General features: G+C 52.8%; 2 protein-coding genes and 1 long non-coding RNA gene across 3 annotated transcripts; 2 read left to right on the top strand and 1 right to left on the bottom strand.

Annotated features, from left to right (window-relative positions):
- Window positions 1–17,733: 17,733 nt before the first annotated feature.
- Window positions 17,734–21,484, bottom strand: LOC116912939. Its single transcript, XR_004389512.1, has 3 exons — window positions 21,296–21,484; window positions 20,015–20,222; window positions 17,734–18,075 (listed from the first exon to the last, which is right to left on the bottom strand). It is a non-coding gene; the product is annotated as an uncharacterized LOC116912939 (long non-coding RNA).
- An 11,158-nt stretch (window positions 21,485–32,642) lies between these two features.
- On the top strand, window positions 32,643–39,254 carry LOC116912923. Its single transcript, XM_032917178.1, has 15 exons — window positions 32,643–32,955; window positions 33,029–33,151; window positions 33,401–33,519; window positions 33,598–33,748; window positions 33,817–33,901; window positions 34,167–34,375; window positions 34,531–34,648; window positions 34,823–34,989; window positions 37,129–37,271; window positions 37,350–37,452; window positions 37,721–38,017; window positions 38,219–38,443; window positions 38,566–38,650; window positions 38,759–38,892; window positions 39,016–39,254. The coding sequence occupies exons 1-15, from the start codon at window positions 32,683–32,685 to the stop codon at window positions 39,100–39,102; spliced, it is 2,319 nt and encodes a 772-aa protein (XP_032773069.1). The 5' UTR covers window positions 32,643–32,682; the 3' UTR covers window positions 39,103–39,254.
- A 6,867-nt stretch (window positions 39,255–46,121) lies between these two features.
- Eppk1 (epiplakin 1) lies at window positions 46,122–68,163 on the top strand. The gene is given in 47 exon segments (XM_032917174.1): window positions 46,122–53,288; window positions 53,291–54,132; window positions 54,134–54,217; window positions 54,220–54,289; window positions 54,292–54,434; window positions 54,436–54,474; window positions 54,476–54,581; window positions 54,584–54,649; window positions 54,652–54,708; window positions 54,711–54,752; window positions 54,755–55,182; window positions 55,184–55,834; window positions 55,837–55,870; window positions 55,873–55,966; window positions 55,968–56,127; window positions 56,129–56,192; window positions 56,195–56,251; window positions 56,254–56,295; window positions 56,298–56,399; window positions 56,402–56,468; window positions 56,470–56,759; window positions 56,762–56,913; window positions 56,915–57,551; window positions 57,554–57,661; window positions 57,664–57,729; window positions 57,732–58,172; window positions 58,175–58,847; window positions 58,849–59,654; window positions 59,657–59,728; window positions 59,731–59,760; window positions 59,763–59,802; window positions 59,804–60,736; window positions 60,738–60,805; window positions 60,808–60,843; window positions 60,846–60,908; window positions 60,911–60,991; window positions 60,994–61,084; window positions 61,086–61,194; window positions 61,197–61,776; window positions 63,235–63,630; window positions 63,633–64,846; window positions 64,848–65,174; window positions 65,176–65,635; window positions 65,638–66,020; window positions 66,023–66,072; window positions 66,074–66,385; window positions 66,387–68,163. Coding segments are annotated over 47 exon segments (19,542 nt in total). The 5' UTR covers window positions 46,122–46,312; the 3' UTR covers window positions 67,387–68,163.
- The last annotated feature ends 1,533 nt before the right edge of the window (window positions 68,164–69,696 follow it).

Raw genomic sequence — 69,696 nt, 5'->3', positions numbered from 1 at the left:
CTTTAATCCTGGCCCCTGGATAGGTGGATCTCTTTGTGCTTCAGGCCAGTTAAGTCTACATAGTGAGTTCCAGGACAGCCAGGGCTACATGGTGAGACCCTCTCTTGAAACCCTGCCCCCCAAAAAGAGGAAAAAGAAAGAGAAAGAAAACACACGAGACTGGAGATATGGCTCAGCTGGGAGAGGCTCTGGGTTGATCCCTAGTAAGGTACCAGTCAGGCGTGGTAGAAGACATCTGTAGTCCTGACACCTGGGAAGTGGAAGGAGAAAAGAAAAGAAGGAACTCATCATCCTCAGCTACACAGGGAGTTTAAGACCAACTTCAGCCTCGTGAGACTTCGGAAGGAATAGCAATAGCCCAGCAGCAGCAGCAGCAGCAAAAAGTGGCGTGATCATTGTATATTAAATTGCATATTAAATGTACCTTATGTTAGCGAGACAAGGTGTTTTATACATATTTATACATATTGATTTAGAGATCATGATCCCTGAGCTGCTTCGATTTATTTCAGAAGAATTGAGAATCCAATGCTAAAAACTGTATCAAATAAAAGATTGACTTTTTTATACTTTATCATTGTTGTTGCTGTTGTTGTTGCTGCTGTTTTTGTTGCTGTAGTTGTTGTTGCTGTTCTTGTTGTTGCTGTTGCTGTTGTTGCTGCTGTTGTTGCTGTTGTTGTTGTTGCTGTTTTGGCTGTTGTTGTTGCTGCTGTTGTTGTTGCTGTTCTTGTTGTTGTTGCTGTTGCTGTTGTTGCTGCTGTTGTTGCTGTTTTGCTGCTGTTGTTGTTGCTGCTGTTGTTGTTGCTGTTCTTGTTGTTGTTGCTGTTGTTGCTGTTGCTGTTGTTGCTGCTGTTGTTGCTGTTGTTGTTGCTGCTGTTGTTGCTGCTGTTGTTGTTGTTATTGCTGTTGTTGTTGTTGCTGCTGTTGTTGCTGTTGTTGTTGCTGTTGTTGTTGCTGTTGCTGTTGTTATTGTTGTTGTTGTATCTGCACTGTGTTTGCCTATATGTATCTGTGTGAAGGTGTTGGATTCTTCTAGAGTTACAGAGAGCTGTGAGCTGCCCTGTAGATGCTGGGAATTGAACCTGGGTCTTCTCAGTAGTTGCTGAGCCATCTCTCCGGCCCCCTGACCTTTTTTTTTTTTTAAGAGGGTGGGAGGTGCATAGGATGGGAACATTTCTGAAAATGACATTATTCCTATGGACAGTACCAAGAAAATGTGTATTTGACCTTTGCTAAGCGTGACACACCATTTGATTTTGTCGTTGTTCGAAGTGACTTTTTGTTAAGAGAAAAACTTACTGAAGAAACCCCAGAACAAAGCCATATTTGAGAACAGCCCCTGGGAGCTATGTCTCCTTCAGAGAAGTCTTACAGACATAGTTGAGATGTGCCTGCACTTGCCACATTCCTGGGATGTGGGGGAAAGCTGGAATGAACTCCTAGAACCTGTGTAGCCTGGTGGTTTCCAGCAGGCGAGCTGTTCCCACAAGACTGAGCAGAGGTTCTGATGAAAGACAGTAGAGCGAAAACCTTTGATCGGAACGCAGGCTCTGAGCTGAACACTTGAATGCTTGTGTGTTTTTCAGGGGCACAAAGGGTTTCTGGCCGACTCTGGACTTTGTTGAATGCCCGTGTAAGAAATATGAAAGTAACCTTTAAAAGAATGAAAGGACAGAGGGTTGTCAAGCCAGGAAGTGGCTAGCGAGCTCCAACAAAGGCGGCATTATAAAGCTACGGCAGGGGAGGCCAGCTCTGGGGAGGGTGGCGTCCCTGACCTGCCAACACTTGTAATTGTTACATCAGGCGCATGGGGTGGGGACTGCCAAGCCCTGCCAGGGTGGGGTACTTTTCTCCTTTCTCTGTTTCCAAGGCTGTTTTATCTGTGTTTATTTTCCTGGTCCTGTAAACGCCTCGGGTGACATATTTCAAACTCGATTGCCAAAAAAAGTCCGACTAGCCCCAACCTGGGCACATGTGGTGCCTGATGTCCTGGGGAGCCTGTGGCTGTCTCCCTCATGCTGTGACTCTAGGGCTTTTGCACTCTCTGGGTGGGTAGGGAAGGTGATGTTCAGTGTTGCAGAGAGATGTGCCCTGACAAGTGCCCATGGTTCAGGGACAGTGTGCTGGTATACCACCGAGCCCTTCTGTCCTCCAGGAGGACTCATAAGGGCTCTCCCTCCTCAGGCTCAGCATGGACAGCATGACCTTGATCTCCAGGTGCCTTGTGGGACCCTGGCTGGCTGTCCCACAGCAACGGAAGCTTCTCCATAGTCAGCTGCATTTATAGGCTCCAGACAGATGGAGTCAAGAACTGCAAGCCTGGGGAGGTGTCTGGTATCCACTCCAGAAGGTTCTCAGGTAGGAGAACCTCTCATCCCCACTGTGTCCCAGTGTCTGACCTGAAGGTCCCCGATCTCCTGGAATAAAAAGGACCCAGTGGGGTTGGGGATTTAACTCAGTGGTAGAGCGCTTGCCTAGCAAGCACAAGGCCCTGGGTTCGGTCCCCAGCTCTGAAAAAAAAAAAAGAAAGAAAAAAAAAAAAAAAAAAAAAAAGGACCCAGTGTAACTCAGGGAGCTCCCAATTTAAAATACAACTTGGGCCTCATTGGAGTGTCAGTCAGTTGCTAGTTGTTTTGTTTTGTTTGAGATAGGGTCTTTCTCTCTCTCTCTCTCTCTCTCTCTCTCTCTCTCTCTCTCTCTCACACACACACACACACACACACACACACACACACACACACACACTGTATAGCTCTGAGGTGTCCTGGAACTCACTATGTAGACTAGGCTGACTTCAAACTCATAGAGAGCTGCCTGCCTCTGCATCTGGAGTGTTGGGATTGAAGGTGTGTACCACGTCCAGCCAGCGGCTAGTCTCCATGGACATCTCCTCAAAAGAACAGGGTTTCTTAGCTTTATCCTGTGGAACTGCACCAGCAAGATGGGACATTCCTCAGCCCAACCTCTTAAATCCACCAGTTACAAAGACAATCGTTTATCTTCAGGAGCTCTGGGAAGCCAACCATAATCTGTAAACTGACGTATGGGGTGGGGTGGGGGGGGAGAGTGAATCTTTTTCTTTTAAAGATTTATTTATTTATTTATTATATATAAGTACACTGTAGCTGTCTTCAGATACACCAGAAGCGGGCATCAGATCCCATTACAGATGGTTGTGAGCCACCATGTGGTTTCTGGGAATTGAACTCAGGACCTCTGGAAGAGCAGTCGGGTGCTTTTAACCGCTGAGCCATCTCTCCAGCCCGAGAGTGAATCTTTTATCTGTCTTTTTTTCTTCTTTCTCTCTGAGAAGGTCTTAGTACATATAAGCTGGCCTTGAACTCATTCTGTAGCCCAAGCTGGCCTAGAGTGTGATCCTCCTGCTTCAGCTCTCCACATGCTGGGATTACAGGCATTCATCACCATGCCTGGTTCATAACCCTACATACCCTTTTGCTAACTGGGCCTCTAGGTACCCAAATACTGGGATAGGGACATTTCTGTCTATGAGAAAGTAACAGATTGGGCACATCAAGCGTATTGGATGGTTCCTACCCCCATCAGAACCCTGCTTGCTGAATTCACCAGCCTTGATTCTCACACATTCCAAAGCCTGTCAGGGGGAAAGTCTGAACCCCCCAAAATGACGAGAGTCAGTAGGATATCCAGGAGGGTGGACCCACATCAAGAGGGGCATTCGCTGTAGGGCTGGTGATGGGACCACCACTTAAAAGACTATTAACTACACAAGGTCAGAGAATAATGGATGGGGGTCATTAAGAACACTAGGCTCTTCTTCCCCTCCCTGGGCTCCTCTTTCAGGTTTGGTCAGAAGATGCTGGACCCTGGGGACATTGAATGGCCAGGCTACCGGCTGGGCCCCTGTCTTCACCCTCACATCTCACCAGTTGAGGCTTTACCTGGCCCTCCTTGAAGACAGGGGCTGCAAGGGGCAGATTCTAGCTATGCTAGAAACTCTTCAAATTTCTCCCCTGGTGGTCTTAGAAGCCAGCTCAGAGCTGTTCCAGGGAGGACCACTAGGCCACAGAGCCACAGAGCCACAGAGCCATGAAGCCACGGAGCCTTTAAGATGCACTGCTGTGTCAAGGATTACTCCCTTAGACAGTTGTTTCGTAATCTCATGTGTGTATTTTAACAAAGCAGCCAGGCGTTGTTGCAAGACTCTTCCAGCAGATGGCAGCAAAGGCTCTTGTTCCGATTAAATCACCGCCTCATGGCTCGTGTATGTTGCAACAGAAGAAAGAGGGTATTGTGTTGGATCTGAGAGGAGCCACCTCAGCTCTTGCAGGACCAAAGGCCTGCGCAGCCTGACATCATTTCAAACAACTCGTGCCCTTGACACTGGAACACACAGCTGACCAGGGTCTCTGAAGAGACGTCGCTGTCTGGGGACAGCAAACAGACAATGCTTGCATCCTGAAACTTATTCTCCTCAATCATAAATTCCTAATCTCCAAACCTGTGGCCACAAGCAGAAAGCTTAGGAAACTCATCGAATAGGAGTTCTTCTAATTGGTGATTTTTCTTTTTATTTAAAGACAGGATCTCACTATGGAAAGCAGAGGGGTCCTGAACTCACCTACCTCTGCCTTTTGAGTGCTGAGATTAAAGGCTTGTGCCACCATGCCCCTCCCCCACCACAGACCCTCTTTTTAAAAATATTTTTAGATGTATTTGTGTTTTTCGTGTGTGTGTGTGTGTGTGTGTGTGTGTGTGTGTGTGTGTGTGTGTGTGTGTTTTGTCTGCATGTATATCTGTGTATCTTGTATGTTCTGGTGTTTGTGTAAGCCGGAGGAGTCCCCTAGAACTGGAGTTACAGGTGGTGTGCGCCTCCATATGGGGGCCAAGAATCAAGCCCAGGTCCTCTTAAGCCTCAGTGCTCCTAAGCCTGGAGCCATCTTTCCCACCTTGAGTATTTTTTTAAAAGGTAGATCCTGGTTACTTTATATAATGTATAAAGGAAAAGGTTGTGCATTTTGTTTTATTCTAGTCTCTTTGGACATGGGAGGGCGTGATGAACTGGTCAGAGAGGATGAGCAAAGCCCCAGGCAGCATCAATGGGTGCTCTATAGCCTCTGCCGGTGAACCTGCAGGCCTGATTTGCGTGTCACAGCAAGACTGGACAGGAAGTAGGAAAACATTAGGGAGAGAAGGCAGCCCGCATGGTTGGTGCCGTGATCCTCCGTGTCCCTCTCCCACATGACCCTCAGTGTCAGGACCCCACCTCCTAAGGATCTGACATCTCCCTATGCCGTCAGCCCTCAACCCTCCTAATGCTGTGACCCTTTAATGTTGTGGTGACCCCCAACCATAATGAATCTCATTACTACTTTGTAACTGTGATTTTGCTACTGTTATGGCTTGTGACGAAAATACCTGCGTTTTCCGATGGTCTTAGGTGACCTCTGTGAAAGGGTTGTCCAACCCCCAAAGAGGTCACGGACCACAGGTTGAGAGCCTGTGCCTCTGACGTCATCTGTTGAGAATATCTCAGATGAGAGAATTCCTGTGTCTAAATTAAAAAAAAAAATGCTTGCACATGAATTGTAAAACTGTAACTGTGCTACCTCTGAGCTTCCGGCCCCAGCCCCTGTCCTGCCCAGCCATGCACTTCTTCCTTACCCTTTGCCTATGCAAAGCTATTGCAACAGTGTATTCATTGTGTTTGGAAGGGACCCGAAGGTTTTTCCCACATGGTCTTAATAAAATTATTTTATTGATCTGTGGGAATATACAAATAAAATGTCCTTATGGAAATTCTGCTAGGACATGTACTGAGAAGTGCACACATTCCCTAACATTTCAGTGCAAGAGAGCTTGATGGTACCCATTGGCTGGTGCCCGCGTCAGCTTTCGGAGGGTGAATGTCCAGGACTGTGAAGACACCCAAGCAAACAAACCTGTGAGGTGGGGAGAGTACTTTTCACTCGGCAGAGAATACAGTGGAATTTAACGACGTGAAACCATGTTACGAAAGCAGAACCATCCTCCACACCGTGTCTCATTCTTCCTGCTTGGGGTACGCTTCACGAGATCAAGACTCTTAGTGGGGTTTGAATAGATATGGCTCCCATAGACTCATGTGTTTGAATTCATGGCCCATGGGGAGTGGCACTATTAGAAGATACGGCCTTTTTGGAGGAAGTGCGTCACTGTGGGGGTGGGCTTTGAGGTCTCCTATGCTCAAGCTACGCCCAGTGTGGGACACAGTCTCCTCCTCTGCCTTTGGATCGAGATACAGAACTCTGGCTCCTCCAGCACCGTGTCTGCCTGCACGCTGCCATGCTTCCCACCATGACGATAACGGACTGAACCTCTGAAACCGTAAGCCAGCCCCAATGAACTTTGTCCTTTCTAAGCGTTGCCTCGGTCACGGTGTCTGTTCACAGCAATAAAGCCCTAACTGAGACAGCTCTTTCCGTGGCACGAGGTGTAGGGTGGTCACTGGGCCGGTGCATCGACACCCCTGTATTCCCAGGCACGGGGCAGAGGGAAGCGTTGCCCCGTCCTCTTGTGGTCCACTAGGCTCTGTAGCCGGTAACAGCCAGTGAGGTAATGGTACTCAGAGCCAGGCTAAGCTCTCCTACCCCACCATCAGCCAGGAAGAACCACACTGCTCTAGATGGCTGGCTAGGTCCTGGAGTAAAGATGGCAGAGCTGAGCCTCAGCCAATCCCTGCAGGCAACGGAGCGGGAAGAAGGCGTAACTCTTCAGTCTCTGGGTATGACGGTTAGTGCTGTCGACATGCCACAACTTAGAAGCTCCTCGGGGATCTCGGTGAAGGGATGGTCTCTATCTAGGTTGGCCTGTGAGCATGCCTGTGGAAGATTGTCTAGATTTGTAATTGGTATTGGAAGACCCAGCCCGCTGTGAGCGGTGCTATTCCTTAGGTAGGGGATCGTGAACTGACCTCTCTCTGCTTTCGATTATATTATAAATAAACTGTGACTCCATGCTTCAGACTCTCCACATCTTGAGAGCTTCACAGTAAAGAGCTGTAACCTGAACTGTAAGCTAAAATAAACCTATTCTCCCTAAGGTTTTGTTGTTGTTGTTTTATTTATTTATTTAGTGGAGATATATATATATATATATATATATATATATATATATATGAATACATTGTAGCTGTTCTCAGACACACCAGAAGAGGCCATCAGATGCCATTACAGATGGTTGTGAGTCACCATGTGGTTGCTGGGAATTGAACTCAGGACCTTTGGAAGAGCAGTCAGTGCTCCTAACCACTAAGCCATCTCTTCTAGCCCTAAGATGGATTTTGTTTTGTTTTGTTTTGCTTTGAAAGAGTTCTATAATAGCAACAGAAATGAAACTATGGCACAGGGGTGTTTGGCAAGTGTGGCACAACCAAGTCTGTCCCAGTGTGATGGAGATTGGTGCCAGAAGTGGTGCTGCTGTAACCAACCCCATGTGACTGTAACCTCAGGACTCACAGCCAGGCACCAGCCTTCAGTGGTTAGAAAGGGAGGGGGATCCATGTTATGCAAAGCACTTGGCAAGATAGCAAGGAAGCAGGCTGAGTATCTCCTGACCTTGTGGCCCAGGGAGGAGGACACCAAGGGTTTCTGCTTCTTTTCTGGGCACTCGCTGGGTGAGCTGTGCTCAACTGCAGCAAGGACAGGCAGGGACGAAGGAACCCTGGGTGACTGTGGTCTTGTTGTTAAAATCGCTGTCTTATGTTAAATAAACTAAGGGGGTTGGTAGGGAGATGGCTCACTGTGCAAAAAACTTGCTGCATAAGCAAAACAACGTTAGTTGGGACCCCCCAAAACCCATATAAACACCAGGAAGGTACATCAGCTCATTTGTAATCCTAGCGGCATAGAAGGCAGAGATGGGGATCCCCAGAACCAGCTGGCTAGATAGACTAGCCGTATCAGAGAGTTATGGTGAGAGACATAAGCTGTATATGGTAGAGAGTGAGGAAGATATCCACCATATGACCCCCACATGCACATATGCACCCACATACATGGGAACACACATACACACATGTGTGCACATTGCAAACATACACAGATTAAAAAATAATAATAAAACACATAGTTTTCCCTTTTTCTTTTTTTCGGAACAAGATCTTACTACACAATCACCCAGCATGCTAGCTAGTTTTTATGTCAACTTGACATAATCTAGGGTCCTATGGGAAGAAGAAGTCCTAACTGAGCAAAATGCCTCCATAGAATTGGCTTGTAGGCAATGCCTGTAGGGCATTGTCTTGATTGATGATTGATGTGGGAGGGCCCAGCTCACTGTGGGTGGTGTCATCAATTAGCTGATGATCCTGATGTTGCAAGAAAGCAGGCTCAGCCATTAAAAGCTCATAACCCAAAAGATAAGAAAGCAGGCTGAGCAAGTCATGAGGGGCAAGCCAGCAAGCAGCATTCCTCTATGGCCTCTGTGTCAGTTCCTGCCTCCAGATTCCTGGCCTGCTTAAGCTCCTGCCCTGACTTCCTTTGATGATGGATTATGGTGTGGGTGTAAGTGAAATAAGCCTTTTCCCTTGTCCGTGTTCCACACCCTCTGTCTCTCTTGTTTCCTGACTGAAAAATCACCGTGCCTTGAGCTGTCTGCAAATGGGTGTCTGTAGCCTTTTCTTAGCAGGTTTGGGGCCAAGCCTGGACCTTGAACATTTCCAGGCATTGACAATTATTCAAGCCATTGGCCAGGACACTGAAAGGACCACCTCTGTCCCTAGTCAGGTTCCGAAGCCTTCATATAAATGCTACCCCATCCCATCCCTTGCTGGAGACACACCTGATAGGAAATGTTTCTCCTTGTGTTGTTGGTACAAGGGTAAGTTACCAAACCGTGTAAGTGCCTCTGAGAAAGGCTTGGGTTTGTCCAGAGAATCCCACTCGGCTCCTTTCTAGCTTGATTTGGGGCCCTCGGTTAGAGGAAACCCCTGCTGCACCTTTTGAGATAACCCGTAGTGTGGACTTGGCAGGAAAGACACTGGAATATCCAGTATAAGAAACAGAAAAATTACACTGGGAATAGTGGCAAATGCCTTTCATCCCAGCACTCAGGAGGCAGAGGCAGAGGCTCTGTGAGTTCAAGGCCAGCTGGGTCCACAACTCCCGTTTCAGGAGAGCCAAGGCTGTTACACAGAGAAACCTTGTTTGGAGAAACAGACTTTACAAGCAAGCAGACAAAGGTTTGATGAACAGAGTCTCCAAACCCACGATGCACCTTTAAACACAACATGCGTAAGGGTCCCCAAATAGAAGGCAGTAGCAGGAAGTTATTGGGCGTGGCAATGGAGAGAAACCCTCGAGTTTGTTAGAATACACTAACCACATATCCAAGAAGCTCAACTCCAAATAGGATAAATTCAAGGACTGTTGCAACAAAGGCAATCACCAGCAAATGCGTCTTCTCACCCCAATGAAGACCAGACTCAGAGAAACTTTCTCTTCTATTTTTTTTTTTTTTCCTGAGCTGAGGACCGAACCCAGGGCCTTGTGCTTGCTAGGCAAGCGTTCTACCACTGAGCTAAATCTTCAACCCCAGACCCAGAGAAACTTAAAGACAGTGAGGTAGAAGTAACTCCTTCATCAATGAGGTAAGCAATTGGTTTCCGATCAGACAGCAAAGTGGCATGAGGTAACCTTCTTAAAATATGGAGAGGAAAAAAAAAATAACAGGCAGTCAAGAATTCCATATGCAGCAAAAATTAACTTTCAAAAATGAAAAAAGTTGTGCATACTTTTAGTATAATGAAAATGAAGAGTTTCAAGCTGCCCTCGGTGGGCACGCCTTTGATCCCAACACCTGGGAGGCAGAGGCATGCGGATCTGTGTGAGGCCAGCCTGGTCTACAAGAGAGTTCCAGGCAGCCAAGGCTGTTACACAGAGAAAGTCTGTCTTGAAAAGAAAAGAAAGGGGCTGGAGAGATGGCTCAGAGGTCAAGAGCACTGGCTGCTCTTCCAGAGGTCCTGAGTTCAATTCCCGGCAACCACATGGTGGCTCACAACCATCTGTAATGGGATCTGAGGCCCTCTTCTGGTGTGTCTGAAGACAGCTACAATGTACTCATACATAAAATAAATAATTCTAGAAAAGAAAAGGAAATCATTTCTTGTTAGTATTTGTGATAGCTGGCTTTTATGTCGACTTGACACAGAATCATCTGAGAGCAGAGAGCCTCTATTGAGAAAATGCCTCCATAGATCGGGCTCTAGGCAAGCCTGTGGGGGCAAGTTCTTAATTAGAGATTCGTGTGGGAGGACCCAGCCCATGGTGGATGAGGCTACTCTGGGCTGGTGGTCCTGGGTCCTATAAGAAAGCAGACTGAGGAAGCCATGAAGAGCAAGCCAGTAGCGGGACTCTTTACTTATAAAATAAACGTTAAAAGGAATCTTTCAGGCTGAAGTAGGAGAATTTGAGGAAATAATTCCAATCCACATGAAGAAATAGAGAGTTGTCTTTTATGTTGACTTATGAACTTCACAGTAAAGTACACAGTGCCTGTTGGACAGTAGGCTGGAGAGTTAACTGGTGGCTAAGAGCATTGACTGCTCTACCAGAGGACCCGAGTTTATTTCTCAGCACCCACATCTGACGTTTTAACAACTACCTGTAGTTCCAAGGGACCCAACGTCGACTTTGCACTCTTCTGGCCCCCCATAGGCACCCGCATACATCACACACACTCACACACACACACACACACACACACACACACACACACACACACACACACATTTTTAATCCTAGAACCTGGGAGGCGGAGGTAAGCTGATCTTTGTGAACTCCAGTTCCAGTCCAGCCTGGTCTGCATAGTGAGTTTCAGGCAATCTTGGTCTTGTAGTGAGTTCCAGACCCTGTCAGATGGACATCGTGAGATGCTATTTAAAAAAAAAAGTTCATTCTTTTTTGTCTTTGCTATTTAAAAATGTTAATTATAGCCAAGTGGTGATGGCACATGCCTTTGATCCAGCACTTGGGAGGCCAGCCTTGTCTACAGAGTGAGTACCAGGACAGTCAGGGCCACATAGAAATCCTGCCTCAAAATAACAATTATCATAATAATACTGTTACTTATTATTATTGTTATTATTATCATTATCATTATCATTACCATTATCACTATCATTATCATTATTATTATTATTGTGGGGAGACTCACATGAACCATATGTGGAAGTCAGAGGACAGCTTTGTAGAGCTGGTTCTCCATTCTGCCTTTATGTGGGTTCTGGGGACTGAACTCAGGTCCCCAAGCTTTTGTAGTAATGCCTTTACCTGCTGAGCCATCTCTTTGGCTCTGTTGTTAACTCAAGAATGAGCTCTCATGTACCTCAGGCTAGACTCAGACTGGTCTGTAGCCCAAGACGATCTTAATTTCTGTTTGTCCTGCCCTGAGTGCTGCTGGAACTACAGGAATGAGGCCCAATGCCTGGCAGCTTTGATTCTATCTACACTATCATATCTTTGCACAATCATGGTGTTCTACTTAGCGGAGGTCAAAGTGTCTACTGCGTGTTTGATTTAAGAGGCAATTGCATAAGCAGCCATTATCAGACTATGTGGATGGTAATACACTGCCCATCGGATTAGGGCTGTAATCGCTTTAGAAGAGGGGGCGACTGAGCTTCCTATGAGTAGAGTTTTTGTGTTTTATTCAGTGCAGTTAGTTCAAACAATGATCTGAAGTAAGTTGTTATCAATTAAGATGCTAATTGTGAAGCTCTTGGCAACTGATAAGAAAACGACGATTAAAAAGCGAGGGTTGGGATGTACCTTGATCTTAGAGCACTTACCTCGATTGTGCAAGGCCCTGGGATCCATCCTCCTGTACCATACAGACACACACACACACAGACACACACACACACATTCACACTCACACAAATACGCACACAACACCACATAGATACTTCCTCATAAACATAGACACATATACACACCCATACCCACAACCCACACATTCACACACACACACAAACATACTCACACTCACCCAAATACACACACAACAACCACAGACAAGCTTCCTCATAAACACACACACATATACACATCATACACATTCACATACACATATACGCACACAGAAATACACACATATACACCACACACAAACAAACAAATACACACACACACACACACCACAGACCACACACACACATACACACATATGCACCATATACCACATACAAACACCACACACAAACAAACACCCACACAGATACACAGGCAAGCTAAACATGGTGACACATATCTTTAATTCCACACTTGGAGATGGGGGCAAAAAAAAAAATTCGGGGTTATTCTTGGCTCTATAAGGATTTTGAGGCCAGTCTGGATTACAAGCGACCCTATCTCAAAAAAATCAACCATTCAACCAAACATCCAACCAAACAACCAAACAAGAAGCTAGACTTTAAAAGCCATTATGATGCCATTAATATTAAATGCTCAGAGAAGGCAACGCTCTGGTGACTGAGGTAGGAGGATCAGTTGAGGCCAGTCAGGGCAGCTTAGTAAGACTCTTTTCAAAAAAAACAAAGGTATAGAGTTTCTTTTTGGGTAATGAAAGTGTTTTGAAATTGGATAGTGGTGGTGGTTGCACAACCCTTCGATTGTATGAAAAACAAAACAAAACACGGGGCTGTACACTTTAAAGCACTGAATTGCGTGATATCTGGAGAGCGGGGGAGGGAGAGAAAAAGAAGGAGGGAGGGGCCCTCAGGCGAGAGTGGGCTGGTTGGATGCTGGAACAAGGAGAAGGAGCCAGGACATACGTCATTGGCACAAACTTGGAAGAGACGGCCGCGTCTCATTCCCAGGCATGAACGTGTTGAGTGACAGCAGCTTGTTGTATCCCAGCCCTAAATCAAGACCAAGCCGGAGTGGGCAGCACACCCAACTGCAGGCTTTCTCTGATGGATTAGGGAGGCACCTGGTTAATCCTTCCAAGAACCAACATGGCTCAAGGAAAGGAGACCAGAGGTTCCCCCAAGTGACTGAAGTATTTAGGATTAAGTCAAGAAAAAGAGCTACGGGGGTTGGGGATTTAGCTCAGTGGTAGAGCGCTTGCCTAGGAAGCGCAAGGCCCTGGGTTCGGTCCCCAGCTCCGAAAAAAAGAACCAAAAAAAAAAAAAAAAAAAAAAGAGCTACGGTTGTACACAGCCAAGACCAGATCTGTAAATTCTCTCTGAGAGAGGGAGGGCGGAAGCATGGCTGTTGGCACACTGCGCTCTATTGAACAGATGGAGAAAAAGCTAACTTACTTCTTTGAAGCTTTTCTAGTGGAAAATTGAAACACAGACAGAAGCAATGACCACAGGGGCTGGAGACATGGCTCAACAGTTAAGAGCCTTGGCTGCTCTTCCCGGGGGCTGGAGTTTAGTTCCCAGCATTCACATGATGGTTCCCAACTATCTGGCCCCCTGGGCACTGCATGCATGTGGCGCACAGCCATGCAGGCAAAACACTCATACAAATACAGTAAAAATAAGTAAGATTTAAAAAAAAATGAATACAGCACTCTCCCTGATTGTTGGTTTTGTGTGCTTATATTCTACTGTCCACTGAACATATTAAGTGGAAAATTCCAGGGGGAAAAAAATCACAGTTGTACGCTATTCTGAATGACAGGTTAAAATATTGTCACCATTATATCCTGTCCTGTCTGGGTCATCAATTATTCACGAACATCCTTATCCACTGTGAGAATCAGTTCTCACTTTATAAATGCAGTGGAGAGGCAGAGATGTGAAATTGAGATGATCTGTTTTATAAGCCTGCAAAGCCAGGCGTCGGCCTAGAATGGCAGGTTCGTGGACTGAGACAGAGCGTCATCTTTATGAACCCTGAGCACATGACCCTTCCTCTCTCTTACACAGTCAGGAGGGTGCATTCTCACATGCCGTTTAGGTCGTATCTTTCCCAAAACTCATTATAGATTTTTCTCTATGTTTTTAATTTTATGTGCGTGGATATTCTGCCTGCATATATGTCTGTATACCACGTATGTGCCTGATACCCACGGACGCTAGAAGAGGATCTGTTGGGACTGGAGTTATAATACAGGCAGTTAGGAGCCACCATGTGGGTGCTAGGAATCAAACCCAGGTCCTTTGCAAGAACACCCAGTGCTCTTTGTCTCTGATTTATCTCTCTAGCCTTTTCATGGTTTATTTTTAAAGATTTATTTCATTTTTAATTATATATTGTGTGTTTGTGCACACGGGTGTGCTTATGGGTGTGCACACATGACAGCAAGTGCCCGCAGAGGCCAGACGTGTCAGTTCTTCAGGATCTAGCGTTACAAATGCTTGTGAGTTGCTTCATGTGGAAGAACTCAGGTCCCCTGCTAGAGAACTACGTGCTTTTAACCTCTGAGCCATCCCCCAGCCCCTCAGCTCTGTGTTCTGTGCCTTAGTTATTTTAAAGTTTATCAGGCACATGACCTGGTCAGAAATCTTGGTTATATTAAACTTCTAGTTTGGGTGTTAGGAAGTAACTAAGCAGAGAGAGAAAAGAAAGGGGTGCGTATTTGTTTGTGGGTGTCTGTGGGTGCGTGTGGAAGTTGACTTTGTAGTGTCCTCTTTCAGTCACACTGAAAGAGCCTCTCTCTCTCTCTCTCTCTCTCTCTCTCTCTCTCTCTCTCTCTCTCACACACACACACACACACACACACACACACACACACACACACACATAAAACCTTGTAGCATTTCCTTTTTCAATGCTCTGAGTCTGGAGTCTTCACAGAGGAAAATACTTTATTATTCTAAACCCTCTAGCTCTTTTAAAATTTTGTTTTTGTCTCTGGGAATGTGTCCCTTGCATCCAGATGTTTGAGGGTCTTATCTAAAAACAGTTTTCTTTGTATCCACACTTGCTTCCCAATTTTATTGTTCTTAGTTTTGATTTGCACCTTTTCAAATTTATTTAATTTAACTTTATCGCGTGCATTGGTGTTTGACCTGTATGGGTGTCTGGGTGAGAAATAGATCCCCTGGAACTGGAGTTATAAACAGTTGTGAGCTACCATGTAGGCACTGGGAATTGAACCCAGATCCTCTGGAAGAGCAGCCAGTGCTCTTAATTGTTGAGTCAACTCTTCAGCCCCTCTAATTTTCATAATTCCTCTTGTCAACCATTTTCTTGATTAATCTCTAAAGAACAAACCTTAGGTTTAGTTATTCACCCTGGTGTTAGGGTCATGTCCCTTTGGTTTTCCTCTTACTGATTCCTGCCCCGTGTTTCTTTCGGCGTTCTGGAGTTCTTAACTCTCTTGCCTTTAACTTCTCTTGCTTCCTGATAACACGTTTGTTTCCAAAACCCCACATTCATTCAAAAGTCTCTGCCGGCAACTTCACAAAATACATGTGATATTTTAATTATTCGGTCCTCAGTATGAAAGAATTTGCTTTATTGAGATCCTGTCTCAAAAATAAATTTGCTTTTTAATCCCTGGACTGTTGCAAGAGTTATTTAGTGAGGCGGTTCTGTTTATTTTTTTTCCCTTTGAGACAGGATCTCACTGTGTAGCCCTGGCTGTCCTGGAACTCACTGTATAGACAAGGCTGGCTTTGAACTCACAGATATTTATCTGCCTGCCTTTGCTCCCTGAGTGCTGGAATTAAAGGTAATGCCATCATGCCATCATGCCCTGATGGTGTCTAATGTGTGATGTGTCATGTGGGGCTGGGCTGGGCTGATGCTACAAAAAGACCCCTGAGTGTAGGAGCTGCACTAGCAGGAAATATGTTCCTCTATCCTAAAGCCTCCAAAAGAGGTGGGCAGGGAGGGGGGCTGCCCAGCCTCTCTTCTGTCCCTCCCTCCCTCCCTCCTTCCCTCCTTCCCTCCCTCCCTTACCCAGTTGCTCTTCTCTTGCCCTAGTTGAAGGGTTGGCCACAGCTGGGCCAGTGTCTTAACTGATGGGCGCTGGGGAGAAGGAGTCTGAGGGTAGTAGGTGGTGAGTTACTCTGACTCACACCTAGTTGTATGCCTACAGCTTACCCTGGGAAGAGTGTGCCCACCCACACACCCAGGCTGGCATTCCTGCTAGTGAGGAAACAGGGGATCTGTGAATGCACTTTCGGTCATTGCTCCACCGGTTTCTTTGTTAGAGATTATTAATATTAATGGAACTTGGTTGTTGTTTTTCTGTCCGAGGTCAGTCAGTGGTATTGACCTATGTGTGTGTGTGTGTGTGTGTGTGTGTGTGTGTGTGTGTGTGTGTGTGTGTGTTTGGACAGGGTCTCACTCTGCAGGTCTGGCCTGCCTGGAGAAATCTGCCCGAGCACTGGGTTTTAATGTGTGCCCCATCACCCCTAGCTGGGATTGCCCTGCTGTGACTGAAATGTCCTTGTGACCTGATAAATGCACAAAGTTGGCAGCATGTGTGCTGTGCCTGGGGCGGGTCTCTCTCGTCCAATAGCATCTGGGGAGCCACAGCCCAGGTGCTCCATGCGGCTGTTTTTACATCCTAAGTTCTTTGCTGTTTGCTTTTCCTCGGAGACCAGGAAGGAGAGGGCAGGCTGTGAGCACTTCTGTTATCAGGAGTAGGAAACTTCTCCTTTCCTTTAAGAATATTATATGAGATTTAAACGAATGGAATGATTAATAAAAAAATTTTTAAAAATTTAAAAATTTAAAAAAAGATCTCTGTTTGAAATTCTGCATAACAGATTCTCTGAAGGAAATGAGGTTCGTTGGGAGGACAGGACCTGCACACCCAGGAGGAGCACTAGGAGGGATGACGGAGCACAGGAGGAGGCTGACCAAGGGGAAGTTTTAAAGCCGGAGAGGAGATGTTTGTTCAATGTTGTGAGACAAAGCTCCTCAGTCCACTGCGGGGCTCCATGGCCGCTCAACAGTGACATAGCCTGTTGCTGGGAACTGTCTCCAGGGAGACTCCTGGCTGGAATCCCTTGTTTTCAGTCTGTGTAGTAGTTCTCAGCAGAGCACACCAGGACCCAGAGAGTCTACGATGGCCTTTCTTGTCGGCAGCCAAAAATTATAATTATATGCCTCCCTTCTTGGTCTCCTGTATTCATTCATTCTCTGTCTCTGTTTCTGTGGGTCTGTGTGTCTGTCTGTCTTAGGTGTATGGGGGAACATGCCTATGTGGGGGTGTGCATGTACTAGTGAATGCCAGAGTGTTTTTTCGATCACTGTCTTCTCTTTCTCTCTGGCTACCCGGCAAGCCCCTCTCCCTCCTGGGGTCCTTCTGTTCCTGCCTCCCAGAGCTAGGATTATAGGTACATACCCGCACACCTGACTTTCCCTGTGTGCTGGGCTTCAAAACTCAAGCTTACACTGAGGCATCTCTCCAACCTTATTATTTTTGTTTAGTTTACATAAACTTAATTAATTAATTAATTAATTAATGACTCTCAGTGTGTAGCTGCAGGCTGGCCCAGACCTCACAGAGTTCCCTCTGCCTCTCCTTCTTGAATGCCAGGATTAAATACATGAGTCACCATGCCAAGCAAGTCCTATTATTTTTAAGTTTGATTCCAACAATTCTCTAATCTAGTTGATCAGAATTAACTAAGGGGGGTCTGGAGAAATGGCTGAGCAGTTAAGAACACTCGTTGCTCTTCCAGAGAGCCTGGATTTAGTTCCCAGCACCCACATGGTAGCTTACAATTATTTGTAACTCCAGTTCAAGGGAGTATGAGTCCGTCTTCTGACCTCCAGGAGCACCCAGTATGTACATGGTACACACACACACACACACACACACACACACACACACACACACACACACAGAGTACTTGGGAAATCTAGGAAGGAACATAAAAATTAAGGTCATCCTTGAAGCCAGCCTGGGCTGCAAGGGATGATTGCCCTCTCCTAAATAGAAGGAGGCTACATGCTGATAGATCTTATTAAAAGTTACTTTCTGGGTTGGAGAGATGGCTCAGGAGTTAAGCGCACTGCTTTCTCTTCCAGAGGACTGAGTTTCGATTCCCTGGACCCACATGGCAGCACACAACCGTCTGTAGCTTAAGTTCCAGGGATCCGACACCCTCACACAGACATCCATGCAGGCCAAATATCAGTGTGCCTGAGATAAAAATAAATGATTGTTTTAAAGTCACTCTCTGCTGGGCAGTGGTGGTGCACGCCTTTAATACCAGCACTCAGGAAACAGGCTGATAGATTTCTGAGTTGAGGCCAGCCTGGTCTATAGAGTGAATTCCAGGATAGCCAGAACTACATAGTGCTTAGGGACTCCACAGCCTTACCGTGGCATTTTACTTCCTCTCCACTTTGCTTTCCTGAGAATGGATCATGTTTTCTCTCACTAATTCAGCAACGTTTAGCCTTTTGTTTGTAACTTGGCTGCCCCTAAGACTCACACTCCTGCCTGTCTCTCCATCTTCATGGCTCACCTATGCCAACATCCCTGAAGAGGAAGATGGCCACCAAACCCAAGGCTGCTCTATGGCCCATCTGTGTGAACACCCATTTCTGCTGTTCAATTTTTCTGTCTCTTTTCCCCCCAGTCTGGGGGGGACGCTCCCTCCCTGTCTCTCATGCCTGCCTTTTTCGCCTCTGACACCCCCACAATGCTCTCACCCTGGGAAGACTTGGAGTCTGAGGGTGTTGTCTTTATCCTGACCTTTTATTGAATGCTGTCTGAATGGCTGTGTATAAACGGCTAAGGCTGGAGGTCTTCCCTGTCAGTGCCTCAGAACAACACTCTATTGTCTCTCACACTCTGCACCACTGCTGTGAAACCCTCCACGGAGCCCGCCCCAGCTTTCTTCCTTTGCTATCAGGACCCGTACAATTTCCCTCTTGTCTTCAGTGTTTTCAGCTTTGCCGTGGGCTCAGGGCGCAGCTCTGTCTTCCCTAACCCTCTGGAGCCTCTTGTCCCGTGATCTCCCTCCTCCCTCTAGTTCTAGGAAGCAGGCCTGGTTCCGGTCTCCTCTACAGCCTCTGGGGCAATGTGCCCTCACCTCTGCCACCTCTCCCCTGGACATTGATTGGTTTCTTACTCTGTTCTTCCTTTTTAAAAGTTAGTTATTTGTTTTTAATTTTGTGATATTGTTGCTGAGATGAATGTGTGTGTGTGATATGTGTTCATATGTGTGTACGTGTGCATATATGTGTGTGCACGTGTGTGCATGTATATGTGTATGCACATATGTGTATATACGTGTATTGTGTGTGCATATATGCATGTATTTATATGTGCATGTATGCATGTGTGCATTTATACATGTGTGTGCATGTTTGCATGTGTGTATATGTGCATGTTTGCATGTATATATGTGTGCATGAGTGCAGGTATATATGTGTGTGTGTTTGTGTGTGTGCATGTGGGTACACAAGTCCTATAACACAAACTGGCTCCAAGAACGGAACTCATGTAGTTGGGCTTGCAGGACAAATGCTTCTTCTCCCCACTGAGCCATCTTGCTGGCTCTGCTACCTGGCCTGATCCCCAGGCTCACTCGGTCCCTGCCACCCCGTGCCCTGCCTCTCCACATCTTATGCACCATTTTTTCCTCTTGTATTATCCTCTTTGAAGCTTTCCATTTTCTCTAGCCTTCTCCTATTACTGTCTATGTTGGTGTCTTGGTTTTACTTCTGTGTCACCCGGGGTCGTAAGTTCCTTTCTCTCTGTGGTGCCTCTCCACCTTGTGCCTGGCAGAGCAGGAAACACTGCTGGCCATGCCTAAGGGTGCCTGGGTCAAAGACGTGAGCATAAATTACCAGGGCTCCTAGACCCTCTTGCAGATATGAAGGGGTGCCCTGGGGTTTAGAGGGTAGAGGCTGAGGGTGGGAAGAAGCTCAGGTGGACAGTCAGACAACACCTCTTGTCACAGTTGGGCACCCACATGAGTATTTTTATGGTCGTGATCTTTCTCAAAGTCACCACAGGCTGTGGCAACAACCGTGCCCCAAGGGGAGGTCAAGCACAGTCCTCAGGCTGGGCAAAGGGGACAGAAAGCACAGAGCAGCTTCTGGAGCTGCTCATTCCCTTAGCCACTCACCTCCCCCATGCTGCTTCCCTGGATTTCATCAGTTGGTCACTGGATCCACAGGCCCCTCTGGCTGGTAGAGTCACGTGGTAGTTTTGTTGGTGGGTAGCCATGCAGGCACAGGTATGTGGTGGAGGATGGGATACTCAGGATAATGGCTTTGAGAACCATTTGATGCCTGACCTATTGACAGCCTTGTCAGGCTTTGCAAACAGATGCCCTGGGAACAAAGTGAAGGGAGGAGCAAGCCCATCACCAGGCAATGAAACTCCCTACAGGCTCAGGTGCACAGCCACCGGTAGCTGAGGGATCTCAGGGGAGACTCCGCCCACAAGGCGCTCTGACTCTGCCTGAATGATAGAAATTTGTATGACAGCAGTGACCACCAGGAGAAGGGGAGATTGTCAGGGGCACCGGACCCGTGAGTCCCGGTGATCAGAAGCCCAGCAACTAAAACAGATGAGCATCCCTGGGGACCCTGGTCAGATTTCCTAAGGAGCTGAGGACTTGCTAGAGATGGGCCACACACTCAGACTGCATCAGATCAGCCCAAGCACTGTGTTAAACGATGGGCTCTGATGAGGAAGTGACCCGTACTCCTTCCAGTGCTTTCTTTGCTCATCTTGCCAGGGTACCCGGGAGAGTCCCACCCAAACTTGGATGACACCTGCTTCTTGGCTGAGCTCACGGTGTAGCCACCTGTCGGGGGCTAGAGCTGGTGCAGGAGGACCCGGTGATGCCTCCAACACGCCAAGCTAGGAGGTCTCACACAGCAGAAACACTTTCTTGCACCCCCGGACCACATCTGGATGGAGGTCAGGCATGACGGGCCCTGGTGAGGCTGAGGGGAATCTGTCCTAGCCTCTCCAGCTTCTGCTGGTGCTGCGCTCCTGCGCTCCTCTTAGCTTTGGTACATCACCCACTCCGCCCACTGTCACATGATGTCGTCACCTCTGTGTCACCACTTGCACACAGCGGTGTTTTAAGGACACCAGTCATGTTGGATTGGGGATGTATCTTTCACGAGTATGACCTCATTTCAACTACTCGCAAAGACCCTATTTCCAAAAAAGGTCACATTCCGAGATGCCAGGGGCTAAACACTACATGTGTATTTTCGTGGGCAGTTTTTAAACCCAATCCATCAACAGGTGACAAATGGCGTTTCATCCCTCCTTTAGTGGCCCCAGGGTGTTATGAGCCAAAATGGGCTATGGCTCTGGTCTCTGCATGGGTTTATGTCCACACCATATTGTTGATCTGAGTTGTGTTAGCTGGGTAAGCTAAACGTACCACTCCAGTGTCACAGAGAAGCAGTGGTTGTGGAGAGGGACCAGAGACGGTCAGGGGTTTAACCAGGACCACTATAAAGAAGCCCAGACATTGCTGGTAGCCAGGGCCCCGCAGGTGAGCCAGGGCCCTTGAGAGGAGCTCGGTGAGGTCATTGAACATTTGGCATTCATTTCCCTTGTCTTCAGCAAACCTGAGCGTTGGACAAAGGACAGTGAGATCTGCATTCTTTCTGGGGCTTGTTAAAGCAAACACGTATGTGTGTTTTCCTCCTTGCTGTGGTCTGAATGTTGACTCCAGATACTTGGGAAATGTGGTCTTCCTCAGGAGGAGTGTCTTTGTAACTGTAATTGGTGAGGAGCAGATGAAGCCCCAGTGAGCGCCTCAGATCCATGGGAACTCCTCCTCCACCTGAGACCACGCCTCTCGAGAGACCCCCTACCAAGATGAGCGGACTTCTTGTTCATGCTGTTTGTGATCAGTAAGCTGAGTTTGCTGGTGCATCTCCGTCAAAGCCTCACAACCCTCCTGATCCCAGCTTGTCTGTCTGTCTATCTGTCTTGTCTGACTGGCTGACTCTTATCTCTTCACTCCCCATAGTCCTGGCCAGGTCAGTGTCAAAGTGGTGCGGGTTACAGCAGTAATTAGAGGCCATGCAGAGAGCTGTGGCTGACTAAAGGTCACAGGTGGGAGAAAACTGAAAAGGTGGAGCAGAGACTGGGGCTGGGCTCCCATATCTAAGGATCCACTAGGAGTGAGAATCGGGCAAATATCTCCCCACCCCACCCCACATAAGGAGATATAGTGAAGGACACCTTGATTTTGAGCTTTCGGCTTCCAGGGTCATGAAAGAATGTATTTTTGTTATTTTAGGCACCAAGATTATGCGCTTTTTAACATCCACACTAAAGAAAAGTACATTTCCTTCCCGATGAATGTAGCACGACATGACAGTTCTAACCTCTTATCCTTTGAGGTCCCAGAGCCTGATCACCCCTCTTCAGCCGTTTCTAGAACCTTGTCTCTCTTTGCCAGCTGCCTAGAGTTTGGCTATATAGATGGGCTGTGGCTTTTAATGGGTCCTGGCAGTGTCCCTGGGTTGTTTCTGGTCTGCCTTTACCGGGCTAAGCCATGCAGGACCTTTGGGACTACCTGGGGTCGGTTCCATACAAATGCTGACTTCTGAACTCACTGAATTTTCATCAGCCCTGCCAAGTTATACCCTGTGGGGTTTTCCTACCTCTCACCGCTGGAGGGAGGCTTGCCTTCTTCCTGTCTGGTGTGTAGACATGACAAGCACTCCTCAGGAGCCTTCTCTTGACTGATAGGAGGGAAACTAAACTCAGAAACACAGACAGAGGAAACTCATAAGTACCCCCTCCCCTACACACACACACACACACACACACACACACACACACACACACACACACACACACACACAATCTAAAGGTAGGGAATAAAGCTTGTATGGAGCCATCAGACACGCATGGGGAGTGTCCTCTGAGGAATCACTTCTCGGTAGAGCTCTTGGGCTGAGGCCCCTGGGCAGAGTCCAGGAGAACGGCTCTCATGGCACTCCAGTGCCCTGCAAAAAAGGGTGGACCCCTATCACCTTTCAGAGAGGAGCCTAGCACACCCTTCTCCTCTCCTTGGCCTTGACAGAGATAAACAAGACAGCTGCAAAGCTAGGTCAGGCCTCTCAAGCCGCCTGCCATAAACTGTTGGGTTTATAAAGTTGGGTGGGGACAAGCAACGGAATTCCAGTGAATAGAGAAACCAGCACCGCGGGTGCCAGCAAGTCCCAGGGAGCTTGCCCATTTACATGAGTGGCCGCTGCCTTGTACATCTGCTTTTGCTGTTCTCTCTGGCCCCTACCTGGAGCCTCAGGGATTAGCCCCACCACCCAGCTGGAAGGATGCCCCCCTCCCACTGTCCCAGCAGAGGCCACCAGGCACATTCTCCCAACCAGCAGCATTTGAAGCTCGGTGTCTGGATAGCCACCGTGGGTGGCGGCCATGGTTGGGGAAGAGAGAGGAAGGAGCAAGTATGCAGGGGTTGGGAGAGAAAGAGGCTGGTGGTAGTGACCCCTTCAGTGGATACAGGTGTGAAGAAGGTTCCTATACTGAGGGGGTTCCAAGGAGCTGGGGACATCTTTGCATGACAGGCTGCCATTCAGGGGTTGCTTATGACATCATGAAACTGGCAGCATTCGTGTCAAGGATCCAGGCCCTGCTGGATCTGCCACAGGGACTCTAAGCACAGGGACCTGTCACAAAATCTGACTGAGAGGGGTTGGGGATTTAGCTCAGTGGTAGAGCGCTTGCCTAGCAAGCGCAAGGCCCTGGGTTCGGTCCCCAGCTCCGAAAAAAAAAAAAAAAAAAATCTGACTGAGCCCTAAGTGTCCTGGCAAAAACTGGAAATCAGCCGGATACAGCACCTTGCCAGGACCGAGTAGCACCCTCTCAAGGCCTGTCAGATGCAGCCCTGCAGGGAGTTTCTTGTTTCAGATGCCCTAGGCTCGAGAACTACCTGTTCTCTGTGGTCACTTTGCGAAGCCTCAGGAGCCCATGGTGATTTCTCTGAGGCAGAGCTGGGGACAGGGTGGATCTACAGATGGGTACAACTTGACCTATACTGATTAGCTTCCTGCTGCTGGGCTACAAACCCTAGTCCAGAACTCCAAGCTCCTGGGCTCTTGCTGGTACAGTCAGGCAGTGAGACACAAAGTTTGGCCTTGCTTGTTCAGTCACTTGAATCTTACCCCTCATGCAACTCAAGTCTCCTCAGATTCACCTGAAAATGGAACAGTCTCTGGTGTGGCAGAGGGGTAGATGCCTACCTGACTTGGGGTCTGGTCCTCAGAGTGCATCTAGACTATGGGAACAGAGGAAAAGTAAGAGAATCCTTGGCCTTGTGGGCAGCTCAGATCTCCTCGTTGCTTATTGATCTGGGAAGGACACAGGATTGGCAAAGGAAGCATGTCCACTGCTCCCTAGGCGTTTTCTGACTGGAGTAAACTGATAGCCACAGCTCATGTAATCAAGCTCGTCACCGGATTTGTCTTTCTTATGATTTTTCTCAACCTTCAGTGTCACTTCTAGTCAAGGGCTTGGAGATGTACTGTTGACTCTCTTGCTGGATCTGTCTGGTCCTGTCAGTAGCAGTGGCAGCCTTCTCCAGAGCTCTAGTGATGTTCTGAGGCCCATGGAGAACCTTGGAGTCCAAGTGCACACTGGAGCCTTGTCATCCCAGGAGAGATTCTCCTTGCCTTTGGGCTTTAGTGGCTTCACCTTGGGAAGAGGTTCACAGGTGTGTGGGACTTGATCATGGTGTGATAGATGTAGGGGGTGCAGCGTCTCCATGTCTATGGGTAGCCCTAAAGAGGTTAAAGCCAGAGCTCACCAGACAAGAAGCGGAAGCTTTGATGGGTGCCTGTCCAGAGCGTGGATCTTGGTGACTTGTTTATCTGTTTGTTTGATTGCTTGCTTTGAGACAGTGTCTGAGTTAGTCTGTCACTTCCTATGCCACACAGGCTGGCCTCGACCTACCTTAGCCTCCGCATTATTGGGGTTACAAGGATGCATCCCCTGTGATCAGCTTAAGATTTCTTTCCTTTCTTTGGCTGTGCTAAGGACTGAATCTAGGACCTGCGAGTGGGTGGCAGCTTGACAAGGCTTCTACCATTGAGCTTCAGCTCTAGACCTAGAGAGAGAGAGAGAGAGAGAGAGAGAGAGAGAGAGAGAGAGAGAGAGAGAGAGAAAAGAAGGGAGAAGAGAGAGAGAAAGAGAAAGAGAGAAAGAAAGAGAAACAAAGAAACAGAGAAACAAAGAACAAAGAAACAAGGAAACAAAGAAAGGAAAAAGAAACAGAAAGAAACTTTTTGTCTTTAAATAGGATCTCTATAAATTGTTCAGGTTGGCCTGCCTCTGCCTCTTGAGTAGTTGGGATTACAGGTCTGGGTTGATATGCCCAGCATGTCCTGTCTTGAGAGAGCTTCTGGAGTGGGCAGACATGTTTTAGCCAAAGCGGTCTTCAACTGGGACAAAGGCGCCTCCCCAAAAGCAAACAGCTGCTGCCCATCTGGAGCGGCGGAATGAAAGGGCTGAGATCTAGAGCTGACATGAACTCCCAGTGAGAGCTCTTAGGAAGTGAAACCAGAGAGGTGGTGTCAGGGTGGGTGGTGAGGGCAGGGAGAGGCGGGAAGGGCAGGCAGGGCAACTTGAAGCACCTGTTGGTTGGAAGGGCTGGGCAGGACTGGTAAACTTCCCTCTCATTAGCTCTTTACCAACTGCCCCAGGGAACTTTCTTTTATTTCTAATTAATTAAATAATTTAAAATTTTAATTACTATGTTTATTATTTTACGTGTGTCAGCATTTTTGCCTGCCTGTATGTCTGTGTACCATGTGTCTGCCTGGTGCCCACAGAGGCCAGAAGATGCACCAAATCTCTTGGAACTGTAGTTATGAGCCATGTGGGTGCCCCAGCTCATTGAACCCAGAGCTCCTGAAAGAGCAGCCAGTGCCTTTTAACCTCTGAGCCATCTCTCCAACCCCAATTAATTCATTTTGAGACAGGGTCTTACTACATAGCCCTGTCTGGGTTGGAACTCCCTGCATGGACCGGGCTGCCCTCAGACTCATCTCTATGATCCACCTGCCTCTGCTTCTCAGTGCTCAGGCCAAAGGCGCAGGCCAACAACCCATGTGTCCAATTTTTTTTTTAAATTTAAAATTTTTTGTGTGTAGAGAGGTTGCACACGTGTGTGGCTGTTGTACGTGCACGCAAATGTGAAGGTCAGAGGTCTTCATCAGGTTTCATTTTTTGATCTCTATCCACATTAGTTTTTTGAGACAAGGCTTCTTTTTTTTTTTTTTTAAGATTTATTTATTTATTACCTACGAGTCCACTGTTGCTGTCTTCAGACACACCAGAAGAAGGCATCAGACTTCATTACAGATGGTTGTGAGCCACCATGTAGTTGCTGGGATTTGAACTCAGGACCTCTGGAAGAGCAGCCAGTGCTCTTAACCACTGAGCCCTCTCTCCAGCTCTGAGAAAAGGCTTCTTATTAAACCTGAAGCTCCTCAATTCAGCTAGATTGACTGGCCATGGAGAGACCTGTGGATCCTCCTGGCACTGCCTCCCCAGGGCCTGGACTGAATCCTAGGCCTCAAACTTGTTAGGAAAACATTCTCTCTCTCTCTCTCTCTCTCTCTCTCTCTCTCTCTCTCTCTCTCCCTCTCCCTCCCCCTCCCTCCCCCACGCACACGCACACACACACAGATACCTTTGTTATATCTGTATTGACCCGCCAAGCTGATCTCCAGGGCCGGAGGGTATCAGTGGGGGCAGGTTTACCAGGAGTCTGTGTACAAAAGCCAGGGCCGCCAGGCTGCAGTGGTATGTGGTGTCCTGGTGCCGTTTGCAGGAGTTCCTGCAGCGCCCTCAGACCTACCTACTACCCATTAGCTTCACCTCACTGATTCTTCAGAACTGTGATTTCGAGAAAAATAAAATTGACTTGTACGTCAGGGTGGTTGAATGGGGTGGAAATGGGGCAGTGGAGAAATGTGACAGCCACAGAGCTACTGATGGTCCAGGTGTGGCTGCCACACTCACCCTCTGTGTCCCAACTCTCCTCATTGTGGAAAGCTCGTGTGCTGACCCTGGAGCCCTACTTGGAGTCTTGAGCCCTGACCTGTGGAACAGTAGACTGTACCAGGAAACTTGGTAAGGTTGAACGGGTTCAGAGTCCCCAGAACCCAGGCACCCATCTGAGACAGTAGGCGGCTGTCTGCTCCCTACCTGGCCTGGAACATGTGTCATACTTCCCACATAGGAAATGTGACCTGTGGTCATGTAGATCAGAACAGAGTTCTCCATGCTCATGAGGTATCCAGACAGACCCTGAGGGTTGAGCCAAAAAGCTTCCCTTCCCAGACATTCCTTCCTGCAACAGGTATTTAATCTCTGATCCACCCTGAGAAGGTGGTATGCACTCATTTTCCACGATGAACATTCAATAAATAGTTTGGAACTGAGGACTGCCTCTTTCATCAAGAACTGCTGTGGGGAGCATGGAGAAGGCCTTTGTCTACAGAGCTGCACTACCTAAGCCTCTCACAGAAAACCCCTCCTCTGTGCCCAGAGGACCCTGCTAAGCTAAGGACTTTTGCTGACGAGCTAAGCCAGAGTTCTCCTCCCCTAGGCCCCAACCTTGTCACAGGTCTGTGGACCCTCAACTTCGTTCCCAACTCTCCACAACCCAGTGGCACCTGGATGTCTAGTTTGAACCCCACCCCCACCCCGAACCCCCACCTTCCTTCCAATTCCATGTGGTTTCCAACGGCAACTGGATGTCCGAGAGCTTGGGATCCTCGTCTTCAGCCTCCCACATCCCAGGCTACATTTTCCCACCCTGAGAAGTATATCAGTGCTTCATTCGAACCCAGCACTTGAGAGCAGTGCAGGGTAATCGCAGTCAAGCGCTCTGTGTTTTGTTTGCCCAGTACCTCAGCAGCGGGGTGAAATGCGGATCCACACTGATCTGCCAGACATTTGTGTCCTTGAATATTGTCTTTATTTGGCCTTCTCTAGGACCCTCTTCCCTCTATCTGCAGAGTAGCTATCTGAGGCGGCAGTGGTACCACACCAGCTCCAAAGATAGCCTGACTTGGACTAAGCCAATGGGATGTCACCTACCTGGTCATCATGACTGGCTCACAGCTATGCAGACAGCTTGTCTTAAGGCCACTTTCTACTCTGCTTCCAATCCAGAGGCTGCACCCAATCTGGAGGCTGCAGCCCTCTGTCTCCGCCTTCTCGCAGGGTCGTTCTCATCAGTGTGTCTCCTATTCACACAGCATTCTCTTATGAGAGGCCACGTTCATATTGGATGGCGGCCCATTCTGACGACCTCGACTTGACAAGTGCCAAAAACACATTCTCACCACAAGATCTTGCTCTCTGGGTTGGATTTAGGAGTTGAACTTAGTAGCTTTCAAGATAGAGTTCAACAAAAAGGTGCCCCTGAGAGACCATGAGATTTTTCTAGAACTTCTGGATAAAAGATTGACGGGTATCCTGCATCTTGGTCAGCATGGTCCTGTGGGTCCCTCAGTTTCTAGCTCACCAGGCTGGAGGCTGGCTCAAAGCCTCTGGGTACTCATGTTCCCTTCCCCTTAGGCTGAACATTGCAAGTTGCTTCCTCCTCCACTTCCTCCTCCACTTTTCTTCTTCCTCCTCTTCCTCTTCCTCCTCTTCCTCCTCCCCCTCCCCTTCTCTTCTTTTCCTCCTCCTCCATCTTTTTTCAGCCTTTGGCTTCGTTTATTTCTATGATCAATCGAAACTCATGTTCCGTCTTTTCCTCTTGGGACCACAGCACTTCAGACTTAGCATATGGTCAGCCATTTGTCCCCAACTTGGAGAGCTAAGAAGCCTCTACTGCCCAGGTTGAATGTAAGCCCCTAGGACTTACCTCCCCCAAACAGTCTAAGCTTTTCTCTCACAAAACGTATGCGTTACTAAGTATGGGAACTTTGCTTTTGGTCCCTGTTCTATTGCTGTGAAGAAACACCATGGCCACAACAATTCTTTGGATCGAAAGCATTCAATTGAGAGCTTACTTATTTCAAAGGCTTGGTCCATTATCATCGTGATGGGGAGCACAGCAGCATTTATTGTACTGGACCAGTAGCTGAGAGCTATGTTGATCCACAGACCAAGGGAGAGAGATAATTGGGCCTGGCTCGAGCTTTTGAAACCTCAACGCCCACCCCCATTAACACGCTTCCTCCAACAAGGCCATCCCTTCTCATCCTTCTAATCCTTTCCAACAGTTCCACTCCCTGATGACCAAGTATTCAAGTATATGAACCTATTAGGTATAGTCTCATTCAAAGCACCACACTCTTTTATCATGGTTTCTTTCCTAGAAAGTTTTGTGTCTTGCGAAAAAGAACCACTCCTGCTGACGTACACCCTTGTCATCAGGGACTTCTGAGTCAGCTCTGCTACAGCCTTTCCCATGCTACTCCTATCGCCAGGGGCTCAGACACCCTCATATCAGAAGCCTTGCACAGGAAAGCCTTTACACCACCCAACCCTGGGCCACAGTCCTAGGTAACTCTCCTGGCCGTCTCAGCCTTCCTGCCAGCAGAAAGCCAAGCCCACCACTGTCTCCTGGATCTATGGTCCCATAAACGTATGGGAGCTCGCTCATCTGTATTAACTCTGTCCAGATTGACCACTGGCCACCATTAGAAGTGTTGTGAGTGTCCACTCATGGGGATTGCTCTGACCAGGACTGGTTTGGGCCGTGTGGCAGATCTGCTGCAGCCTGTGTTTCTCTTGGCAGTCTGAACTTCACCCCAGATTCAGCATGCAGCGAGGTCCTATGTGTGTCCCCGTGCTTGTGGCTGCTTGTCCTAATGACAGGGCTGTGGCCTCCTGAGGGCTGGAACCAGCAGGGCAAAGGGCAATATTCAGGGGGCCCCTGGGTGGGGTGTAGGCATAAGTCTTTTGCAACCTACTTTTAATAAGGGTTCAACGTCTGCTCTGGCCTCCCACCCAGCAGAGGTAGTGGAAGATAAAAGTTATTAGGATAGGGGGGAAGTGGACCTGCATCGTTATTTAGGGGTGAGCTTGATCTTCTCGGGCAGCAATTCAGCCCTGTAGCGAACACCAAATATGGTTCAGCAGCTGCAGACCAGTCCTCTAGGCAGGCAGACACCAGGCACCAGTCAGCAGCCACAGTCCAGTCCTCTCGGCAGACACCAGGCAGCTGTAGTTCAATCCTAAAACAACACGAGGCTGGCCACCGACCTGAGGCAGGCCACTGAGGCAGCAAGCTGCCACAGGAACCTCACGAGCAGTTCTTGGGCGAGCTTCTCTCGATGTCAGAGTTATCACAAGTCGAGCTTAACAGTGATGGGTAAAGCAAACCAACACACGCGTGTCTTTAGCAAAGAATAGTGAGGCGGATCAAACCAAACCAAGGCTCAGTGCTCGTCCCCCACTGTCTGTGGGGTCATTTTTACGGTCCTTCATCAAGCGTCCTTTCACGCGTTTGCTACGTCCAAACATCCTTTCACCTGCATCTACTTCGGGAAAACAGTCTTTCACGTGTTTGTTTTAGCAAGGCATCCTTCACCTGTATGCCCCAGCAAACCATCGAAGAACTAGAAGTTTCCACCTCAGTGGGGTGCTGTGTTCTTAGTGTGAATGTACAAGGGAGGGGCCTTTAAAAGGATAAGGATATTCAAAGAAAGGGGCCCATGTGAGGACCAGGGCAGTGACTAGGAGAGGCTCCTAGTTACGCACCCGTGGGCTTTTCTGAGCCAGCTGTCCTTGCTTGGATGGTCAGGAGTGGGATCAGAACAGCTCCTTCTTGGCCACGCACTACTCACCAGCCGTAATTCAGGAACCTCACGTATAAAGGAGGTCATATGGCCACTAAGTACTGGACTCTATGAAGTGTGGCTATCACAGCCTTTGACTCCAAGTAGAGTTAACAGGGCCAGAGAGGGTCCTGATGTGGAGGATATTCTATACCCTTGTCCAGGAGGTCCAAGCTCAACATAGGACCTTGACCTTGGAAAAGGGAGAAAGATGGAGGTTGGCACCAAATAGGCCTTAGCACCCCTCTGGACCTGAGCCTCTACTATTCCAGTCATGGTTAACAAGAGGGAGACTTGTACAGAAAGTTGACCTGGTTCTGCCTTGGGCAGCAAAACAAACCAGAAGCAAGATGTCAGAGGTAGGGGCTACCCTAGTCCCTCTTAGCTACAGAAAGATCCAGTGCAGGAGGGAGAAGGGCGTTCCAGACTAAGCAGCCCATCAAGGGTAAGGCCCAGAGACTGGATGGGGCAGCTGTTCTTAGGAACTCCTCGGTCCCTTAAAGGAGAAGGGGGTGAGGTTTGCAGGCCAGGTATGGACAGGTTTGTGCTGGGACACACCCCTCCAGCCCACTGAAGGTTCCCCCAGGAATGTACCTACTTGGTGCTTGGCCTGGGGTGGGGGCTGAGAAAAGAGAGCAGGTAGAATAGGGTGGGCCGTCCTAGGGTGTGAGGCAGACAAGCCCTCTTGGGAGAGGCGTCCATCAGCCATCCACCCACAGTGCGTCTGCGGCCTGCCCTGGCCTGTCAGCCTGCCCACCTCACCCAAACATTTTCCATGGAAAGTTCCCAAGGTAACAGCAACACAAACGCATGACAAAGATGAATGAGGCAGGGGCAGGCCTCAGCCTGGGGTGGCAGAGGTGGTGGTGGTGGTCACAGGCTTGAGGTGGGTGGATGGGGCAGGGCTAGCCTTAGTCTCCCAAGTCGTCTCTGTCAGCAGTGAGGGAAGGCCTGGGACCAGCATGGCCGTGGTCAAGAGAGGGCTTTGTAGCTTCTCTGTTGAGTACACATTCCACTCCTTGATATGATGGATCAGTGGCCGTCAGGTAAAGGGGAATGGATGCGGTCATGCTGGCACACATGGCCCATGAATACAGCATTTTGGATGGAGGCCCCCTTGGCATCCATCCCCTCCTGCTCTCTTCTACCCAGTGGGGATGCCAGGTTAGAGGAAGGGATTTCATGCCAGGCTCAGGTGGGAGACTGTGTGGCAAGTCTGAGGTTCCTGGAAGCAGAGCAGACCAGTCTAGGGTGCCAGGAAGCCTTGGGTGGGGGTTGTCTGAGTCCCGTGGAGTGGCCATGTGACTGGGAAAGGGTGTGGTCCAGGACTCCCTGGGGGCCACATAGCTGTGGGAAATTCCCATGACTCTCCAATCCCTCCTAAAGTATGTGTGGATGCCCCCCCGCCCCAGTTCCCTAAAATTCCTAGTCATCCCCAGGGCAAACCTGGCACCCATTATAGCAGCTCCTTTCTTTGACCTCCCCAACCCAAAGGGATCTCAGCCCCATGGCCATGTGAGTGGCCTGTTTGGGTCTTGGATGGGAAGTGAACTCCACCACCACCACCGCCACTACACACACACACACACACACACACACACACACACACACACACACACACACACAGGAACTGTGGGGGGAGGGGCCAGAAACTCCAGCTAGAAGCCCCTTCCCCTTTGCAGCCCTTCCCCCACCCACATGTCTGAGGATGGGCACTGGGTTTCCCAGGAAACTGGAGGAAGAAAAGTGCTGGGGCCAGACTGTCTGGGGCTGGTGGAGCAGTGGCTTGAGGGACTGTAGGATGCCCAGGGCTAGACAGAGGTGAGAGCTGTTCTCTCCAGTCCCCTAAGCCAGGGCAGCTACCCAATGCCAGGAAGTTTCTCTGGCACCAGTCTGTGAAAGCCTGTGGGCCTCCCGGTTCTGATTTGGATCCTCTGCCTTTGTAAGGGCTGCTCTTGCTGTCCCGGCAATCTGCTCGGCATCTAGGATGGGAAACCCTGCTTCAAGGCTCAGTTGCCTTGGGGGGAGGAGGAGCCGCTCACGCTTCAGCTCTAGGACTCACACGAGCCCCAGGACCCAAGGGGATCTCTCTCCATCCGAAGCTCCTCAGGGCACACTTCCGCCAGGGATCCCCTGGACCTGGTGGGGCTCCCGTGGTGTCCAGGTGACAGAGGTCACAGAGACGGTGGTGGTGACAGAGACAGTAGTCACAGAGGCTGTGGAGATGGGGCCCTGCAAGCATAGAGGGCAGCCAGTCCAGGTGAGGCAGGGCAGCTCTGGAGTGTGGGGAGTTCAAGAGGAGGCCAGATGAGGTGAGTTCACCCTTCTTGCAGGTCTCTCTAGCACCCCTGGACACACTGTGCAGCTGGCTGGATGGCATGGAGGAACTGCAGGCTTCACAGGGACCCCTGGCTGCAGATGCCACCTTGGCTGCTTCCCAGTTGCGGGAACAGGAGGTACGGGGCCAGGGGATAGGGACACTTGGGGGCACCCTGTCGAATGAGCCCCAGGCTAAGCCACTGGCAAATAATAGACTACCATGTGCTTGCATACAATAGATCTGGTCCCCCAGGGAGAGCTGAATACATATAGCTGTTATTGTCCCCTTGGCCCATGAAGCTTCTTGATTAAAAGGGGGACAGTGGTGAGAGGATGAGCAGGGACCCCAAAACCCTGCATAAGTCCCCCAACCTCATGTCTGGCAGCTGCTCCTGCGGCTGCTGAGGGAGCGTGCACCACACATGGAGCCAAGATTACGGGAGGCTGGGAGCCCGTCAGAGCTGTGCACACAATGGCACCGGCTGGTACAACAAGCAGAAACCAGGTGAAGCCACAGATGGGGGGCGTGAGGGTCCTAGGGCGGGAGGGGCACCGCTGATAGCTCCTCCATCTTTACCCCTAGGTGGAGGCTCTTGGAACAGCTCGTGCCAGCAGCACAGAGCTTTGAAACAGCCTGCAAGGCTCTGCTGCTGCAGCTGAGCCCGACTGAACAGCTACTGGCTGAGCTGCGGCTGCGGCCCAAGTGCCTTGAGGAGTCATGGCCGTACCTCCAGGTATGGCCCAGGCTTGGGGTGGGAGTCCGTGGGGTGTCACAGGCTCAGCGTCTTGTGTTTGTTCACAGGAGGCGTGTGAGGGAGTGGTGGCACGCGCCAGGGACCTGGAAAGGGTTTTGCAGACTGGACAGAGGCTGGCAGAGCTGCTCACTAGTAAGTGGGCCTCGGTTGGACGGCCACGCCAGGCAAGAAGTGCTGAGGGCTCCTGTTCTGGAGCCCACTGAAAAGCCTACCCTTAGCACAGGGCACACATCTGTGCCCTTTCCCAGGTACAGGGCCTAGGCCCTGAGTTCAAGGCCCCCTCAATGTCATTGTCCTGGTTAATGGTTCCCAAAGCCCCTTCCAATGCTCTCATCTCTGCTACTGGTTCTCCTTCCATGTCAGCGCTTCCTCCCTGGCCTCTTGCCTCTGGCTGCAGGTGACCAAGCTCAGCTTGTGCGACAGCAGCTGAAGCAATTCCAGGAGCGTGTAAAGCTGACTGAGTCACAAGTCGCCTGTGCCCAGCAAAAGCTGCTGTTTACTCAGAGGACAGAGTCCTCCAAGCCCTCACCACCAGCAGGCCTGGAGGCCCAGCATGAACTGGAAGGGTCTGCTTCAATACATCCAGGGCTCAAGGATCTGAAGCAGGTGTTTGTTACCCCCCTTGACTCCAGGTAGAAGAAATACCTCTCACCAACCTCATGCCCTCTGAGGAGTCTACCAGGGAGCTAGAGTTGCTGGAAGTTTGTACTTTCTATCCCGGGCCAGGGCTGTCTACAACAGTTGCTGGTTTCCTCCTGCAGCTGAGTGTCCAGCTGGTCCAGCTAGCAGAGCGGCTTGAGAAGCTGGCACAGTGGGCAGAGACTTCTAGTCAGGCAGCAGCACCCACAGTGACCATCTGGGAACAGAGCCTCTCATCAGGTACACCAGGGCCTTGGGGGTATCTGGGAGCACTTGGGACATTTCTGTCAGGCCTTGGGGTATGATTAAGCTCTAGGGCAGGCAGGGTGCCTTCCTGTGTTCAAGAAGACAAGGTTGGAGTGGGTGTTAAGGTCTTGCCAAGGTTGGCTCTCAGGTGGTCATATCTCTCCCTAGCCACGCTTCGGGCAGATGTGAAGGCCCTGGAAGGGCACTGGTTAGAGACTCAAGACGCTGGGCTGAAAGCCATATGGGAGCCAGCTGTGCAGACCTTGTGTGGCCTGGCAGAGGAGGCAGCCACTGAGAAACCGAGGCCTGAGAGTGACTGGAACTCAGGTTTCCAGGTATCTTGAAAAACTTGGGAGAGGAAGGTATCATCAAAAGTCTCCTAGGAGGAAAGGTAACCACGGGGACACTGGACAACTAGGGTACCCTGAGGCTGAGCTGTTATTTGCTGGTAGGAGGAACTGAGGCAGAGGACTCTGGGAATGAGGATAGTATGGCATTGGGAAAAGGGCATGGGCAGTGGAGCCAGCAAGAGGGATCGCTAGTGATGACTTCATAGCTCTGCTCCTAGCTTCAGGCAGCCTCAAATCTCCATTTAAGGCCACAGCTCTCCCAGGGAGGTCAGGGTTTAAGTTCAGCCCATCCCTGACTGCTGGGCTCCTCCTTGGACAGCACTGTGGAGCCTCCAGGCTATGTGGGTGGGGTAGGGGCTGATGACTCCTCTGGCAAACAGAGTTCTTAATTAAGGTTAAAACATTGCTATGAATGAATCCTATTTATGAAACAGCTGGAAAGAAACTGTGTAAGGACCAAGATAGAAAGAAATTTACTCTCTTATGAAGCACAGTCCGGGACTGTCCAGCGTTTATTGCAACAGAGAAGCAAGAGTGAGCCTCCACGGGGCCCCCTTGTCTGTAACATAGGTGTGGCTGGGGTGCATGGCGCTCTTCTAGGTTTATCTGCCTAGAAGGTCTAGGTTCCTCCCCTGGTTCTCAGATTCCTTTCTCATGCTTGGGACTCCGATGGTCTCCTGGGCCACCCGACCTGGTTTCACCAACTGGGAAGTTCCAACTGTGGTTACATACTGACTCAAAGTTCTGAGGGCTAGAAGCTTGAAATGGACAGGGCTGGCTCCTGAGAGCTGTGAGGAGGGCTTTGGTCTGCCTCTGCCGTGGAGCGTGCTTTCCCCTGAGCACTCTGTGCATTTTGTATGTGCGTGTTTATGATTGTACACACCCGTGTGGAGGCCAGACGCTGACATCTAGTGCATCCAGTGTCTACCTCAAGCATACACATATGTCTTCCTCCGTCATATATTAATTTATATCACATATTAATATAAATTGCAGGTGATATCACTTATATCACATACTTATATGTAATAGTAAATTATAGATTATATAAAGATATATTTATTTTGTTCTTAACTGTGTATGTGTCTCACTCGGGTGTGCACATACTTGTGGATACCCACAGAGACCAGGAGAAGGTACCAGATTCACTGCAGCTGAAGTTCTAGACAGTTGTGAGCTCCTGACCTAAGTACTGGAAACTGAGCGAGGGCCTCCGCAAGAGCGGCAAGTGCTCTTAACTGCCGAGCTCTCTCTCTGGCCCTCCACCTTATTTTATGAGTCAGAGTCTCTCTCCCTGAACCTGAAGTTCTTATTCGTCTAGCCTGGCTGACCACGGAGTCCCAGGAATCTTACCCCCGCCTTTCTAGTGTTGGGATTACCACATACTAATTCGTTTTCTCTGTTTTTTTACATAGATGCTAGGGATAAACTCAGACCCTCATGCTTTCAGCAAGTACTTTCCCAGCTGAGCTGTCCTCCCAGGCCCCAAATCCCCCCTTTATTTATTTATTCACTTTACATCTGGATCACAGTGCCCCCCCCCCGTCCCTCCTCATCTAGCTCCCCCTCCTCCTCTGAGAAAGAGGAGGCTCCTCCTGGGTATGGACCCACCCTTGCACACCAAGTCGCTGCAGGACTAGGCAGATCCTCATCCACTGAGGCCAGACGTGGTGGTCCTTAGGGGAACGGGAAGCCCCTGCTCCAGTTGTTGGGGGACCCCCATTTTTTAAAGGGCAGTAGTCATATTGATGCCTACATTCCACTGCAATCTCACATATGCTGTTAGTTATACATGCAACTGCCTCTTTCTAAGGCTGGCACTTCAACCTGGGAACAGGCGGTGGTGATGGCAGAGACAGTTCACCCACAGGGAGGACCTTGCTGGCTCTCTTCACCTTGCCCTGAGCATCAGGACAATGCACGGTGGCTGCACTGAAAAGGCCCAGCGGGAGAGGACTGGGCCAGCATGTGTGGTCCTCTTGCTAAGGTGGTGGGCAGCAAGGCACAGGACGAATGGAGTAAGGAAGAGGGCTCAAGATGCGAGGCACAGGGAGGAACAAAGATTTTGCCTTTCAACGTTCCCACTCTGAAAACTGATAGTACAGGGGGCTGCTCTGATGGCAGGAGTACCTGTGGGGACAGCAAACCCTGGCGGTGTCGTGGCTAGGAAGGAGAGGAGACACTGCCTATGGGAGCGCCTGCCACTTGGGACTTCGGATGGACCTGCAGGGCTGCCGGGCTGCCATGTCTCGCCCCTCCTGTGAGAGGTGAGCCTGTTGCCAGCTGTTCCCACCCCACTCACACTGGCCCTCTACCCTGCTCATGTCTGTTCATCTCTTCTCCAGGATACACACCCTGGAAGGGATGCTGTTGCTTGTCGGCCACCTTGTAGAGAAGTTCGTGTTGTGCCCCCATAGGCTGAGCCAGGCCGAACCCTTGGGGACCAAGGTGGGACCAGTGGCCAGAGGCTCTGGCCTACACTGTAGCTAATGTATCAATCCAGGGTTAGCCTCATGACACTGGCTCTTGTGCCCTGGACACATCTGTCCTTGAGCTGTACCCTCTGGAAGACCTTTCAGAGGTGCTGGAAGGCCTAAGGTGCTAGGCAGAACTTCTGAGAGGCTCTGGAGGATGGGGGAATTGGCTCACAAGAGGTGGTGGGCAATTTTGGTCACGGGGTCCTCCGAGTTCCCTAACATTTTCCCCTAATACGTAGGTGGTACCAGCCCAAAGCTGGGTGCTAGAGGAGCTGCCTGGGGCTCAGACCCCAAAGTACTGGACTCAAGCCCCAAGGGAGATACTGGCTTTGAGGAGTCTTGACCAGGGTCCGCCTGGGGACCTGGGGAGTAGAGCTAAAGCTTGCCTCCTGGGGAAGATTCCAGAAGAACTGAGCTGGAGGCCATGGTGGGCAGAGGTCATGGAGAACTGGAATCACAGGAAGCCAGAGCATAGCAAGAGGAACCAGGAGGAGAGGGACGAGTGGGGACAGCTGGAGCAGGGCCACCAGGAACAGGTAAGGGCAGATCGATACAAGAGCAGATCGATACATACTGGGCACATGAAAAGGACTTGGTTTCACCTCACAGCAAGGGGCCGACAAGCACCGGGGGTCTTGTGGAGACGCTACCTGTATTGCCTCTAGACATAAAATAAAGTGGTCTGGGGTGTGCTTTGTGCCCGAAGCCACAGGCAGCACTGAAACCTTTCCCAGTAGGACCTCGTGGAGAGCTTCCTGGCAGCTGGAGAGCAGGGCAGCATTGGACAAGGCTGGCCTGGCTGTAACTGGGGAAGATGTGGACCTCGCCACAAGTTCTCCACCACATTCGAGCCGGGGCTCTCCAGTGCCCAGAAACAGCCCAGTAGCGTGGTCAGAGCAAGGAACACGGAAGGGACAAGTACACCAGTGGCCAGAGGCAGGCCCAAGGTCCAGGGAGCCTTGGTGAGCAGGTGTGAGTGTGGGTCTGTAGCAGTGGGGAGGACAGAGCCCCAGGAATTGTCCCCAAACCCTGTATTGAAGGCTTGGTATCATTCCTGGACTCCCCCAACCTCCATGCTCTGCAGATAGCGCGAGGAGCCATGATGGTTCGTGTTGGAGGTGGTTGGGCAGCTCTGGATGAATTTCTGGTAAAAAATGACCCAGTCAGAGGTGAGAGCTGGGGTAGGAAGGGACATGAAAGCCATCAGGGCCTGGTGGTGGGTGGGTAGGAGAGGTTTGCCATCCACTTTGGCCTAGCAACATGGGATCTCTGAGCAGCAAAGGGGAGAACCAGCCAGAAGATCCACGAAAGGTTCCTATGCTGGACTCCTAGTGTGCCAGCCCCTGAGGTCATCACCCTGAGGCTCTGGACCTCCATCCGAATGGGCTCTAGCAGACCCCTGTCTCCGAAGGTGAGAGCTGGTATGGGCTTCAGAGCCAGGGACTAGGTCCTCCTGATGGACTGAGGACCTTATTGAGCCCCGGGAGATGGCGGGGAGCTGAATGGTGAGGCATAGTCTGGCCACCCCTTGCAGACAGGGCTGCCAATTGGCAAGGAACACAGAGATCCCAGCTCCTACAAGGTCAAAACCCCAGAGCAGCGTACTGAGGAGAAGCTGTGAAGACTCCAAGATCCAGCAGATAGGAACAGGAAGCTGTGGTAGAGCATGCTCAGCGAGGGACTGAGCAGGAGCTGGGAGCACACAGTCCCCGCACACAGAGTGGGGTTGTGTCTCTCGCTCTCAGCAATAAAGAGGAGTTTGGGGAACTGAAACTCTCTTTGGTGGGTCTTCATTTCCCTTGCAAACTCCATTCAAAAGCCACAGGGCCCCAAGCACGTTGCTCTCCACCCTCACCCAGCGCCGGCCCCACATTCTTTTTCAGTGACTTGTAGTAGGGAGGGAGGAAAGGAGGGGCTTTGCAACTCAGCAGCCTCTCCCAGCTTGCGTTGCTCAGAGGTAGGCCCGCCCAGTGCCTTAGTTTGAGCTCACCTGCCCACTCCACCTGTCCTGTGGGTGCCCAACCTGGCTTCAGCCCCGCCTACCGCCCTCAATGGGGAAGGGACTTGGATCACCATAGGGAGGGGCCAATGCAGATTTAAATGCCTGTGGCGCGGGGCTGCTGGCGTGGAGGGAGCAGAGAGACCGAGGACACTACGCCAGCCTTGTTCCAACAGGTGGGGAAATGAGTAAGGGCAGTTTGGAAAAACGAAACTGAAAAGCAATGGGAACCAGAGGCCAGCGGCCTTAGGCGGACTTAGGGAGCCAGGGGCCCGGCTGTGGGCCCCATTTACCTGGGTGATCTGAGCTCAGGGCTGGAGGTTGGATGTCTTGGGATGGGTGGGGAAACTGAGGCCCCTGCCAGGCTGCTGTGCAGACGCGCGAGGGTGTGGGTATGGGGGGTATCTAGCAGGATATGTGGTATGCTGTTTGACCCTGCAGGTGGGGTAATCCTTCCATCCAGGGTGAGCAGCCACAGGGATAGCCTTTGGGTGGTATCAGGACCCTTGGGAGGAAGAGGAAGGGGGCAGGACTGCGTCCCTACTCCCACTTGCTTATCATGCCAACGTTGCACGCGGTCACTGACTCCTGGTGCCCTTCTTCATGCTGCTTACAATGGGGCAAAGGCCAGATTTTCAATCTCCATGTGCGCTGGGCTGTCTGCCTGGCCTCTTGGTTCTGTTCTGATCTAGGACAGAGCAAGCAGTAGTAGCAGTGGGCCCTTGTGCCCATCCTTGTCCCAGCCTGAGGTAAGGGACGTACCCTTCGGTGTGGTGACAGAGGGTGTTCGATACCCCAGACGTGCTGACCCACTTTTCTCTTGTCACCTCGGGAAGCCTATGGTGGGCCCCTAAGGAGACAGAGAGAGCTTCATCTCTCGTCACTCTTTGCCTAGGGAATGTGTGCAGCCTGGCTTCCTCCAGTTCCTTCATGGCTTAGCTATGCTGCTGTCCCAAGCCTGGGACTCTGATCTTTTACCTTTATCAACCCTACCTGGGTCTCCTGCCCACCTTGATGGGGCTCTATTTACCCCTCAGGCACCCTGACTTCTTGACCCATACGTCTGGTTGTCTTCCCAGGCAACTGCTGCAGATGCCAAGTGTCTTCTCCTTTCCTCCTGGGAAGAAGCCGGGCCCAGGGAGAGTCAAACCAGGCCCAAGGTCACCCACAAGCCAACAGGGAGTGGCTGGTAACCACAGGCTGCATCTTACACACTAGAGCTCCTTCTCTCGGCCCCACCCCTTCCCCAGACTCCATGCTCTCTGGGTCTTTGTCAGCAGCTTCCCACCCTGAATCTCCTCTTTGTTCAGGGAACCAGAGCCGCTTGCTTAAGTTTGTGTTGGCTTCTCCCTTAGGCCTTGCCCTTCTGCACAAAGCATGCTTCTCAGGGCTGGCTGTCCTGGTCCAGATCAGGAGGCCACTCAAGACCATGTCCTTCTGACTGTCTCTGTCCCAAGTGTAGTTCCAAGGCGTTGTTTCCCACCTTTTCTGGGCAGTGAACTGCTCGTCCTGGATCCCCACCCTCATCCACCCATATTTCAGGGGACACCAGCCTCCACCACCCACGGGCCTCTGCTCGTTCTGTCCTGTCCTGGGCACTGCCAGGCATGGTTCCCCGCCCAGCTCAGTGCTTTCAGGTAGGCAACAAAGGTACCCAAAGCAATGTTGGGAAGCAGAGCCTGGAATGAGTGAGACGAGATGGTCTTGGATACTGCCATAGAAGGGACAGAGGGCAGGCCGGTGGGAGAGGCTGGTCTGCCATGCTGTCTAACTTGTCCCTGAAAATAGGCGAGTCTGGGCAGAGCTCAGAGGCAGTCTCTAGGATGTCATTGGGTGCCGACTTAAGGAAGTACAGGAAAAAGAAGGTCTGGGGGATGGACCTGTCCCTGTTATCATGACTTTCAGGTCATGCTGGGCGTCTGTGACCTCTTCCAGTCATGTAGAAAAAAAATACCATTGACTCACTACACACTGTTGGCTGGTGTCACCGGGGTGTGACCAGACCTCCCTCACTGGGAGTCTTCTCTTTGACCAGAGTAGCTGTGCATTCTCATGTATTGGCGGCGGCCGCATGGCCGAGGGCCATGTCACAGTGTAGCGGCCCCTCTCCCCCTGCCGGTCAGGTCTGTCCTCACAAATGTACTGTGGACCCTGGACCTCATTCCCCTGCATGTAGGCAACTGCTTCCGGGCCTTGGCTTCATGGGCCTGAGTAGCTCTTCTAGGACCTGTGGGATGATGACTCTGGGAAATTTCTGTTTTAGAACAGAAATACTGTGTACTGGAGATGGCGTTTAGACTGCAGGGTGTCTCCTGGGAACAGAAGTCTAGGCCATGCCTTTAGCCGTTGGTCCCCACACCCCATGTGCCAGCCAGTTCTGTTAGGTAGTGAAAGGGGACCTGGTCAGTCTCACTGACCTCTTGGCTTTCCCACAGTGGACACTTCCTCTTCCACGGCCAAGGAGTTCCTTAGGTCATTCTTCCTAAAGACACGAGACAACCATAAAGTAGCCCTGTGGCCTCACCAAGCTGATACAGAACCCCAGTTACTCTCAGTCTCTAGGAACTAGTCCATGTCACTGCCAAGGCATAGTCAGTGAGTGGCTGACCAGAGCTCTTCTCCAGAAGGGTTGGCCTGCCCTAGTTTCCTTCTGTGTACCTGTTTCACTTGAGGTCTTGCCCAGGAGTTGGAGGCTGGGTGGCACTTGACTTGTCACACATGCGTCCTTCACCTCTTCTGGGGATACCTGTTTTACTAATTCTTTTTGCAACTCTGTGTGGCTAGACCCATTTGGCTGCCCCTCCTCCGGCTCCTTGAGTGGTCACCAGCACCTGGATTCTATTGCTGTGTCTGTGGGCCCTACCTAGGGCCTATAATCTAATTGATAAGTCTACACTAGCCTGGGAGTCCCAGGATGAACCCATGTCACAAGAAAACTACTACCCATGCCTGACTGCCTTTCTTAGAGAGTTACAGCCTTCTACAGGCTGCAGAGTCAGCCTGCTAATGGCGTATGTTTCCAAGGGTCCTTACCACTACGTTCTGACTGTCCCCTGGTTCTGGGAAATCTTTTCCTTGGCCAACTTGATGCTTGGCCCCTGCCACCCTCTTGGGTTGGTTCCTGACCTCCTTTTGGGCCGCTAGATTGAGCTGTGGGAGGCAGGAGGCGTTGGTCCCTTCACGGGGCAGGCTCACTATGAAGAGGACCATCCACAGATAGAGGGATATCAAGGAACTCTATGGATTTGAGAGTTTGGGGTGTATTAACCAAGACATTTCTCCTAATCACCCTGACTTGGGATTCATCCTTGGCAATGGGATCTGCTCCATGTTGAGGTTTACTGTTCTGGTTTGGGGCCCCTAACACTGTATCTGCCTGAGCCTTCCCTCACAGCTGTCCAACTGGTTACTCAGTCTTTTGTGCCCTTACCCCCGCCATCTTGTGCCTTTTACTTTTTTCCATGCCCCAACCTGTACCCTGAGAACATAGCCCACCTCTGAAGAGCTGAATGCTGGTCCTGATGCTGGCAGCTTGGGCGCTACCCGCTGTACTGCGGGTTGCTGGTGGACACTGCTGACCCTGTTCAGGTACCTGCCAGTTTGTAGGCCTGAGGCCTGAAACTCTGAGCAGCAGGCTGGCAGTAGGCTACTCCAGAAGGCTCAGGAGCAGCCTGGGGGAGGGAATGAAGAATGACGTTTTGTCAAAACTATGCCCGGAGTCCCATCTCTGTAGTATTCCTAGGAGCCATGACTTGATAGCCTTCAGACTCTCCCCAAATCATATCAAGAGGCTGAGCCTGTCACAGGTCCTCAGATAGGACAATTCTCAAAAGGATCAGTGGGACCACCTGCTCATAACCCTCCCTAAGCTCATCGGTGTCTATGCTACCAGATCATGTGATACCAAAGTCTGACTCATCCACAGGATAGGCTATGCACCTGCCTGGGCCACCCTACCCAGCAAACCAAGCTCGCTCCCATTTATCTGTCCTCCACATTCTGCATGCGGTGTAGGCATTGGTGAGGAGCCTCAAAGGTGGTGGCATGGTGGACTCCTATGTACGTGGTACAGAAGCCAGGGCCACAGGAAGTCTGGCTGAGAAGTGACAGGATGAGCTTTGAGGTGCTGTGGCAAAACCATGAGGGCTTAGATGGGTGTGAGGTAGACCAGTGGACATCCAGCATGCACTGAAGCACCTTTAAGAACAGACTGGCTGGGGTTGGGGATTTAGCTCAGTGGTAGAGCGCTTGCCTAGCAAGCGCAAGGCCCTGGGTTCGGTCCTCAGCTCCGGAAAAAAAAAAAAAAAAAAAAGAACAGACTGGGTATGTGTATGCCTTTAGTCCCAACGCTCAGGAGGCAGAGGCAGGTGGCTGGTCTACAGAGTGAATTCCAGAACAGCCAGAGCTACAGGAGAAGCTGTCTCTCAGAAAACTAAGGAGGAGGGAGGGGAGGGAGGGAGGGGGAGGGAGGGGAGGGGGAGAGGAGAGAGAGAGAGAGAGAGAGAGAGAGAGAGAGAGGAGGGAGGGAGGGAGGGAGAGAGAGAGAGAGAGAGAGAGAGAGAGAGAGAGAGAGAGAGAGAGAGAGAGAGAGAGAACACGATGTGTAAGGGCACTAGATGATCTGTATCGGGAAGGACAGAGACCAGGCTATGACTCCAGGACTGGCTGGCTCAAGCTGCAGGTTTAGAGAATCTGGACTCACTGGGCACACAGATTCAAAGTCTGTCTGCTAAGTTCCACAGTACAAATGTGTGCTGGGGAGGGGAAGGCAGGCGCCTCCCAGAGCTCCTGTTAGGAGCAGCCTGGACGAACTTCTGAGCAGAGAGAACGTTCTGGCTGTGGGCTAAGAAGAGGACACAGTGCACAGGCTCAGTTCACAGGGCGGTTGTCTTCTTCGTCTCCCCAGCAAGTCTGCCATCATCTAGGAGAGGCCAGGTGCACTGGATTTGGGCCAACAGGGCTTCAGGATGACCTCATCTTCGTTACAGTCACAGAGATCCTGCTTCCAAATAAGGTCACAGTTGTGTCCTGCAGGTTAGGACTTTGAGTTGCCTTTCTGGACAATCAGTTCAGCCCAGCTCCAAATTTCCACTCCTTGACAAGAGGCCTGCAACTAGGTGACCAAGGACCAGGCAGGCGTGAAGGCCTAACACACGTCTGAGTCTAAATAAGGCAGGGCTGGGAAGACGGGTGCTTAGGAAGGCCCCAAGCCCTATGCACTAGAATCCTGGATGCTTGAAATAGAAGCCAGATGTGCTCCCCAGGGAGTCCTGAGAGGTAGCTCCTTCCTAGCCTCCGGTCCCTGCGTGTTATGAGTATTCTATGCTAGAAATGTGGACAGACATGTTTATGTCTTTCTACACTGTCGGAATTTATTGACTAGCAACAAATCCACAGGGTCCAGCAGTTTCAAAATGCAAGAATTCGCCTTCTAATCCCACCTACTCCCATAATCCAGCTCAGGGGAAGGCGATTTCACTTATTCCAACCTTAATTCCTAAAGCAGCTTTTCTCACCTATCACACGGCACAGGGTCAATCTCTTTATGTATTTATATGTTTAAATGCGGCTTAGAGAATGAATATAAGTTAAAAAGGCTGAGGCCGGATTCAAGGAGAGCCCTCAGAGTTCTGAGAGGCTGCGGTGACCGGATAACAAGACCGGTATTGGGAGGGAGCTGCTGCAGTCAGGGTTTGAGAGCAAAGCTGTAGGGTCCGCCTGCAAGGTCAAAGGTGAAAGGCCAAAGCAGGGTCCAAGAAGAGGACATGGCGGGTCCAGGTCCAGAGGAACAGAAAGATAGATGGGCATGGAGTCAAGTAGGGCGTATCAGCGGCAGAGGATAAAGTCGAGCTAAAGCTCCAGCAACAGTTGGGGAATCCTCTGCTCTCTGGTCCTCAATGCACATTCCAGGTATCAGGTAATTGGGTGATGGGAGGCCACGTCACCAGAGTTAGGTGTCCATCGTTTTATGGGACCCAGGTGAGGGAGGTAGACCCTTTTCTCAGACTGGCATGTCTGATAAGTTCTTGGGCCTGGTTTCCCTGAGATGGTTCTAGCACACCTGTAGTCTTAGTTCATGGTGGTCCATATATGAGGTAGCTTCCTTCCTACTGCCAGGAAGAAGTCATTTCAGTCTGTGCTGTGCTGGGTACCTGACAGATGGTGCTGTTTGTGGAACCACTCAGGGCCTGCAATCTAACTTCCCTCAAAATGGCAAACGTCAAGTGGTAAAATGGCGTCTCCTAGGGCTAGGCACAGCCTGAAAAAAACCACTGGTTCGTACAATGCAGTGTAACTTAAAGTAGGGCACAGCCTTGTCTCAAAAGTGTGCTCACACCCTCGCATTGTCTGAGTTTGTTGGGCAGCCTGATTTTTGTTTGTTTGTTTTTGTTTTTGTGTTTTTGAGACAGGGTTTCTCTGTGTAACAGCCCTGGCTGTCCTAGAACTTGCTCTGTAGACCAGGCTGGCCTCAAACTCACAGAGATCCGCCTGCCTCTCCCTTTCTAGTGCTGGGATTAAAGTCATGTGACAACACCAGGGCAGCCTGGCTTAATCTCTCTTGAAGGGACTTGCAGGTCTGGGTCTTCTCCCCCAACAAAGAGGTTTCTTTGTACCTTCAGAGGGCTCTTGGCTACTATGAATCTCTGTGGCTGTTCAGGAATCCTCTCATCCTCATATCTGGATGTGGACTGAGGACTCAGGCGACTTAGAAAGACCTGTGTCTAAGCTTTCCCCCTACCCCCAACCCCACCCCCATGACTGACTGAGTCTTTCTGTCCCCTACAGGACACAAGTGGACTGTAGACAAGTTCTGCGCTACTAGTTGTCCACGATGAACGGCCAGGCCCCTCCTCATGATGTCGTAGTTGCCAATGGGACTGAGAAATTAATTGTCCCTAAAATCATGAAGAACCAGTCGGAAGCCAGCACTCCTTCGAGGCCCCAAGCAGAGGCTGCCCTGCCTACTACAGCCAGAAGTATTGCTGGGGTATATGTGGAGGCCTCAGGACAGACCCTGAGCATCTATGCTGCAATGAAGCAGGGCCTCCTGCCCACTGGGCTTGGGGTGACTTTGCTTGAGGCCCAGGCAGCCACTGGAGGCCTCATGGACCTTGCCCAGGGCCAGCTTCTTCCTGTGTGTGAGGCTCTAAGGCGGGGTCTGGTGGGACTGGAACTAAAGGAGAAATTGTTGGCTGCTGAACGTGCGGTTACTGGCTATCCCGACCCCTATGGGGGTGAAAAGCTGTCCCTCTTCCAGGCCATCAGGAAAGAAGTTGTAGACAAGACCCTGGGGTGGAGTTTGCTAGAGGCCCAGCTAGCTACTGGGGGCCTGGTGGACCCAACCCAGGGTGTTCAAGTAGCCCCAGAGCTAGCCTGTCAGCAGGGCCTTTTGGATAAGGAGACATGGCTCAGCCTGATGGAGTCAGAGCCCAGTATGGGTACCCCAGGCTTTTCCGACCCCAACACACTGGAGCAGCTGCCATACTCTGCGCTGTTGGGTAGGTGTGTGCTAGACCCCAGCTCAGGGCTGCCCCTATTGCCCTTAAAGACCACCTTCCACACCCTGGCTGGAGCAGCCAGTGCGGCAATGCTGCTGGAGGCAGGGGTACTAAATGAGGAGACGGTCCGAGGCCTGCAGGAGGGCACACTGGTGGTGTCAGATGTGGGCACACGTCCCGAGGTGCAACGCTATCTGGAAGGCACTGGAGGGTTAGCGGGGGTTGTCCTGTTGCCTGGAGGTCACAAGAAAAGCTTTTTCCAGGCTACGGTTGAACACTCGCTCTCAAAGGGCATTGCTCTACAACTCTTAGAGGCTCAGGCTGCCACCCGCACCCTCGTGCACCCAAGCACAGGCCAGCGTCTTTGGGTGGAAGAGGCAGTCAAGACAGGCCTGGTTGGCCCAGACCTTCATGAGCAGCTCCTGGTTGCAGAACAGGCAGTGACTGGCTATTACGACCCTTTCAGCAGCTCCCGCATCCCCCTTTTCCAGGCTATGAAGAAGGGGCTTGTGGACCAGCCACTGGCTCTGCGCCTCCTGGATGCCCAGGTAGCCACAGGTGGGCTTATATGCCCAGCCCGCAGATTCCGGCTGCCCCTGGAGGCTGCCCTGCGCTTTGGCTGTCTAGATGAAGAGACTCGGCAACGTCTCTCTCAGACAATGGGCTTTTCAGATCCTGCCACACACGACCGTCTTCACTATGAACAGCTGTTGGCCCTCTCTGTCACTGACCCAGAGACAGGACTTGCTTTCCTGCCTCTCCCTGGAATGTCCCATGCAGATGAGCCTCAGGGACTCCCATTTATTGATCACTGTACCCGACAGGTCTTGAGCAAGGCCACGACCTCAGTCTCTGTAGGGAGGTACCAGGGCCGGCCTGTCTCCCTCTGGGAACTGCTCTTTTCTGAGGCGGTGCCCGTTAAGCAGAGAGCAATGCTTGCCCAGAAGCACCAGAACGGAGCTCTGTCAGTGGAGGCGCTAGCAGCTGAGCTGAAGAGCATTGTTGAGCAGGCTGCAGCATCTGCCAAAGTCACCTTTGCTGGGTTGAGGGACACTGTGACACCGGGCGAGCTGTTGAAGGCTGAGATAATCAACCAGGACCTGTTTGAGAAGCTGGAGCGTGGACAGACCTCAGCCCGAGATGTGGGCAGCCTGGACTCGGTGCAGAGGTACCTGCAGGGCACAGGTTGCATTGCAGGCCTTCTGCTTCCTGACTCCCAGGAACGTCTCAGGATCTATGAGGCTCGTAGCAAGGGGCTCCTCAGGCCTGGTACTGCCCTGATCTTGCTTGAGGCCCAGGCTGCCACAGGCTTTATCATTGACCCAAAAGAGAACAAGAGATATTCTGTAGAGGAGGCGCTGAGGGCTGGTGTCATTGGGCCTGATATCTATGCAAAGCTCCTATCTGCAGAACGTGCCGTGACTGGCTACACGGACCCCTACTCTGGGGAGCAGATCTCCCTCTTCCAGGCCATGCAGAGAGACCTCATTGTCAGAGACCACGGCATCCGCCTGCTGGAGGCCCAGATCGCCACCGGTGGTGTCATTGACCCTGTGCACAGTCACCGTGTGCCCGTGGACGTGGCCTACCAACGTGGCTACTTTGATCAGATGCTGAACTCTATTCTGCTGGACCCGTCTGATGACACCAAGGGGTTCTTTGACCCCAACACGCATGAAAATCTCACCTACCTGCAGCTTCTGGAGCGCTGTATACATGACTCTGAGACAGGCCTCCACCTCCTGCCCCTTAGTGGTACACGACCCCAGCTGGTAGATAGCTCCACTCGGCAGGCCTTCCAGAATCTACTGATCTCCGTGAAATACGGGCGGTTCCGGGGGCAGAGGGTTTCTGCGTGGGAGCTGATTAACTCTGAATATTTCAAAGAGGACTGGAGGAGGCAGCTACTGCGGCGCTGTCAGCAGCGCAAGATCACGCTGGAGCAGGTCACTCAGCTGCTGGAGAAAGAGATGAGGAGGTGGGCAGACGTCACACTGCCTGCCCTACAGGGCCGGGTCACTGCCTACCAGCTCCTAGAGGCCCACATCATCAACCAGGAGCTCCTGGACCAGGTACTGACAGGGACGGTCAGCCCAGATGCCCTCCTTCACATGGGCGATGTTCGCAGGTACCTTCAGGGCTCAGGCACCGTGGGTGGTGTGCTATTACAGCCCTCCAACCAGCGAATCAGTCTCTACCAGGCCATGAAGCAGAAGCTGCTGGCGCCTAGTGTAGCTTTGGCCTTGCTGGAGGCCCAGGCAGCCACTGGGGCCATCACCGACCCCTGCAGTATGCAGACCCTGTCAGTAGATGAGGCTGTGTGCCGGGGAGTGGTAGGAGCAGAAGTGTACCACAAGCTGAAGCGAGCAGAACATTCTATCACTGGCTACAGAGATCCCTTTTCTGGGAAAACGGTGTCCCTGTTCGGGGCCATGAAGAAGGGCCTTGTTCCTGTGGAGCAGGCAACCCGCCTACTAGAGGCCCAGGTGTCCACAGGAGGGGTCGTTGACCCCACAACCCACCTCCACCTCCCCATGTCTGTGGCCGTCCAGCGCGGTTGCATCGATCGAGAGATGGAGGTGGCCTTGTCCAGATCTCCTGAGACCTTCCCCACACCCGATGGCCGGGGGCATGCCAGCTATGCCCAGCTTCTGGAACAGTGTCTCCAGGATGAACCCTCTGGGCTTCACCTCCTGCCCCTGACAGAAGATGCCCCCTGCGTCCCCACTGACACACAGATCCAGGAGAGCCTGCAAGCATTGGCTGGCACTGAAGATGGTTTGTCCCTCTGGGACTCGCTCACCTCTTGTTACTTTACCGAGGAGCAGCGCAATGGCTTCCTTGAAGATGTGAGGGTTGGGAAGACGTCTGTGTCACAGCTACAGGACATTGTGCGCAGCTGGGTGCAAACAGCAAAGCTCCTGGCCCGGGCCCGCATCACCGTGCCGGGCCCACAGGGTGAGGTCCCTGCCGTTTGGCTACGAGATGCTGGTATTATCACCCAAGAGACACTGGAAGCACTGGCACAGGGTGTTCAGTCACCAGATGAGGTAGCTGAACAGCCTGCTGTGAAGGCCTGCCTCTGGGGTACAGGCTGCGTGGCCGGTGTGCTGCTCCAGCCCTCAGGGACCAAGTTGAGCATTGCTCAGGCTGTAAGAGATGGCCTCCTGCCCGCAGGCCTGGGCCAGCAGCTGCTGGAGGCCCAGGTGGCATCCGGCTTCCTGGTCAATCCGCTAACCAACCAGAGACTGTCAGTGCACGATGCAGTGAAGGCTGGCTTGGTGGGCGTGGAACTGAGTGAACAGCTCAGGCAAGTAGAGAGGGCTGTGACAGGATACTCAGACCCCTTTTCAGGAGGCCTCCTTTCTCTGTGGCAGGCCAAGGAAAAGGGGCTTGTATCCCAAAGTGAGGCCTTTCCTCTCCTGCAAGTCCAGCTGGCCACAGGGGGTGTTGTGGACCCTGTCCATAGAGTGCACCTGCCCCAGGCAGTGGCCTACAAGCTTGGCCTCCTGGATGAGCAGACAAGCCAGGCTCTGACTGCCACTGGGGAGGAAAACAAGCTCTTTTTTGACCCCAACTCCCGTGAGAAGGTGACATACCAGCAGCTCAAGGAACTCTGTGTGCTGGATGCTGACACTGGCCTGTGGCTGCTGCCACTGCCCCAGGACACTGTGCTTGAGGTGGATGACCATACTGCAGTGGCGCTGAGAGCTATGAAGGTGCCCATCAACATGGGGAGGTTCCAAGGACATAGTGTGTCACTCTGGGACCTGCTACACTCTGAGTATGTTGGAACTGAAAAGCGGAGGGAGCTGGTGGCACTTTGTTGTTCCGGGAGGGCTGCTGCCCTGCGACAGGTCATCAGTATGGTCACCACCCTGGTGGAGGCGGCAGAGAAGCAGCCCCCACAGGCCACCTTCAAAGGGCTCCGGAAGCAGGTTTCAGCAGGGGACTTGTTTAGGTCCCAACTGATCACCAAGCAGACACTGGATGAGCTCAACCAGGGAAAGAGGACAGTCGAGGAAGTGACAGAGATGGATAGTGTGAGGAGGTCCCTGGAAGGAGGCAACTTCATTGCTGGGGTCCTTATTCGGGATACAAAAGAGAAGATGAGTATCCCAGAGGCCTTGAGAAGGCACATTCTGAGGCCAGGCACAGCCCTGGTGCTGCTGGAGGCACAGGCGGCCACCGGTTTCATCATTGACCCCGTGGAGAACCGGAAGCTAACTGTAGAGCAGGCATTCCAGGCAGGGATGTTTGGTAAGGAAACCTACACGAAGCTGCTGTCAGCTGAGCGGGCCGTCACCGGCTATACAGACCCCTACACAGGAGAACAGATCTCTCTCTTTCAGGCCATGCAGAGGGACCTCATTGTCAGGGACCATGGCATCCGCCTGCTGGAAGCCCAGATTGCTACAGGTGGCATCATTGACCCTGTACACAGCCACCGTGTGCCCGTGGACGTGGCCTACCAACGTGGCTACTTCAATGAGGAGATGAACCGTGTGCTGGCTGACCCAAGCGATGACACCAAGGGCTTCTTCGACCCCAACACCCACGAGAACCTCACGTACCTGCAGCTGCTGGAGCGCTGCGTGGAGGACCCCGAGACAGGCCTGTACATGTTGGAAATTGTAAAGAAGGGAGAAACCTACGTGTACATTGATGAGGCCACAAGGCAAGCGCTGAGATCCAGAACTATGAAAATGCACATAGGGAAGTTTGCAGGCCAGACGGTATCCGTGTGGGACCTTTTATCCTCCCAGTATTTTACAGAAGGAAGGAAAAGAAAGCTTTTGCGGGAATACAGGGCCCAGAACATAGGCCTAGAGAAACTGCTGGAGGTTATTACCTCTACTGTGGAAGACACGGAGAAGCAAAGCCAAATATTCAAAGTACCGGGCATTCATGGTGATGTGACGGCTGTGGAACTATTCAACTCCGGAATCCTTGATAAGAGGACCCTAGACGCGCTCCACAGTGGGGAGAGAGGGCGCCAGGACCTCTGCCAGCTGGAGCATATAAAAATCTACCTGGAAGGCACCAATTGCATTGCTGGAGTGACAGCACCACTAACCCAGAAGATGATGAGCTTCTACAAGGCCAGCAAGGAAGAGCTCATCCCCGCAGGGTTCGCAGCCCAGTTACTGGAGGCACAGGCTGCCACTGGGTACTTAATGGACCCTTGCACCTGCCGGAGGTTGTGTGTGGATGAGGCCATAGCAGCTGGCCTGGTGGGTGAAGACCTGAGAGAGAGGCTTGTGAGCGCACAGAAGGCAGCGAAGGGCTATGAAGACCCAGCCACAGGGGAGACTCTTCCACTGTTCCAGGCCATGGAGAAGAAGTTAGTCGGGAGGGAGGAGGCCCTGAGGCTGCTGGAGGTGCAGGTGGCCACGGGCGGGGTCATTGACCCACTACACCGCCATCGTATCCCTCTGGATGTAGCCTGTCAGAGGGGATGTCTGTGTGAAGACATCATTGTGCTCATTGCTGACCAAAAGCATATGAGGAGAAGGTTCGTGGATCCCAACACACAAGAAAAGGTCACATACCAGGAGCTGCAGGACCGGTGCCGGCAGGAGGAGAAGTCAGGCTGGGCACTGTTCCCAGTGGTCAAGGACAAAAAAGACATGGACTATGTTGATGAGGCCACCAAAAGGGCCCTGGAGGCAGAGCAGGTGGAAGTGACTGTGGGGAGATACAGAGGCCAGAAGCGATCCGTGTGGGAGCTGCTGAACTCAGAATATTTTTCTGAGGAGAAGAAGATTGAATTAGTTAGAATATACAAAGAAGACACAGCCCGGGCACTGCAGAAAGTTGTAAAACTTATTCTAAAAATCATTGCAGACAAGGAAGGGAGAAGCAGGCAACTCTGGTTCCGAGGATTACGAACTCAGGTCACAGCTGAGGAACTGCTGAGCGCAGCGGTCATCACCAGAAAGACTCTGGAGGACCTGGAGGACGGCAGAGCTACAGTGGATCAGATTGAAGAGAAGGAAGATGTGAAGAGATACCTGAAAGGCACGAGTTGCATAGCTGGTGTCCTGGTGCCCGTGCAGGGGGTGCCTGGCCGTCAGGAGAAGATGAGCATCTATCAGGCCATGTGGAAGGGCCTGCTGAGGCCCGGCACAGCCCTGGTGCTGCTGGAGGCTCAGGCGGCCACCGGCTTCATCATTGACCCGGTGCACAACCGCAGACTGTCTGTGGAGGAGGCCGTGGCTGCAGGCGTGGTGGGGGGAGAGATCCAGGAGAAGCTGCTGTCAGCTGAGCGTGCTGTCACTGGCTACACGGACCCCTACACTGGGGGAGCAGATCCCTCTTCCAGGCCATGCAGAGGGACCTCATTGTCAAGAACCATGGCATTCGCCTCCTGGAAGCCCAGATCGCCACAGGCGGTGTCATTGACCCCGTGCATAGCCACCGTGTTCCCGTGGACGTGGCCTACAAACGTGGCTACTTTGATGAGGAGATGAACAGCATTTTGGCAGACCCTGGTGATGACACCAAGGGCTTCTTTGACCCCAACACGCACGAGAACCTCACGTATCTGCAGCTGCTCAGGCGCTGTGTGCGGGACCCAGAGACCGGGTTCTACATGCTGCAGCTGGCAGGAAAGGGCTCCAGTGTGTACCACGTGAGCGAGGACCTGAGACGTGCCCTGCGAGAGGCCCGTGTGAGCCCAGGCACAGTGGACTTCCAGGGCCAGAGCATCTCTGTGTGGGAGCTTCTCTTCTACAGAGAGGTGCCCGAGAGTCTGCGCCAGGACCTGCTGCGCCGGTACCAGGCAGGTGGGCTGAGCGTTCAGGACGTGAGCACCACACTCACCTCACTGCTGGCCCGAACCAAGGAGGGGAGCCCTCGTGCCGATCCGCAAGGAACCCTGGGGAAGGCCACCATGGAAGTAAAACGGGGTCATCTCCGGGGCCGTGAGGTCCCAGTGTGGAACGTTCTGACATCCAACTATGTGAGCAGGGACACCAGGAAGGAGCTGCTGGCCCAGTTCAGCTCTGGGACACTGACTCTGCCCATGCTGAAGAGGAGACTGACCACCATTATTGAAGAGACCGAGGAGACACAGGAGTCCCAGGCAGGGCACAGTGTCACCTCCCTTAAGCAACAGGAGACCGGGGCCGGAAGCTCAGGGCCTATGCTGACAAAAAGGCGAAGCTGGGGACAGCACAGACAGTGCCAGGCAGCAACAGGAGCAGACCCTGCGTGCTGCCACCATGCAGGTACACGCCGTGGGCAGTTCCGGGACCAGCCAGTTTCAGTGTGGAAGGTCCTGTTCTCCTCCTACCTAAGTGAGACCCATGGGAGGAGCTCCTGTCCCAGCACTTGGCCGGCAGGCTGGGGGTCAATGAACTAATTTCCATCCTCGTCCAAGTCATCGAGGAGACAGAAGAGAGGCTCAGCAAGGTGTCTTTACCTGGCCTGAGGCGCCAGGTGACCGTGACGGGAGTTGGGTAACACTGGCATCCTGGACCCTGATACCATCTGCAGAACTGGCCCAGGGCACCAGGACCATAGATGAGGTGACAGAGATGGACTCTGTCAAGCGCTACCTGAAGGGCACCAGCTGCATAGCGGGTATCCTGGTGCCCGTGCAGGGGAGCCTGGCCGTCAGGAGAAGATGAGCATCTATCAGGCCATGTGGAAGGGCCTGCTGAGGCCCGCACAGCCCTGGTGCTGCTGGAGGCTCAGGCGGCCACCGGCTTCATCATTGACCCGTGCTCAACCGCAGACTGTCTGTGGAGGAGGCCGTGGCTGCAGGCGTGGTGGGGGAGAGATCCAGGAGAAGCTGCTGTCAGCTGAGCATGCTGTCACTGGCTACACGGACCCCTACACTGGGGAGCAGATCTCCCTCTTCCAGGCCATGCAGAGGGACCTCATTGTGGAAGACCATGGCATTCGCCTCCTGGAAGCCCAGATCGCCACAGGCGGTGTCATTGACCCCGTGCATAGCCACCGTGTTCCCGTGGACGTGGCCTACAAACGTGGCTACTTTGATGAGGAGATGAACAGCATTTTGGCAGACCCTGGTGATGACACCAAGGGCTTCTTTGACCCCAACACGCACGAGAACCTCACGATCTGCAGCTGCTCAGGCGCTGTGTGGGACCCAGAGACCGGGTTCTACATGCTGCAGCTGGCAGGAAAGGGCTCCAGTGTGTACCACGTGAGCGAGGACCTGAGACGTGCCCTCACGAGAGGCCCGTGTGAGCCCAGGCACAGTGGACTTCCAGGGCCAGAGCATCTCTGTGTGGGAGCTTCTCTTCTACAGAGAGGTGCCCGAGAGTCTGCGCCAGGACCTGCTGCGCCGGTACCAGGCAGGTGGGCTGAGCGTTCAGGACGTGAGCACCACACTCACCTCACTGCTGGCCCGAACCAAGGAGGGGAGCCCTCGTGCCGATCCGCAAGGAACCCTGGGGAAGGCCACCATGGAAGTAAAACGGGGTCATCTCCGGGGCCGTGAGGTCCCAGTGTGGAACGTTCTGACATCCAACTATGTGAGCAGGGACACCAGGAAGGAGCTGCTGGCCCAGTTCAGCTCTGGGACACTGACTCTGCCCATGCTGAAGAGGAGACTGACCACCATTATTGAAGAGACCGAGGAGACACAGGAGTCCCAGGCAGGGCACAGTGTCACCTCCCTTAAGCAACAGGAGACCGGGGCCGGAAGCTCAGGGGCCTATGCTGACAAGGGCAAAGCTGGGGACAGCACAGACAGTGCCAGGCAGCAACAGGAGCAGACCCTGCGTGCTGCCACCATGCAGGTGCGCCGTGGGCAGTTCCGGGACCAGCCAGTTTCAGTGTGGAAGGTCCTGTTCTCCTCCTACCTAAGTGAGACCACCCGGGCCGGGAGGAGCTCCTGTCCCAGCACTTGGCCGGCAGGCTGGGGTCAATGAACTAATTTCCATCCTCGTCCAAGTCATCGAGGAGACAGAAGAGAGGCTCAGCAAGGTGTCTTTACCTGGCCTGAGGCCCAGGTGACCGTGTCGAGTTGGGTAACACTGGCATCCTGGACCCTGATACCATGCGAGAACTGGCCCAGGGCACCAGGACCATAGATGAGGTGACAGAGATGGACTCTGTCAAGCGCCACCTGAAGGGCACCAGCTGCATAGCGGGTATCCTGGTGCCCGTGCAGGGGGGAGCCTGGCCGTCAGGAGAAGATGAGCATCTATCAGGCCATGTGGAAGGGCCTGCTGAGGCCCGCACAGCCCTGGTGCTGCTGGAGGCTCAGGCGGCCACCGGCTTCATCATTGACCCGTGCTCAACCGCAGACTGTCTGTGGAGGAGGCCGTGGCTGCAGGCGTGGTGGGGGAGAGATCCAGGAGAAGCTGCTGTCAGCTGAGCGTGCTGTCACTGGCTACACGGACCCCTACACTGGGGAGCAGATCTCCCTCTTCCAGGCCATGCAGAGGACCTCATTGTGAAAGACCATGGCATTCGCCTCCTGGAAGCCCAGATCGCCACAGGCGGTGTCATGACCCGTGCATAGCCACCGTGTTCCCGTGGGCGTGGCCTACAAACGTGGCTACTTTGATGAGGAGATGAACAGCATTTTGGCAGACCCTGGTGATGACACCAAGGGCTTCTTTGACCCCAACACGCACGAGAACCTCACGTATCTGCAGCTGCTCAGGCGCTGTGTGCGGGACCCAGAGACCGGGTTCTACATGCTGCAGCTGGCAGGAAAGGGCTCCAGTGTGTACCACGTGAGCGAGGACCTGAGACGTGCCCTGCGAGAGGCCCGTGTGAGCCCAGGCACAGTGGACTTCCAGGCCAGAGCATCTCTGTGTGGGAGCTTCTCTTCTACAGAGAGGTGCCCGAGAGTCTCGCCCAGGACCTGCTGCGCCGGTACCAGGCAGGTGGGCTGAGCGTTCAGGGCGTGAGCACCACACTCACCTCACTGCTGGCCCGAACCAAGGAGGGGGGAGCCCTCGTGCCCGATCCAAGGAACCCTGGGGAAGGCCACCATGGAAGTAAAACGGGGTCATCTCCGGGGCCGTGAGGTCCCAGTGTGGAACGTTCTGACATCCAACTATGTGAGCAGGGACACCAGGAAGGAGCTGCTGGCCCAGTTCAGCTCTGGGACACTGACTCTGCCCATGCTGAAGAGGAGACTGACCACCATTATTGAAGAGACCGAGGAGACACAGGAGTCCCAGGCAGGGCACAGTGTCACCTCCCTTAAGCAACAGGAGACCGGGGCCGGAAGCTCAGGGGCCTATGCTGACAAGGGCGAAGCTGGGGACAGCACAGACAGTGCCAGGCAGCAACAGGAGCAGACCCTGCGTGCTGCCACCATGCAGGTACGCCGTGGGCAGTTCCGGGACCAGCCAGTTTCAGTGTGGAAGGTCCTGTTCTCCTCCTACCTAAGTGAGACCCGCCGGGAGGAGCTCCTGTCCCAGCACTTGGCCGGCAGGCTGGGGGTCAATGAACTAATTTCCATCCTCGTCCAAGTCATCGAGGAGACAGAAGAGAGGCTCAGCAAGGTGTCTTTACCTGGCCTGAGGCGCCAGGTGACCGTATCGGAGTTGGGTAACACTGGCATCCTGGACCCTGATACCATCGAGAACTGGCCCAGGGCACCAGGACCATAGATGAGGTGACAGAGATGGACTCTGTCAAGCGCTACCTGAAGGGCACCAGCTGCATAGCGGGTATCCTGGTGCCCGTGCAGGGGAGCCTGGCCGTCAGGAGAAGATGAGCATCTATCAGGCCATGTGGAAGGGCCTGCTGAGGCCCGCACAGCCCTGGTGCTGCTGGAGGCTCAGGCGGCCACCGGCTTCATCATTGACCCGGTGCTCAACCGCAGACTGTCTGTGGAGGAGGCCGTGGCTGCAGGCGTGGTGGGGGGAGAGATCCAGGAGAAGCTGCTGTCAGCTGAGCGTGCTGTCACTGGCTACACGGACCCCTACACTGGGGAGCAGATCTCCCTCTTCCAGGCCATGCAGAGGGACCTCATTGTGAAAGACCATGGCATTCGCCTCCTGGAAGCCCAGATCGCCACAGGCGGTGTCATTGACCCCGTGCATAGCCACCGTGTTCCCGTGGACGTGGCCTACAAACGTGGCTACTTTGATGAGGAGATGAACAGCATTTTGGCAGACCCTGGTGATGACACCAAGGGCTTCTTTGACCCCAACACGCACGAGAACCTCACGTATCTGCAGCTGCTCAGGCGCTGTGGGACCCAGAGACCGGGTTCTACATGCTGCAGCTGGCAGGAAAGGGCTCCAGTGTGTACCACGTGAGCGAGGACCTGAGACGTGCCCTGCGAGAGGCCCGTGTGAGCCCAGGCACAGTGGACTTCCAGGGCCAGAGCATCTCTGTGTGGGAGCTTCTCTTCTACAGAGAGGTGCCCGAGAGTCTGCGCCAGGACCTGCTGCGCCGGTACCAGGCAGGTGGGCTGAGCGTTCAGGACGTGAGCACCACACTCACCTCACTGCTGGCCCGAACCAAGGAGGGGAGCCCTCGTGCCGATCCGCAAGGAACCCTGGGGAAGGCCACCATGGAAGTAAAACGGGGTCATCTCCGGGGCCGTGAGGTCCCAGTGTGGAACGTTCTGACATCCAACTATGTGAGCAGGGACACCAGGAAGGAGCTGCTGGCCCAGTTCAGCTCTGGGACACTGACTCTGCCCATGCTGAAGAGGAGACTGACCACCATTATTGAAGAGACCGAGGAGACACAGGAGTCCCAGGCAGGGCACAGTGTCACCTCCCTTAAGCAACAGGAGACCGGGGCCGAAGCTCAGGGGCCTATGCTGACAAGGGCGAAAGCTGGGGACAGCACAGACAGTGCCAGGCAGCAACAGGAGCAGACCCTGCGTGCTGCCACCATGCAGGTACGCCGGGGCAGTTCCGGACCAGCCAGTTTCAGTGTGGAAGGTCCTGTTCTCCTCCTACCTAAGTGAGACCCGCCGGGAGGAGCTCCTGTCCCAGCACTTGGCCGGCAGGCTGGGGGTCAATGAACTAATTTCCATCCTCGTCCAAGTCATCGAGGAGACAGAAGAGAGGCTCAGCAAGGTGTCTTTACCTGGCCTGAGGCGCCAGGTGACCGTATCGGAGTTGGGTAACACTGGCATCCTGGACCCTGATACCATGCGAGAACTGGCCCAGGGCACCAGGACCATAGATGAGGTGACAGAGATGGACTCTGTCAAGCGCTACCTGAAGGGCACCAGCTGCATAGCGGGTATCCTGGTGCCCGTGCAGGGGGAGCCTGGCCGTCAGGAGAAGATGAGCATCTATCAGGCCATGTGGAAGGGCCTGCTGAGGCCCGGCACAGCCCTGGTGCTGCTGGAGGCTCAGGCGGCCACCGGCTTCATCATTGACCCGGTGCTCAACCGCAGACTGTCTGTGGAGGAGGCCGTGGCTGCAGGCGTGGTGGGGGGAGAGATCCAGGAGAAGCTGCTGTCAGCTGAGCGTGCTGTCACTGGCTACACGGACCCCTACACTGGGGGAGCAGATCTCCTCTTCCAGGCCATGCAGAGGGACCTCATTGTGAAAGACCATGGCATTCGCCTCCTGGAAGCCCAGATCGCCACAGGCGGTGTCATTGACCCCGTGCATAGCCACCGTGTTCCCGTGGACGTGGCCTACAAACGTGGCTACTTTGATGAGGAGATGAACAGCATTTTGGCAGACCCTGGTGATGACACCAAGGGCTTTTTGACCCCAACACGCACGAGAACCTCACGTATCTGCAGCTGCTCAGGCGCTGTGTGCGGGACCCAGAGACCGGTTCTACATGCTGCAGCTGGCAGGAAAGGGCTCAGTGTGTACCACGTGAGCGAGGACCTGAGGCGTGCCCTGCGAGGCCCGTGTGAGCCCAGGCACAGTGGACTTCCAGGGCCAGAGCATCTCTGTGTGGGAGCTTCTCTTCTACAGAGAGGTGCCCGAGAGTCTGCGCCAGGACCGGCTGCGCCGGTACCAGGCAGGTGGGCTGAGCGTTCAGGACGTGAGCACCACACTCACCTCACTGCTGGCCCGAACCAAGGAGGGGAGCCCTCGTGCCGATCCGCAAGGAACCCTGGGGAAGGCCACCATGGAAGTAAAACGGGGTCATCTCCGGGGCCGTGAGGTCCCAGTGTGGAACGTTCTGACATCCAACTATGTGAGCAGGGACACCAGGAAGGAGCTGCTGGCCCAGTTCAGCTCTGGGACACTGACTCTGCCCATGCTGAAGAGGAGACTGACCACCATTATTGAAGAGACCGAGGAGACACAGGAGTCCCAGGCAGGGCACAGTGTCACCTCCCTTAAGCAACAGGAGACCGGGGCCGGAAGCTCAGGGGCCTATGCTGACAAGGGCGAAGCTGGGGACAGCACAGACAGTGCCAGGCAGCAACAGGAGCAGACCCTGCGTGCTGCCACCATGCAGGTACGCCGTGGGCAGTTCCGGGACCAGCCAGTTTCAGTGTGGAAGGTCCTGTTCTCCTCCTACCTAAGTGAGACCCGCCGGGAGGAGCTCCTGTCCCAGCACTTGGCCGGCAGGCTGGGGGTCAATGAACTAATTTCCATCCTCGTCCAAGTCATCGAGGAGACAGAAGAGAGGCTCAGCAAGGTGTCTTTACCTGGCCTGAGGCGCCAGGTGACCGTATCGGAGTTGGGTAACACTGGCATCCTGGACCCTGATACCATGCGAGAACTGGCCCAGGGCACCAGGACCATAGATGAGGTGACAGAGATGGACTCTGTCAAGCGCTACCTGAAGGGCACCAGCTGCATAGCGGTATCCTGGTGCCCGTGCAGGGGAGCCTGGCCGTCAGGAGAAGATGAGCATCTATCAGGCCATGTGGAAGGGCCTGCTGAGGCCCGCACAGCCCTGGTGCTGCTGGAGGCTCAGGCGGCCACCGCTTCATCATTGACCCGGTGCTCAACCGCAGACTGTCTGTGGAGGAGGCCGTGGCTGCAGGCGTGGTGGGGGAGAGATCCAGGAGAAGCTGCTGTCAGCTGAGCGTGCTGTCACTGGCTACACGGACCCCTACACTGGGGAGCAGATCTCCTCTTCCAGGCCATGCAGAGGGACCTCATTGGCCAGAAAGACCATGGCATTCGCCTCCTGGAAGCCCAGATCGCCACAGGCGTGTCATTGACCCCTGCATAGCCACCGTGTTCCCGTGGACGTGGCCTACAAACGTGGCTACTTTGATGAGGAGATGAACAGCATTTTGGCAGACCCTGGTGATGACACCAAGGGCTTCTTTTTGACCCCAACACGCACGAGAACCTCACGATCTGCAGCTGCTCAGGCGCTGTGTGGGACCCAGAGACCGGGTTCTACATGCTGCAGCTGGCAGGAAAGGGCTCCAGTGTGTACCACGTGAGCGAGGACCTGAGACGTGCCCTGCGAGAGGCCCGTGTGAGCCCAGGCACAGTGGACTTCCAGGGCCAGAGCATCTCTGTGTGGGAGCTTCTCTTCTACAGAGAGGTGCCCGAGAGTCTGCGCCAGGACCTGCTGCGCCGGTACCAGGCAGGTGGGCTGAGCGTTCAGGACGTGAGCACCACACTCACCTCACTGCTGGCCCGAACCAAGGAGGGGAGCCCTCGTGCCGATCCGCAAGGAACCCTGGGGAAGGCCACCATGGAAGTAAAACGGGGTCATCTCCGGGGCCGTGAGGTCCCGGTGTGGAACGTTCTGACATCCAACTATGTGAGCAGGGACACCAGGAAGGAGCTGCTGGCCCAGTTCAGCTCTGGGACACTGACTCTGCCCATGCTGAAGAGGAGACTGACCACCATTATTGAAGAGACCGAGGAGACACAGGAGTCCCAGGCAGGGCACAGTGTCACCTCCCTTAAGCAACAGGAGACCCGGGGCCGGAAGCTCAGGGCCTATGCTGACAAGGGCGGCTGGGGACAGCACAGACAGTGCCAGGCAGCAACAGGAGCAGACCCTGCGTGCTGCCACCATGCAGGCACGCCGTGGGCAGTTCCGGGACCAGCCAGTTTCAGTGTGGAAGGTCCTGTTCTCCTCCTACCTAAGTGAGACCCGGGAGGAGCTCCTGTCCCAGCACTTGGCCGGCAGGCTGGGGGTCAATGAACTAATTTCCATCCTCGTCCAAGTCATCGAGGAGACAGAAGAGAGGCTCAGCAAGGTGTCTTTACCTGGCCTGAGGCGCCAGGTGACCGGGGATCGGGAGTTGGGTAACACTGGCATCCTGGACCCTGATACCATCACGAGAACTGGCCCAGGGCACCAGGACCATAGATGAGGTGACAGAGATGGACTCTGTCAAGCGCTACCTGAAGGGCACCAGCTGCATAGCGGGTATCCTGGTGCCCGTGCAGGGGGAGCCTGGCCGTCAGGAGAAGATGAGCATCTATCAGGCCATGTGGAAGGGCCTGCTGAGGCCCGCACAGCCCTGGTGCTGCTGGAGGCTCAGGCGGCCACCGGCTTCATCATTGACCCGGTGCTCAACCGCAGACTGTCTGTGGAGGAGGCCGTGGCTGCAGGCGTGGTGGGGGGAGAGATCCAGGAGAAGCTGCTGTCAGCTGAGCGTGCTGTCACTGGCTACACGGACCCCTACACTGGGGAGCAGATCTCCCTCTTCCAGGCCATGCAGAGGGACCTCATTGTGAAAGACCATGGCATTCGCCTCCTGGAAGCCCAGATCGCCACAGGCGGTGTCATTGACCCCGTGCATAGCCACCGTGTTCCCGCTGTCTCTTATACACATCTAGATGTGTATAAGAGACAGATCTGCAGCTGCTCAGGCGCTGTGTGCGGGACCCAGAGACCGGGTTCTACATGCTGCAGCTGGCAGGAAAGGGCTCCAGTGTGTACCACGTGAGCGAGGACCTGAGAGCGTGCCCTGCGAGAGGCCCGTGTGAGCCCAGGCACAGTGGACTTCCAGGGCCAGAGCATCTCTGTGTGGGAGCTTCTCTTCTACAGAGGGTGCCCGAGAGTCTGCGCCAGGACCTGCTGCGCCCGGTACCAGGCAGGTGGGCTGAGCGCTCAGGACGTGAGCACCACACTCACCTCACTGCTGGCCCGAACCAAGGAGGGGAGCCCCGTGCCGATCCGCAAGGAACCCTGGGGAAGGCCACCATGGAAGTAAAAGCGGGGTCATCTCCGGGCGGAGGTCCCGTGTGGAACGCTCTGACATCCAACTATGTGAGCAGGGACACCAGGAAGGAGCTGCTGGCCCAGTTCAGCTCTGGGACACTGACTCTGCCCATGCTGAAGAGGAGACTGACCACCATTATTGAAGAGACCGAGGAGACACAGGAGTCCCAGGCAGGGCACAGTGTCACCTCCCTTAAGCAACAGGAGACCGGGGCCGGAAGCTCAGGGGCCTATGCTGACAAGGGCGAAGCTGGGGACAGCACAGACAGTGCCAGGCAGCAACAGGAGCAGACCCTGCGTGCTGCCACCATGCAGGTACGCCGTGGGCAGTTCCGGGACCAGCCAGTTTCAGTGTGGAAGGTCCTGTTCTCCTCCTACCTAAGTGAGACCCGCCGGGAGGAGCTCCTGTCCCAGCACTTGGCCGGCAGGCTGGGGGTCAATGAACTAATTTCCATCCTCGTCCAAGTCATCGAGGAGGCAGAAGAGAGGCTCAGCAAGGTGTCTTTACCTGGCCTGAGGCGCCAGGTGACCGTGTCGGAGTTGGGTAACACTGGCATCCTGGACCCTGATACCATCGAGAACTGGCCCAGGGCACCAGGACCATAGATGAGGTGACAGAGATGGACTCTGTCAAGCGCTACCTGAAGGGCACCAGCTGCATAGCGGGTATCCTGGTGCCCGTGCAGGGGGAGCCTGGCCGTCAGGAGAAGATGAGCATCTATCAGGCCATGTGGAAGGGCCTGCTGAGGCCCGGCACAGCCCTGGTGCTGCTGGAGGCTCAGGCGGCCACCGGCTTCATCATTGACCCGGTGCACAACCGCAGACTGTCTGTGGAGGAGGCCGTGGCTGCAGGCGTGGTGGGGGGAGAGATCCAGGAGAAGCTGCTGTCAGCTGAGCGTGCTGTCACTGGCTACACGGACCCCTACACTGGGGAGCAGATCTCCCTCTTCCAGGCCATGCAGAGGGACCTCATTGTGAAAGACCATGGCATTCGCCTCCTGGAAGCCCAGATCGCCACAGGCGGTGTCATTGACCCCGTGCATAGCCACCGTGTTCCCGTGGACGTGGCCTACAAACGTGGCTACTTTGATGAGGAGATGAACAGCATTTTGGCAGACCCTGGTGATGACACCAAGGGCTTCTTTGACCCCAACACGCACGAGAACCTCACGTATCTGCAGCTGCTCAGGCGCTGTGTGCGGGACCCAGAGACCGGGTTCTACATGCTGCAGCTGGCAGGAAAGGGCTCCAGTGTGTACCACGTGAGCGAGGACCTGAGACGTGCCCTGCGAGAGGCCCGTGTGAGCCCAGGCACAGTGGACTTCCAGGGCCAGAGCATCTCTGTGTGGGAGCTTCTCTTCTACAGAGAGGTGCCCGAGAGTCTGCGCCAGGACCTGCTGCGCCGGTACCAGGCAGGTGGGCTGAGCGTTCAGGACGTGAGCACCACACTCACCTCACTGCTGGCCCGAACCAAGGAGGGAGCCCTCGTGCCGATCCATGGAACCCTGGGGAAGGCCACCATGGAAGTAAATGGGTCATCTCCGGGGCGTGAGGTCCCGTGTGGAAACGCTCTGACATCCAACTATGTGAGCAGGGACACCAGGAAGGAGCTGCTGGCCCAGTTCAGCTCTGGGACACTGACTCTGCCCATGCTGAAGAGGAGACTGACCACCATTATTGAAGAGACCGAGGAGACACAGGAGTCCCAGGCAGGGCACAGTGTCACCTCCCTTAAGCAACAGGAGACCGGGGCCGGAAGCTCAGGGGCCTATGCTGACAAGGGCGAAAGCTGGGGACAGCACAGACAGTGCCAGGCAGCAACAGGAGCAGACCCTGCGTGCTGCCACCATGCAGGCACGCCGTGGGCAGTTCCGGGACCAGCCAGTTTCAGTGTGGAAGGTCCTGTTCTCCTCCTACCTAAGTGGGACCCGCCGGGAGGAGTTCCTGTCCCAGCACTTGGCCTGCAGGCTGGGGGTCAATGAACTACTTTCCATCCTCGTCCAAGTCATCGAGGAGACAGAAGAGAGGCTCAGCAAGGTGTCTTTACCTGTCCTGAGGCGCCAGGTGACCGTGTCGGAGTTGGGTAACACTGGCATCCTGGACCCTGATACCATCACGAGAACTGGCCCAGGGCACCAGGACCATAGATGAGGTGACAGAGATGGACTCTGTCAAGCGCTACCTGAAGGGCACCAGCTGCATAGCGGGTATCCTGGTGCCCGTGCAGGGGGAGCCTGGCCGTCAGGAGAAGATGAGCATCTATCAGGCCATGTGGAAGGGCCTGCTGAGGCCCGGCACAGCCCTGGTGCTGCTGGAGGCTCAGGCGGCCACCGGCTTCATCATTGACCCGGTGCTCAACCGCAGACTGTCTGTGGAGGAGGCCGTGGCTGCAGGCGTGGTGGGGGGAGAGATCCAGGAGAAGCTGCTGTCAGCTGAGCGTGCTGTCACTGGCTACACGGACCCCTACACTGGGGAGCAGATCTCCCTCTTCCAGGCCATGCAGAGGGACCTCATTGTGAAAGACCATGGCATTCGCCTCCTGGAAGCCCAGATCGCCACAGGCGGTGTCATTGACCCCGTAGCCACCGTGTTCCCGTGGACGTGGCCTACAAACGTGGCTACTTTGATGAGGAGATGAACAGCATTTTGGCAGACCCTGGTGATGACACCAAGGGCTTCTTTGACCCCAACACGCACGAGAACCTCACGTATCTGCAGCTGCTCAGGCGCTGTGTGCGGGACCCAGAGACCGGGTTCTACATGCTGCAGCTGGCAGGAAAGGGCTCCAGTGTGTACCACGTGAGCGAGGACCTGAGACGTGCCCTGCGAGAGGCCCGTGTGAGCCCAGGCACAGTGGACTTCCAGGGCCAGAGCATCTCTGTGTGGGAGCTTCTCTTCTACAGAGAGGTGCCCGAGAGTCTCGCCAGGACCTGCTGCGCCGGGTACCAGGCAGGTGGGCTGGAGCGCCCAGGGGCGTGAGCACCACACTCACCTCACTGCTGGCCCAACCAAGGAGGGAGCCCTCGTGCCGATCCGCAAGGAACCCTGGGGAAGGCCACCATGGAAGTAAAACGGGGTCATCTCCGGGGCCGTGAGGTCCCGGTGTGGGACGTTCTGACATCCAACTATGTGAGCAGGGACACCCGGAAGGAGCTGCTGGCCCAGTTCAGCTCTGGGACACTGACTCTGCCCATGCTGAAGAGGAGACTGACCACCATTATTGAAGAGACCGAGGAGACACAGGAGTCCCAGGCAGGGCACAGTGTCACCTCCCTTAAGCAACAGGAGACCGGGGCCGAAGCTCAGGGGCCCTACGCTGACAAGGGCGGCTGGGGACAGCACAGACAGTGCCAGGCAGCAACAGGAGCAGACCCTGCGTGCTGCCACCATGCAGGTACGCCGTGGGCAGTTCCGGGACCAGCCAGTTTCAGTGTGGAAAGTCCTGTTCTCCTCCTACCTAAGTGAGACCCGCCGGGAGGAGCTCCTGTCCCAGCACTTGGCCGGCAGGCTGGGGGTCAATGAACTAATTTCCATCCTCGTCCAAGACATTGAGGAGACAGAAGAGAGGCTCAGCAAGGTGTCTTTCCCTGGCCTGAGGCGCCAGGTGACCGCATCTGAGTTGAGTATCACTGGCATCCTGGACCCTGATACCATGCGAGAACTGGCCCAGGGCACCAGGACCATAGATGAGGTGACAGAGATGGACTCTGTCAAGCGCTACCTGAAGGGCACCAGCTGCATAGCGGGTATCCTGGTGCCCGTGCAGGGGGAGCCTGGCCGTCAGGAGAAGATGAGCATCTATCAGGCCATGTGGAAGGGCCTGCTGAGGCCCGGCACAGCCCTGGTGCTGCTGGAGGCTCAGGCGGCCACCGGCTTCATCATTGACCCGGTGCTCAACTGCAGACTGTCTGTGGAGGAGGCCGTGGCTGAAGGTGTGGTCGGCGGGGAGATCCGAGAGAAGCTGCTGTCAGCTGAGCGTGCTGTCACTGGCTACACGGACCCCTACACTGGGGAGCAGATCTCTCTCTTCCAGGCCATGCAGAGGGACCTCATTGTCAAGAACCATGGCATTCGCCTCCTGGAAGCCCAGATCGCCACAGGTGGTGTCATTGACCCCGTGCATAGCCACCGTGTTCCCGTGGACGTGGCCTACAAACGTGGCTACTTTGATGAGGAGATGAACAGCATTTTGGCAGACCCTGGTGATGACACCAAGGGCTTCTTTGACCCCAACACACACGAGAACCTCACGTACCTACAGCTTTTGCAGAGAGCTACAGTTGACCCGGAGACAGGATTGTTGTTTCTTTCCCTCCTTAAGGGCTGAAAAAAATATTTTTTTTTATTACTCCTCTGAATTAATGGAAGGTGCCTCAGCATTCTCATAGACCTTGACTTGTATCATTGGTTTCTTCTAATACTCTCATTTCTTTTTTATTAAGGTGTAATTTTTTAGGTAATGCTCTTTTCTTGCTACCCTTGTGCTTCTGATTGGTACTTTTGTGTCCCATATATTTTCTCCCTCCTTTTGTCTATTTGGATTTTTTTTTTCGGCAACCCTTTATAATTTCCTCCTGTTTTTCCTTATGACTGTTTTCTGTTGCTGCTTTAGGGAGCATGACATTGGAGGGTTTTGGGTTTTGGTATTTTGGTTCCAAGACAAAGTTTCCCTTGGCTCTCTTCATACTCACTCTGTTGAACAGTGTGGTGTCAAACTCAGAGATTCACCTGCCTCTGCGTCCCAAAGACTGACATTAAAGTCTTGCGCCACCACTGCCCAGTCAAAGAGGTGGTCTTTTAATTGAGGCTTTCTCTGACAGCAGGGCAATCAATCGATTTGCTGTGCTCACTCTTCTCAAATTGGCAATCTTTTCTATTGGTTTCCCAGTTTCTGGGATTGCACGTGTAAATCACCCGGCTTGGACAAAACCTTCAACATTTTTAATATGGCCACTTTTGTACACGGTATGTCTTGATTTGCCGCCTGTATTTAGTATCATGCTGTTCATCTTCTCTCCATGTACCTCTGAGACATCTCGGTTCCGTGTATCACAGTTTTTAGTGCACACATATCTTTTGATAATAAATGAATGTTCTGCCCTCAGGAGGATTCATTTGTGCTGCTGTTGCCTGTATGAATTGCTCTGTCAGTGCGTGCTGAGTATTGACCAGAGCTTGCTCTCATCTGCATGCAGTTCAGTCTTGTGGGTTCCCGTAAGTACCAACTAGCTAGGCAACCTCTGTCGCAGTTGGTTTGCCCGAATAGGTTGGTATATGACCAGCATTCCTGATCTCTTGAATGATTTAAGTCTCTTCTTTCGTTTCATTGAGAAAATGGTTTATTTGGACTCGGTGTTGGGAAGATTCAAGGGACAGGTTTTCCTCTGGTCATGGGTTTCTCTCTGACAGAGTCCCAAAGTAGTTAGAACACCTCAAGAATGCTATTTAAGGACAAAACAAAACCAAGGAGGGTGGGGAGGACAAAACAACAGGGCTTAGAGCTATGTTTCAGAGGTTAAGAACTTCTGGCCGCTCTTTCAGCAGACTTGGGTTTGGTTAGCCACATAGTGACTCATCACCGTCCATAATTCCTGTTCAAATGGGTTCAACCCCCTCTTCCCACTTCCCAGGGCACCTGATACACAGGTGGCACACATACATGCCTGTAGGCAAAGCACTCAGACACAGAAAATGAAATCAAACTGAAAACATTAACTGCTGGTTTTTATTTTAATTTTATTTATATATTATCGTTTTTTTCATTTTTATATCTTTACTTGCTTTTGTGGTGTGAATGTTTTGCCGTGCATATATGTCTATTTGACCCAATGTGCCTAGCTTCTGTTCAGATCGGAGGAGGGTTTCAGATCACCTGCAACTGGTGGCTGGGAGCCATTATGTGGGTGCTGGGAATTGAACCTGGGTCTGCCAGTGCTCTTAAATGTCGAGCCATCTCTCCAGCCCCCAGACCCCCATCCTCAAAGCTCTCGTTTGTGTCTTAGGTGTTTGAAGCTTCAGTTACAAAACTTTCATTCTTAATGCAGAGATTAAACAGGGGAACCAAACAGTCTGAAACCCGGGCTACGTTGTCAGAGGTTGCTGCTAAGCCATGCCCCTAGGAGGGCTCCAGAATGCCGTTAATCATGACTGTGTGACTAGCTGGGTCAGGTATGGAGGGCAGGGATGTGGTCGGCTTCCTTCACTCGCTCAGTAGGGTGCCTGCAGTGGCCTTGGCTGCCTCCGGGGTGTTTAGAAGAACCTTCACAGGCTACTTGCAATGTCTCTGGGCATAGTTTCCCCAATCTGATCCCATTTGGAGTGTGCTGAACTTCCTTGTACCAGGAATTTATATCTTTTCCCCCAAATCTGGGACATCTTCAGCCTTCTTATTTCAAACTGCTTTCCTATGGACCTCTCTTTTTTTTTTCCCCCCTTCGAAACTTCAGATGCAGTGATCTTAGCTCCTGTTTGTCTCTTTGAAGTTCTTTTCCACAGCTCAGATTGGAGGGTTATTTTTTTCCTGTCTGTGATCTATAAATAATATAAATGTATAGAATCCTATAAATATAACAGTGTCTGGCCGATTGGCTGGTTGTGTTGGGTGGTACTAAGCAGTAAGCCTAACATGCTATTTTAG

This window comes from Rattus rattus, chromosome 1 (assembly GCF_011064425.1).
Source record: "Rattus rattus isolate New Zealand chromosome 1, Rrattus_CSIRO_v1, whole genome shotgun sequence".
Classification (NCBI taxonomy): Eukaryota; Metazoa; Chordata; class Mammalia; order Rodentia; family Muridae; genus Rattus; species Rattus rattus.
This window is presented reverse-complemented; position numbering and strand designations above follow the sequence as displayed.

Bases quoted from the DNA above. Each gene is read 5' to 3' on its own strand.
- LOC116912923 (XM_032917178.1), top strand. From the start codon at position 32,683: ATGGGAAACCCTGCTTCAAGGCTCAGTTGCCTTGGGGGGAGGAGGAGC. The intron at 33,152-33,400 runs GTACGGGGCCAG...CATGTCTGGCAG, and splicing joins CCCAGTTGCGGGAACAGGAG to CTGCTCCTGCGGCTGCTGAG. The intron at 33,902-34,166 runs GTAAGTGGGCCT...CTCTGGCTGCAG, and splicing joins GCTGGCAGAGCTGCTCACTA to GTGACCAAGCTCAGCTTGTG.